Raw genomic sequence first — 72089 nt, 5'->3', positions numbered from 1 at the left:
TCGTAGGTCAGACTGGAAAGGTGGAAGGTTCAAAGGTCATACCTACCCATCTAACAATCAAAAAAAGACTGGGACATAATGGATTTTCCCCTCTGATTCCCTTTTTCTTCAATGTTCTAGGAACACCTCCCATTAGCTCTGTTGTTGAAATGTTCTCAGAATGTTTCTAAAGCTATTGTAGATTATACCGTTGACAAACAGACATTAGACCGTTATCCCTAACCTTTATCTAAGAAACACTGCAAGATGTTTGCTGTGTGGGTAACATATCCTGTGTTAGGTATGAACATGATAAAGTGAGATTGGAGAAGAGTTTAACAGATGATCTCAGGTCATTCAATGACCCACATTACTTTATATACTTACTAATAATATCTCATTATGGTTTCATTATTACAGCTGTGTGGAAGATAGTGCTAATGAGGCCAGACAATGACCTTTTAGGCTGCTTCGCTTCTGAATTCCAGCTACTGTATACATGCCCAGTGAAAACACTCATGTGGGAGTTTGAGACAGAGGGAGAGACAGTGTTCGTGTGGGAGGTGGCTGTGTGTGTGTGTGTGTGTGTGTGTGTGTGTACATACTCGTAGTTGTGTGTGTGGTGTGGCATGAGGTCTTTATCAATGAATGGAGAAGAGTCTCAGTGGTTATTTTTCCTGGATGAGACGTGCTGACGTGCTGCTAACCAGAGCAGAACTAAACTGTTTGTGCCCCCCTTTTAAAACAAACTCCCATCCCCAAACCCCCCCCTTTTAAAACAAACTCCCATCCTCAAAACCCCTCCCTCTTTGTTTAAACCCCAAACATAGCACGTTGAACAGGCCACCAATTATCCAAACCATCGTCCCCCCCTCCATACATACTGTATGTAAGCTTCAGCCTCAGCCGTTCCAGTCACCCCCCCCCCCCTCCTCTCCCTCTCTGCACCCAGCAGCAACACCTTCCTCATCCTTCTCTCTCTCTCTCTCTCTCTTCCTCCCTCCTTCGGCAGAAAAGCTTCAGTAATTTGCACAAGCATTTGTTACTATGTACATAGCCAAGGCAACCACCCACTCACAGGCTCCAGAAACTAAGATGGGAGTATAAAAGAATGGTCTAATGCACAGATGGAAACCCACATCCACACACACACACACAAACAAACATACTTCTCTTTTTTTCTTTGTAAACCAGACATTTCCTGGACCAGTTTTCCTCTCTGCAAATTTACCAGTGTCAAAATAAAGCACAGCCTGGCACGTGTCAGTATTTGATCGCCTCTCATACGTCAATTCCAGGAAACCATTTAGATCAATTTAGCAACATTGGCTCCAATGAGACTGGTGGATGTTTGGCTCATGGAAATGGCACAAGACTAATCTCTGCAGGAACCAGTTAGCCGAGGCCAATGACCAATATGAGAGTTGAGAGGGACTGGCGACTCATGACTCCACCATTCCTAATTCTACAGACTCCATGTTGACATAGTAAGTCAGTAAATACAAGGTTCATGAATAAACAAGACATGACAGTGTCATCAACAGCAGAGTGGGGCCTGTTGAAGGGTTGGTGGGGGGGGGGGGGGGGGGGGGGGGGGGGGTTCTGAGTAGAGAGAACAATGAGAGTTAAGTTGCACACAACACACTACACACATACACTTTGATCACGCTGCATTTTTGTACTTTCATTATATCACGTCGTCAACGTGGGCCGTGGATATAGAGATCAATCCTAGCCACTGGAGCCTACTGTCGAGCCACTGAGGATTTCTTCTTGCATAATTTGAAGTTTGAGACAGTAGCAGACAAAATGGATGCAGGTAATGAGGGAGATGGGGCGAAACGGAATGTTTATGTATCCGTCGGCCAGGACGCAATGAGGCGTGGAAACACAGGTCATAATAGCTCAAGTGTGTGTGTGTGTGTGTGTGTGAGGAGATAGAGAAAGAGAGAGAGCTCTATTGTCATTGTCCCCTCATGTGTTCACAGCTAATGCGTTCTCATCAAATACCCAGCAGAAAGATGACAGAACTGCAGGAATCCAAGCGGGGGCTGCCAGAGTTGCTTTGCCCATTAGGAAGCACTGAAACCTCTTGTCGACAGCACTTTTACAGTCTATGACTGGGATAATTAGCTAAGTACTGCTCAGCAATGGCTTTCACTCAATCAGTCGAGCGGAAGAACAGAATCGGAGCAATTGAAAGGAACATTTGGTAGCCCTGTGTACAACTAAAAGCACGGTAAGTGAGGCTGATTGTGTGTGTGTGTGATGCTACTTTATGCATGAGTCATCCATTGCCAGTGTTTACATTGCAACAGTACAATCGAATGGTATCTAAATGTCATTTCAGGGTAGTTCACACTGGCTTTTGTCAGTTCCATTTACATGTCAAAGGTCACTTCATAGGGGAGAAGGGATAGATGGGCGACTGCAGTACAAAGACTGACATTTAAAAAAAAAGCTTGCTTGACCATTTCCCTCCAAAAATACAGTAAATATTGAGTAATAACTGAGAAACGTTGGGAAATACTATCGTAAATGAATCTGGTCTGATACCTGCGTTGGAGTGATTAAAACAATGAGATGAGAATGTCTGTGAGGAGAGAGGAATGGTGGGTGAAGGAGAGGAGAGATAAGGAGAGGTTTGCATACGTCGCTCCTTTCCCCATCACCCCCTCTGGCAGTGTGAACCGCTGCCCTACTTTAACATCCTCCATCTTTAATAAACCCCTCGCTTACATCCCCGTCAGCGCTTACAGTATGAGACAACAACCTGTCAGTCAGGAGCACAACACACACACTTGGCTTACTGCAAAAGCTGATGTGTGGTGAAGTCTCTGGCACAAAATGGCTGCCGTGCACCACCCACCTAAGTGGATGCTATGTATTGGTTGTGGATGGAGTTAACCATACACAATGTGAAGTGCTTGACGCATGGTGAAAGCACTATTTCAATGCAGTCCGTGATTATTATCATTATAGCACTAAGCCACTGTTCTTTGACACTAACCTTTGTGATGGATTGCCCATGGCGCTACTTGCTCTAGTGCTATACAGTGAAAGAATGTCGCCATGGCAACATCCTCCGTGAAAGGGCAAGGACCCTCTGTGCGTCAGATAGAGATGGAACCTACCTGTTACACAGGCACAGGCGTACGTACGCTGCTAAAAAAAACAGATGGTGTTACTCACACAGGCTGGCATTATTTGCTTCATCCTCCCTACATTTGCATTGCGCTGGAAATATGTTTTCAATGGCACAGAGCATCTATTGCAGCCACACACAGAAACTGGGAACATTTTGCCTAGGTTTGTATGCATTATGGTTAAGGAGGACACTTCTATCCTCTTCTTCCCAATGCCCTATTCATAGACCTGTTTAAGGCCTGTCAACACAAATCACTTCATATTCATGAATCTGTTTATGGATGATACTTATGCATCTGTTTATGTTTACAGCCACTAAATCAAGCACATAGGGCTGGACTATTGGCCCGAAGGGAAGGATGAAATTGACACACTATTGCCATTACTGGTAAGCAAGACAGCTGGGCTGATGCTAAAAACTGTTTGACACAATAGCAGCATGTTAGGCTACTTCAATTACTAAGGGTTCTCGATCTGTAGCCTAAGCAACCAAAGTGAGGAACAGGAAGATGGGACTGCAGAGGGAGCAGAGAAGAAAAATAAAATGTTGAAAATCAAGGTGAAGGTAAAATGAGGAGAATGAACATCAAGGGGGAAATCAGAGGAGAGAAGGGGAGCGTGAAGGAGAGCTATGCTTGAGTTGTGAAGAGTAAAGCTCATTGGCAGTGGCAGAATCGGCACAGCTGTGGGAGGGCAGAGGGAGACACTGTGTCAATTATGAAACATCTCATCTCAACTCATTCAGGGAGCAGCTCGTCTCTATCCCCGTGCCCATCAGCAGCACACTCTCTCGCTGCGTCTATCTCTACCACTCACCCAGCTGGGGAAGAGGAAGGAGAGTGTATGGAGGACCGGGAGGTTGATCCCCTTCTCTTCTTTCCTCTGTGACCACTGGTAAACACAAGGACTGGATAGGTGTCCTGTCCACCATATTGCCATGCTTTTATACTAGACCAAAATGTAAACTCAACATATACCAATTCAAAAGATTTTACTGAGTTACAGTTCAGATATGGAAATCAGTCAATTGAGATAAATTCATTAGGCCACAATCTATGGATTTCACATGACTGGGAATACAGATATGAATCTGTTGGTAACAGATACCTTACAAAAAAATGGTAGGGGCGTGGATCAAAAAACCACTGTGTGACCACCTCATGCAGCATGACATCTCCTTCACATAGAGTTGATCAGGCTGTTGATTGTGGCCTGTGAAATGTTGTCCCACTCCTCTTCAATGGCTGTCCAAAGTTGCTGGATATTAGCGGAACACGCCATCGTACACGTTGATCCAGAGCATCCCCAACATGCTCAATGTGTGACATGCCTGGTGAGTATGCAGGCCATGGAAGAACTGGGTAATTTTCAGATTCCAGGAATTGTGTACAGATCATTGCGACATGGGGATGTGCAATATCATGCTAAAACATGAGGTGATGGTGGCTGATAAATGGAACGACAACGGGCCTCAGGATCTCAACACGGTATCTCTGTACATTTAAATTTCGATCGATAAAATCCAATTGTGTTTGTTGACTGTAGCTGCCCATACCATAACCCCACCACCACCATCGGGCACGCTGTTCACAACGTTGACATCAGAAAACTGCTCGCCCACACAACGCCATACACGTGGTCTGCAGTTGTGATGCCGGTTGGACGTACTGCCAAATTATCTAAAACCATGTTAGAGGCGGCTTATGGTAGAGAAATTAACATTCAATTGTCTGGCACCAGCTCTCATACTAACTGCACACTCCCTCAAAACTTGAGACATCTGTGGCATTGTGGTGTGTCCCCAGCACAAGGTGCACCTGTGTAATGATCATGCTGTTTAATCAGCTTTTTGATATGCCACACCTGTCAGGTTGATAGATTATCTTGGCAAAGTAGATTTGCTCACTAACAGGTAAATAAACAAATTTGTGCAGAACATTTGAGAAATATGTAACATTTCTGGGATTTTTACATGTTGCGTTTATATTTTTGTTCCGTGTAGATGCCCTTTCAGGTCTGGAGAGGAGCTGTTCAAAACATTGAGCCTGTTTATGTGAAGAGAAGTAGATCGTAGAGTAGGGGTATGCAACCCTGTTCTGTTTCAGGCACCACCTGACCATCTGAGCTGATTGAGCAGTTCAGTGATTGCCTAAATTCAACACACCTGGTCTTCCAGGTCGATTAAATAAAAAACATGAGGTGCTTGTGACCCTCCAGGACCAGGGTTGCCTAACTGTTCTAAAGGGTGATGCTTTGTCATTACTGTATCTGTAGTGCGTGATCACTGTTTCCCTCCTCTACGGCTGCTCAGATAAAAATAAAAACACCCCTCCCAACCCCCACTCAACCCAAGACATAATCGTCCCTCATCCCTCTCAATAACATCCTCCTGGCCAATCTCCATGGGCAGAGAAAGCCCCCCCTCTCACCAGATTACAGTGCTGGCTGCCTGGGATTAGGGCTTAAATGACACCAGGATGAATAGACGCCGTTATAATTTTTCCTCATATGCATTTGCAGCTGCTGCATAAGAGCCTAAGCAGCAAAACAACTACACAAAGAGCCATCTCTCCTCTGTAGCACCTTGCCTTTGTCCTAGAATCCTCACCAGACAAAATTAAATATGGCTTTAGTTATGTATACCATAAAATTATTACCCCGAAATATGTATAGAAAAAGATAAGAATATTCTCTTTCCTAACTATTTCCCAGGATAATGTGAGCATTTCGTCATGCTCTAGATATTTTACACTCCCTGAAATAATACAATATCTATAAAAACCGAACGCGTAAGCACGAAATCCAACATTTAGTTCAGAATAAATTAACTACTGAAAATATCAGACATCACTTCATACAAAAACAATTTATTAGACATTGTCCAGGTCCAAGTACCAACAGACCTGAATAAACAAACCAAAAATTCTACAAACTTCCAAGAACAAAGATAACTCAATCTACACAAAGTTAATTCTTAAAAATACATGACCATAAAACTGAAAAAAGATACAAGATGTAAGGGGGTTCTCATCATTTGTGATATAACAGACTGGAAAGACCTTGAATGAGGAAGTGTGAGAGAGCGTGAGAGAGATGCTGTGTGTATGCGTGCGTGATATTCTACCTGAGGGGGGGTAACAGTAACGCAGCAGTCACGTGGGCAGCGAATGAGAGGGGTAGAGGTAGCAGAGGGGTGCGTAGAGCAGAGAGGTAGCTAGCAGAGAGCAAGAGCAGTTCTAGAGAGGTAGCATACAGACAAAGAAGGGGAGGAGGCAGAGGTAGCAGAAAGGTGTGGAGGGGTGTTGAAATGAATGGAGATGGATGAAGAGAGGTAGCGCTAGGTAGCGGTAGCAGCTACATTATCAGCACCAGAACAGCTAGAAGCCCACTCCACCACTGAGGAAGAGCACATGGTTTTTAACTACAACTATATCACCATACCTAGCTCACTAAAAGGATGGATGAAGGTCAGTGGGATATTCGGCCTGTGTGTGAACAGCCCCCTCTCTGCTGTACGCACATTCTGCTCTTCTGACACGCCAACAACATACAACTGAACACACACTTCGGACTACAGTGTTTAAGCTTCAGAAGAGCAAAGTGGAGAGGTAGATTCTCAGTGAGAAGAGTGTGTGTGAGGGGAGGGTTACTGGTCCCCTCTGTGTGTGTCGAAGGAAACCCTCATGATCCCATTCATTACAGTACACAACACACATCCCTAAATGATCAACCCGCTCCCCTGGTGTTGTGTTGGGGGAGGAGGACGCGAGGGAGTGGAGAAGACGCGAGGGAGGGGGGGAAGACGCGAAGGAGGGGGAGAGAGGGAGGAAGACGCGAGGGAGAGGGAGGAAGACGCGAGGGGGGGGGAGTTGGTGTTGTGCTGAAGGAAAGGAAGAGACTAGTGTCATTCTAAAAGGTGAGAGGAAAGAGGGAAAAGTGAGAGTTCTCTGATTTTCTCCCAAAATATTAGCTTCATATTCTTTTAAATAGAGAACAAACACAATATATTATTTTAAATGACTGGGAGGAGCCCATCTGATCTGCCCCACACCAGACTGACTGAGGAGAAAACAGTGTTCTTACTAGGAGGGCCAGTCACAACCCCCTTGACGCTGTGCCCTGAGAGGGAAGTGTGTGTGTGTGTAAGCCAGGAAGAGTTTTTGGAGTTGAGAAAACACCCAGCCAGTAGCAAGGCCATCAATGAGCTGAGGTTTTACAAGAGGTGTGTGTGTGTTGGTGTGTGTTTCTTTGGGGGCAGGGATCTTAGTTGTCAGCAACTCGTGCTGGGGCTGCCGCTTGAGGTCCCACAGATGCTGGGGGCATACCATCAGCCTGTACAGGCGAGGGGCCAGGGTCTGAAGACAGAGAACACACTGGTTTGAGAATGGGACACACCAACACACTTTCTGGCTGAGTAGGATCTGGAAGGCGGATACGGATAGCGTACTCACACATGCCGTTGGGGGCTCCAGGGTGGCGGGGACCCATCATGGGAGGCATGCTGCCAGTGGGGGGGCCACCAGGCATCATGCGCCCTGGCATGGGCTGACCGGGCCCTCCCATTGGTCCTAAACAGAAGGAGAGGCTTGGTGAGACTCTTGGCCTATCACAGAATCAGTGTGCTGGAACATGTTTTTGAAAACAGGCCAATGTTTCCTAGCTGATATTTGGTGTTATTCCCTTGCCTTGGATATAGTTCCAGGACTGTTGGAGTCTTTGTGTGCTTCTTTGCTGAGAGTCTATGTGCTCCAGTGTGTGTGTCCTTACCTGTCTGTTGCGGGTGGTGGGGACCCATGGGGTGGAACCCGGGGCCGGGGGGGCCGTGTCCAGAGTGCATGGCGGGAGGGGGTCCGTGGTGGGAGGGTCCGTGGTGCATGCCTGGCCCTGGGGGACCATGGTGGGGTGCGGGGCCCTGGGCCACTGTGTTGGCCTGCTGCTGCTCCATCTGCTGGCGGGCCTTCATCTCAGCATACTTCAGCTGCTCCATGTGGAAGGCCTGGCGCTCCGTCAGCAGCTGCTGCCTCTGCAACTCCAACTGGAGGGGGGGGGGGGGGGGGTCATCATTTTATACTATTAAATCATGATTATCATTCTCAAAAGCCCATTGTCCACAAGGACATAAGGTTGACCATTACTCATTGTATCACTTTGAAAAGATAATCATGTCAATAAAGCTAATTTAATTGAACACAGAGCGAGAGAGCGATACATCAAGTCAACAGTGGTATATGACCAGGGTGATGATACAGAAACAGCTTCCTTTCATGGATTGATAAATCAAAGAACGAAGTATAAGCTATAAAGACAAGTTGATCCAAATAGCTGACATTATGACAAAGGGGAAGAGAGGTACAGCGGGAGAGAGGAAAAGCAATGGAATGAGACTGTGGGGAGGAAGAGAGGGGGCAGTGAAACAGGACCACTCGAAGCAGGAAGGAGAGAGGGAACAATGGCTGGAAATGTCGATAAAGGGATTGATTGCATGCAATAAACCACTAACACTCTCTCTGACACGGAATCAACGGGTGAATTCCATTACCAGAAACACTACAGAGACACAGCGATGGAGAGAGGTAGAGAAAGAGATGGAAGGAGGTGAGGGAGAGGAAGTCTATTCCGTGTGTGCCCTGGTAAGTACATTTGTAGTGGTGGAAAAGTGTGGAGTAGTAAGACAGTGAGGAGTGCCCTTATTTAGTGTGTGTGTGTTTAAGACAGAGACAGTGTGTGTATGAGAGAGTGTAACCCAGTGGTTACAGCCTGTGGTAACGGTAGGAGAGAGGCAGCCTGGGTGCTGTTCCAGAGGGTTATGTAACGACTGGCTGGCTTTTTCATGCACTATTTATCAGGCTGTTCAACTGGGCTGCGGTCCACAGCAGCTCCACGCTTTACAGTTTTACACAAACACTTTCCACTGTCTACCCAGCAGTTAGTTGACCATCTTATTTTACTGCTCTTAAACCATGTGTACCCAAATGGACAAAGCAACGATGCCTGATCCCCCCCAAAGTCCTTTCCCTTCATGGGCTTGCATGCTTTTTACTCGATCGACTATCCTCTGTGCACTCTGCAACGACCCCTCATAATTACCACCTATTATTAATGCAAACGTTTAATATTGACACTTTTCACTTCCTCTACTCATGTTGTAGATACAGGCCCACTCCCAAAACCAGCTCGTTGTACTTCCAAGTTATCCATCTGCCGTTGGCTCTCCCTCACACACATCTCTGAAATGCCTGGATGGATGACAACTGACACGGATATAGCCTAGATACCACTACAATCAAGATGCATATCCAATCCCTTCACATCCCAAAGGGGTCTGAAACTACAAGCGACTTCAACCCGCATGCAGTCTCCCACTGAACTACATTTCCCACAATCCACCTCGGCACCACTACTTACAGCCTCTTTCTCTCGGTCCATGATGGTTTCCAGCTCCTCAAAGTGTCTGAGCTTGATCTCCAGCTTCTTCATCTGAGTCTCCACCAGCAGAGCCACCAGAGATTTGATCTTCCTCTCCTCCACCGCTGCCAGGTGCTACAGGGAAAGGGAGAAACACAGAGGAAAGAGATGTAACAGAAATCGAAATATAAAGCTTCGCCAAACTAGACTGGCCAGGTAGCGTAAGAGTACACAAGCACTTTTGAGCCGTGGGCAAAACTGACACACCAATCAATGAGATGCTACACCGGCAGCGCAAGCATAGCATGAGTGAACGGAGCTGGAGCTGCTGAAGCACCTGTTAAGGCCTCAGGTCTATTTCAAGCATTTTGTTGACTTTTCCCAACTGACAAGTCGGCTCTCGCTTTTGATTTCTGCCTCCGTTTGCTACTTCTGGTTTCAAACACCAAAAACAGCACATACCGAAAGCTAGCGCTATGCTTGCGGTGTAGTTTCAGGGTTTGATATACAAAGTGCTATCCCCTTGGACCTCTGGAAGAAGCTCACCTTGGCCTTGGTGGCAGCTGAGGCCAGGGCAGCAGCGGCAGCAGTGGCAATGTTACCCTCCCCTCCGTCCGGCTCTAGCTTCTTCCTCTCCTCTTCCTCCTCTTCCATCGTTCCCTGCTCCTCCTTCTCCTTGTCCTCCTCCGAGGTCTCCATGGCCTCCTCCTTGTCTTGGTCTGAAAACATTGCATAAACATCATTCAAGTCAATGCTGGACTTCTACGACCCTCCCCCAAAAATTGATGAGTCAATCGAAGCGGAATAGCCATCTACTCTACCTGCTGTAGCCTTGCCCTCTCCTCCCTCGCTCTCCCCCTCCTCCGACGGCTCGGCCATCTCGCTCTTCACCTTCTCTCCCTCAGCCAGCTTCTCAGCAGACTCACTGGGCTTCTCTGCCTCGTCCTTAGACTCAGCCTGAGACAGAGACAGGTAAGACTGTGGCGTTACAGCTGATTATATTTACAGAGCCTTCAGAAAGTATTCAGACCCCTTCACTTTCTCCACATTGTGATATGTTACAAAAATCCTCAGCAATCTACACACATTACCCCATTATCACGAAGCGAAAACAGGTTTATAGAAATGTTAGCAAATTTATAAAAAATATAACACAGAAATAGCTTATTTACATAAGTATTCAGACCCTTTGCTATGAGACTCGAAATTGAGCTCCGGTGCATCCTGTTTCCATTGACCATCCTTCAGATGTTCCTACAACTTGGGAGTCCACCTGCAGTAAATTCAATTGATTGAACAAGATTTGGAAAGGCACACACCTGTCTATATAAAAGGTCCCACAGTTGACAGTGCATGTCAGAGCAAAAACCAAGCCATGAGGTCGAAGGAATTGTCCGTAGAGCTCCGAGACAGGATTGTGTCGAGGCACAGATCTGGGGAAGGGTATCAAAAAATTGCTGCAGCATTGAAGGTCCCCAAGGACACAGTGGCCTCCATCATTCTTAAATGGAAGAAGTTTGGAACCACCAAGTCTCTTCCTAGAGCTGGACGCCTGGCCAAACTGAGCAATCGGGGGAGAAGGGCCTTGGTCAGGGAGGTGACCAAGAACCAGATGGTCACTGACAGAGCTCTAGCATTCCAGAAGGACAATCATTTCGGCAGAACTCCACCAAATCAGCCCGCTTGGAGTTTGACAAAAGGCAACTAAAGACTCTCAGACCATGAGAAACAAGATTCTCTGGTCTGATGAAACCAAGATTGAACTCTTCGGCCTGAATGCCAAGCATCACGTCTGAAGGAAACCTGGCATCATCCCTACGGTGAAGCATGGTGGTGGTAGCGTCATGCTGTGGGGATGATTTTCAGCGGCAGGGCGAGGGAGACTAGTCAGGATCGAGGCAAAGATGAGCGGTGCAGGGTACAGAGAGATCCTTGGTGAAATCCTGCTCTAGAGTGCTCAGGAGCTCAGACTGGGGTGAAGAATCACCTTCCAACAGGACAATGACCCTAAGCACACCGCCAAGACAACACAGGAGTGGCTTCGGCACAAGTCTCTGAACATCCTTGAGTGGCCCAGCCAGAGCCCAGACTTGAACCCGATCTCTGGAGAGACCTGAAAATAGCTGTGCAGCGAAGCTCCCCATCCAACCTGACAGCGCTTGAGAGGATCTGCAGGAACTCCCCAAATACAGGTGTACCAAGCTTGTAGCGACATACCCAAGAAGACTGAAGGCTGTAATCACTGCCAAAGGTGCTTTAAAGTATTGAGTAAAGGGTCTGAATACTTACGTAAATGTGCTAATTTATCATATATTTTTTAAATACATTTGGAAAAATTCTAAAAACTTGTTTTTGCTGTGTCATTATGGGTGTGTGTGGATAAGGGGGGGGGACAATTTAATCAATTATAAGGCTGTAACGTAACAAAATGGGGAAAAGGTTAAGTGTTCTGAATACACTGTATATGCAGGTGAAGATTATAGATAGACAGGTCCTTGAGAGCGAAGGAGAAAATATACAAAACCCAACAAGGGTCAAAGCTAATGCCCTGCATTTCAAAAAGCCATCGGGACAAGAACCGGCGTGGATCGGCGATGGCTAGTGAAGGTTAATGAAGATGTCAACCTCTACAAGAACCGGCGTGGATCGGCGATGGCTAGTGAAGGTTAATGAAGATGTCAACCTCTACAGTGGCCACGGGGCAAATGTAACGCCAACCACGCATGGCTAACTCCTGCTAACGTTATCTGTGGCGTTACATTTGCCCCGTGGCCATCCTAAACACAGAGAAATAGGATGGAGAGAATAGAGTAAGCGGAAGACGGAGAGTAGTAAATGGAGGGGCAGACTGTACGACTGACAGCTTTAAAAATAAAGTTAAAAACAGGTTGATGTCTTCTGTGCACATATAAATGTCCCCTACGACGTAACTGCAATGAGATGTTGCATTATCTCGCTGTCATACTGTGTTCAACCGTGTTCGATCTTGCCTTGCCATCTTGTTTCAAGAGGATCACAATGTAAATAAGTCCCAGACTTTGTGTGTTATCCTCCACGATTTAACAATGTAAATAAGTCCCAGACTTTATTGTGTGTTATCCTCCACGATTTAACAATGTAAATAAGTCCCAGACTTTATTGTGTGTTATCCTCCACAATTTAACAATGGCAATAAGTCCCAGACTTTGTGTTATCCTCTACGATTTAACAATGGCAATAAGTCCCAGACTTTATTGTGTGTTATCATCTACGATTTAACAATGTAAATAAGTCCCAGACTTTGTGTGTTATCCTCCACGATTTAACAATGGCAATAAGTCCCAGACTTTGTGTTATCCTCCACGATTTAACAATGGCAATAAGTCCCAGACTTTGTGTTATCCTCCACGATTTAACAATGGCAATAAGTCCCAGACTTTGTGTTATCCTCCACGATTTAACAATGGCAATAAGTCCCAGACTTTGTGTTATCCTCCACGATTTAACAATGGCAATAAGTCCCAGACTTTGTGTTATCCTCCACGATTTAACAATGGCAATAAGTCCCAGACTTTGTGTTATCCTCCACGATTTAACAATGGCAATAAGTCCCAGACTTTATTGTGTGTTATCCTCCACGATTTAACAATGGCAATAAGTCCCAGACTTTATTGTGTGTTATCCTCCACGATTTAACAATGGCAATAAGTCCCAGACTTTATTGTGTGTTATCATCTACGATTTAACAATGTAAATAAGTCCCAGACTTTAATGTGTGTTATCATCTACGATTTAACAATGTAAATAAGTCCCAGACTTTGTGTTATCCTCCACGATTTAACAATGTAAATAAGTCCCAGACTTTATTGTGTGTTATCCTCCACGATTTAACAATGTAAATAAGTCCCAGACTTTATTGTGTGTTATCCTCCACAATTTAACAATGGCAATAAGTCCCAGACTTTGTGTTATCCTCTACGATTTAACAATGGCAATAAGTCCCAGACTTTATTGTGTGTTATCATCTACGATTTAACAATGTAAATAAGTCCCAGACTTTGTGTGTTATCCTCCACGATTTAACAATGGCAATAAGTCCCAGACTTTGTGTGTTATCCTCCACGATTTAACAATGGCAATAAGTCCCAGACTTTGTGTTATCCTCCACGATTTAACAATGGCAATAAGTCCCAGACTTTGTGTTATCCTCCACGATTTAACAATGGCAATAAGTCCCAGACTTTGTGTTATCCTCCACGATTTAACAATGGCAATAAGTCCCAGACTTTGTGTTATCCTCCACGATTTAACAATGGCAATAAGTCCCAGACTTTGTGTTATCCTCCACGATTTAACAATGGCAATAAGTCCCAGACTTTGTGTTATCCTCCACGATTTAACAATGGCAATAAGTCCCAGACTTTATTGTGTGTTATCCTCCACGATTTAACAATGGCAATAAGTCCCAGACTTTATTGTGTGTTATCCTCCACGATTTAACAATGGCAATAAGTCCCAGACTTTATTGTGTGTTATCATCTACGATTTAACAATGTAAATAAGTCCCAGACTTTAATGTGTGTTATCATCTACGATTTAACAATGTAAATAAGTCCCAGACTTTATTGTGTGTTATCCTCCACGATTTAACAATGGCAATAAGTCCCAGACCTTGTGTTATCCTCCATGATTTAACAATGGCAATAAGTCCCAGACCTTGTGTTATCCTCCACGATTTAACAATGGCAATAAGTCCCAGACCTTGTGTTATCCTCCATGATTTAACAATGGCAATAAGTCCCAGACTTTGTGTTATCCTCCATGATTTAACAATGGCAATAAGTCCCAGACTTTGTGTTATCCTCCATGATTTAACTCATGTGCATGTATGGCTTTTTCAAGTTTTATGTGTGCCGTTTTCTTTTTATGGTTGAATGAATAAACTAAACTAAAGACCTCTCACCCCTGGGCCGTCTCACCTTGTCAGGCTGCTGGGAGTCGGAGTCTGTGTCCATCTTCTCTGTTTCTGCTGGCTCTACAGTGACAGACAGGGAGAGAGAGAGAGGGGCTTTGAGAAGAGGGCTAGACAAAGAACAAGACATCTCTGAGAAAATGATCACAAACAGATGACGCATCCTAAGTTGAACCTCACCATGATTCAGACATTACTGTGGTTAGGAATGACAGTATGTGTGTGTGCGCATGTGGAAATGTGGGAAAAAGTGAGCGAGTCGATGCCGAGTGAGAGTGCATGAATGTGTGTGTTTGGAAAAAAAAACATGTCCGCATGTGCATTTGGACGCGTTTTTTACTATGCGAGTATTGACCTGTATGAGAGATGGTAGACTGCTTTGGGGAGGGTATTGAATGCAATTAGGCCATTTATTGGTTGTTGATGCGTGTATGTGTAACATGCATTTATTCATGTGTAATTGCTGAGTGTGTGTACCAGGCATTGAGACCGTGGCATAGTGTGTTGACCCAGTTTCAACCCCTTCCCCCACGCCCCATCTGCTGTTCTAATCCCCTGGTTACCACGACAGCCAGACACAGACATAACACACTCTGAAGATACCCTGAAACATCTACGTCACCCCCCACTGGCCAGCCTGATTTCAACTGGCACCTCAAAATGTATTGGTGAGAATAAACATCTGGCTTTACCTACGCGAGCACACGCACAGGAGGTAGGTATAAGGTCTAGGTGACCCGCGAACAGCTGGCTACGAGCAGCCTCGTCCTAACCTGTTAGCTGTGGTCTGCCTGTGTCTTGGCCATTTGCTGCCCTCCACTGGTAACACTCAGTACTCCGTGTAAATGTGGGGGGGGATGTATATGGGTGGGTATTTTGTGTGAGTGAGTATTGCATGCATCAGTATGTTGGATGTATGTGATGAGAGAATGCTTTTGCGTGTTTATATGAAGGCCTGTGTGTTTACACGATTCTATAGGTATTGCTATTCGATACTGTGACTTTATTGAGATTCGCTGTTCCAAACAAATTGCTCACCAGAGGTCTTCTGCAGAGAGACAAGAGAGCCATGAAAAAGAGTCTTGATCAGTCATTGAAATAAAATTGCTGATATCAAATTGGCTCCTTATTTAAAAAGATGGAGAACGAGCTATGAAGGAAAAATACAGGAGTTTTGGTGCAGGTACAACCAACTAGCACAAAAATAATATACTGATATTGACAAAACGGTACGAAAAATGATATCCCAATAAATAACTATTGTTTCCTCCCCTCCCGATCAATGTTGTATACCGTGTGATCGTTGTTATGTTTGTGTACGCACAAGAGTATTTTTTATCTATCTTTGCAAATGTGCGACTGTGTATCTGAATGCATGTGTTCTGTTCCGAGTGTGTGTGTTACCGGTCTTCTCGGGCTCCTCGGGGGCGGTTCCTGCGATGCCGCTGCTCTCCAGGCCATATGCGGGGTCTACCTTGCCCGTGCTGCGGGCCGCCTCCTGCACCTTCTTCACATGGGCCTCCACCAGCTCTGCTGGCACCTCCTCACGCACACGGCTAAACTCCTCTGGAGAGAGAGGGAGACACTGTAGTTAGCTACACACACACAGATATGTTCAAACACACAGCGATATTACACACACAACCGTGTCATTACGACACACTACATGCAAAGTGATATTACATACAAATTAAAAACATTTTATTTTGTAAATAAACACATTGTGATAAAACACCCTTGCAAATTACCCACGTACCCAGTCCCCACAACCCGTACCCAGTCCCCACAACCCGTACCCAGTCCCCACAACCTGTACCCAGTCCCCACAACACGTACCCAGTCCCCACAACACGTACCCAGCGCTGCCTTGGCGGCGGCGGAGGCCACACGGGGGTCCACCACAGAGGCCAGGAAGGCCACGGTGCTCATGACAGGGTTGCCTGACTGGCTGAAGGGTACAGGCTGGTAGGCCAGGGGGCCCAGGGACGACTCAGAGTTCTCCAGGTAGGGGTCCTCGATGGGCAGACGCAGGAAGTGCAGGATGCACTCGTCCTGGGTGCGCGAGCCCACGTGCTCCGACACCTTGTTCCAGTCGTCCTTGTACATCTCCAGAGCCTGGTAGGGAGGCGATAGAGGAATAAGGGTTGTGATAGGCTGGTAGGTATTAGATTATGTGTGTGATTGGTCTGCTGTGACTGACGTACCTCCAATAGGAGCAGAGTCTCCTGCTCGGTCCACTCCCGGCCGCCGCTGGTTCCTTTATTCTTGGGGTTCTTCTTGGAGTAGAGGTCATTACGCAAGCCAAAGTTCTGCATGTCAGAGGGCTTGTCTTTGCCCTTCTCTGGGAAGTTGAGCATCTGCTGGCCAGAGGGGATCTAGAAGGATGGATGGAGAGACAGGGGAGGTTGAAAGGAATCACACTGTGGTCAGAGGATGCAGTGAATACTTTCACAACATTTATGACCCATTAAATAATCAAACTCAACGGTTACAGACACTCAACGCCTGTATGTGTATTTGGATATAATTCGCTATCGGCACTAACTTGCTTGAGTTTAAAGACCCTTCCCCTAGCCCCTACTCCCTGAGTATCCAACGACCTGAAAGAACTGGATAGATGAAAGAAATATGACCATAGATCCATGTAGTTGTCTATCTAACCTGTGGGGGGCGGTGGTGCATCGGCGTCAGGCCAGAGGGGGTGTCAGCCAGCACGTTGAAGTGGGGGGTGGGCGGGGGGCCCATGGGGAGGGGGCGGCTCTCAGCATCCACCTGGTAGTTCACCAGCCCCCACTGCTCCAGGAATGCATGGACCCTAGTAGAGAGACATGACAGATATATGCAACAAATTTTCTCCACAATCATCCCTCCAGCTAAACCTGAGTCATATTCACTAAGCACCAAACGGGGAAAAAACAAACTGGAACAGTAAGGGACAACCTAAACGTGTCCTATAAAAAAACAACACATATCACAAAGTGTCTTGCATACGGTGCGCCCTGACGAACAATGTCCTAACTTTTGCCCTAGGGAATCCATTTCACGTTAACCCCTTGACCCTTCACCTCATGACAGCACACACGTCTCCCGTCAGGTTCCTGCGGCAGGAGGTGGAGGTCAGGTACTCCTGGGGGTTGAGCCGGTACGTGTCGATCATGAAGTTACGGTAGGCCAGGTATCTGACGGGGACAAACACATTTTTACAAAAAAACACCGAAGGGTCTGAACAAATAAGGACGTCGTGTTAGACAGCAATGGATGTGTGTTTATACGATGAAAGATTCTTAGTGAAAGCTTGCATCTGCAGTTCTTTCATGGGATGACTGAGTTGATGTGTTGGGCAGTGTTCTCCACTGACTCACATTTCTGGGGACTTGGACTTGTTCTTGCCGTTGAAGAACTCTGGCAGTGCACGCCTCTCAATCTCGTGGATACTGAAAGAGAAGGGGGGCGGGGGTAAACTCAAAACACAAACATAAAATACTGCCCAACACCCCCATACTACACTCCCCACACACTAAGAACAGTGGGGCCATCCTCACCAGTTGTAGTCGAACCAGGCGGCGTAGCTGGGGATGATGATGTGGTGGGTCTGCTCGGTCACGTTGTCCTCGCTGGAGTCGATGAGGCGGTTGACCTCGGCCTTGCCCTGCTCCTCCTCCTCCTGCAGGGGGAGACAGTCACACGGATTGGATCAGATCAACATAGGCAAGAAAGGAGAGCAGAATTTTGCCTAGTGCTTGCTTGGTCAGTTTCTATTATATATGAACGGAGGATAAAATATTAGAAAATCAGGAGTTCCAGATTAAATCAGGAATAATCCCATCCCAAATGGAGAAAAACTGGATCTGAATGAGTTAACGCTGCACTGGGAAATGCTGGTAATCTAACGCATGCCTCAAACCACTCGTAGAACAGCTAAGTACATTGTTAGCTACTTTTTTGCCCTCCCGCGTCACTTGATACACAGTAGACCTCCACTAAACATAGAACCACATGGTTTAACAGTCTGTGACCGCTGATAACATCAGAACAAAGTTGACTACAAATACAAAAGTTGCCAATATCTTTGCGATGGATACAACAGAGTTCTATTTTGCTAATTGTAGGCTACTGTCTAATTTGTCTCAATATATTTCATGATGTGTAGCCTATTGTAGGTGGTAATAGGCCATAGGTGGTAATAGGAGCTGATCAGTCATCAGTATTGTGAAATAATTAAATTAAAATTTTAAGAAAAGATTTGAATGGAGAAAGCTGATTGAGACCAGCACTCTCTTTTGATCCCATCAGTATGGACACATGTTCCAACGATGCACTTCGTGACCGTTCTCTCAGCGTGGTGTTTTTGGAAATGCATGTTACGTCTTCGGCAGTTGTAGGAAATATGCATTGTTAAAAACAGCCGTAGGCCTAAGTTCCATCGCTATCGGGAAACCGGGCCCAAATCTACAAATGGGTAGACATTGCCTCTAAAACAGAAACCAGGTGAGATATTTTTCCCATCTCCCTTCTGGATTTGCTAAGAAGTGGGGGTTAGGATAATCTGACCGTGGATCTATCAATGACGACTATAGTTGTGGGTGAATAGGGAAAGGTTTACGATGAAGATGGAGAAGAGACAGCATTGAGAGGCAATCATTAAAGATTTTTCAGGAAAAGCTGGTGTTACCTTGCCTCCAGAGAGCACAGAGTCATCCTCCAGATCATCTAGAAGACCGAGAGGGCATTAGGACGTCACTCTATCCATTGCTTGACACAATACATCTTGGTGATTGACTGTTTAGTACTGGGACAGGCAGATACTTAAAAACACTGAAATAGTTCTACACATACACACTCACCCAAATCTGCCACTGCCCCTCCCCTCACTGGGGTGTTCTCGCTGTCTTTCTTAGAGTTCACTGAGGACAGGGAAGGGGAAAAAAAGGCTGAAGAATAGCCAGAGTATTGTAGGGGTGAAATGCACTGACAGAGGCTATTGGCTCTTTTCTCTTGTAAGCTCTCTTTTCAAAAGCAACCACGGAAATAGATACAGAGGGGGGAGGGGGTTGCAGAAGTGGGACATTGCAGATGGGACTGGGTCAAAAAGGCCATTTTTAGTTAAGTGCGTTTGGCTTAGAGCACGTTCAGCTGGAATAGCACTCCATTCAATGCACCACTGAAGAAAGTCCCCCCCAGGCAATTCCATGCCATCTTGGCAAGGACAGAGCGCACAGTTAGAAAATAACTCATTCAGAGGAAAAAACTGCAAGTAACTACAGAGATGAATAAACTGCAAGTCAACATGGTGACAAGCATAAGATTGATGCACTGAGAGAAAGAAACATGACCATGAGAGAGAGAATGGGAGACTTACAATATGTGATTTAGAGTGACTGAGCCAATGAATGAGAAGAGAGGAGGGGACCACGAGGAGGAGGAGAGGTAGGGGTGAGAAAGAAGACAGAGTGATGGATCAAGAGGGAGGAGAGCAGATGTGGGAGAGGGAGACAATGAGAGGGACGAGTTGGACAATCAACTGACCGTTCTTGGGCAAAGTGACCTCCTCCATGCTGGGAACAGGCGAGGGGTCCTCCATGTCCTTGGTCAGGTCCTCTTCCTCCTCCTCGTCCTCGCCACGGTGGCCACGACGCTTCCAGTGAGACCCAGGGTTCCTGGGGACAGGAGAAGAGGTCAAGGGTTGGTGGAGTTTTCCCAAGACACTGATCCATGGTCAGTTTAGTGTTTTTCTCCCTAATGACTAAGGTTAGGATTTGGGAAGGTTAAGCTGGTCATAGATCTGTGGCTATAGGGGGACTCACCCCTTCTTGCCACCCTTCTTGCGGGACTCGGCTGGGGTGGTCGGGGGAGATGGCGAGCGCCTCCTCTTCTTCCCGGCGGCGTTGGCCTTGCGCTCCTTGCGATCGGGTGTACGGGAAGACTGATCAGAACCACGAGGGATGGCCAGATGAGAGAGAGAGAATGAGAGGATGGAACAGTCTCACACAGAGGGGAGCGGGGGAGGAGGAGAAGAGGGAGGATGTGGTGGTGAGGAGAGGAAGGAAGAGTTTGAAAGGACGGGTGACACGACACAGACAAACAAGACAACAATCCACAGAGTGCAGCAACTCACTTAAACACACACTTCCTAAGAATCCATAACACACACCCCATAGTTTGGCCTACCTCCTCCTCCTTTGGGAAGATCCTCTGGCGGAAGCTCACAGTCTTCTTGTTCTCGTCCACCTCATAGTCTTCCTCATTCATCCACTCGTTAAAGGCATCGGTGTCCAGGACCCACTTAGCATGCACCTGGGAGAGGAGGAGAGTGAATGAAACTAATTCACTACTCAAGGGTGTTGTCTGCTAGTACTTTTCAGGCTGGTGGCGGAGGTTGATTTGGCCTATATAAAACATTAACATGACTGGATGCTCCATCCTCACCTTCCAGGGCTTCTCAGAGGTGGGTGGGTCCTCCACATCCCCCTCCACGTCACTGGTGGACACCCAGGTGTCATAACTGACCACACAGAGAAGAGGGGTTAAAGGTCAGTAACAGGTCACAGTGGGTGGACATGTAAGAGGGCAGAGTGGACCAACAAAGCTGTAGTCTAACAGTGCCAGTCTCTCACCTGTCTGGGTACATGCCCCAGTGCACCAGCACCTGCTTGTCCTTACGCATGACCGGACGCAGCCACTCTTCTGCAAGACAAACACACACTTTTTTTATCAGCGTATACACACACACACACATACTCGAGTAATACATACAGACTACTGTATTAATATTAGTATATTACTGTATACACACATTTCACTTTCTTGAAATGTGATATGAGAGTAGAGTAAGCCTCTGTAAGGTGACCATAAGGAATTAGATTCAAAGAATACAGCACAATCCAGACTACACCAGAACTTAGGCAAATTTATATAAAAATATATCATTTTTGTACATTTCATCAATTTAGCAGACGCTCTACCAACTGAGCCACATGGGACCAAGTAACAAAGTAGATGATATATACATTGCAAGGGGGAGCTTTATTTCCTTTCTCAGTAGAGCACATCACTTACCATCCTCCTGCTGGGTTAGAGAGGGGTAGATATGATGGGTGGCCTTAGACTTGTCCTCTGTGATAGAGCCCTAAAGGAAAGGAAGGAGAGTAGCTTTATGATGCCATTTGAATTTCTGGTGAGTGGTGAAACAATCCTACAATTGGTTGGTAGGATTTGGGTGGGCGTGTTTTACCTGGTGTCTTTTGATGATGTCCTTCAGCTTATTGGCCTGCTTCTGCTCCATGTCAGGCACCAGGAACACGGTTGGTCGAGTCAGGCAGTTATTCTGAACCAGGGTCTTCTCTACATTCAAGAACATCTCCACATTCCTGTCCATCCTGGAGGGGTTCTGCAGGTCAAACCTACGCCTGCACAGATAGGAGGGATAGAACATGTTGTTAGTTACAGTCTCAACTCCATAGGGCATCTTTTTCCCCCCTCCCTCTATTGGAGCAACCACTACCTTCTACGGTGATTCCGTGATTAGTCCAAGGTGGGAATGATGTTTTTTTTTTTAAGTATTCAAATCAAGACCCTACTCACCAGCCCTGCTCGCTCTTGAACTTGTAGGTGGAGCCCAGGATATGACACAGAGCACCCCCTGCCTTGAAGTCCAGGAAGGTCTTGGTCTGATGAGGCAATACAGAAGAAAAGGCGAGGGACATTCACGCAAGCTAGCTCAGATAGATAAAGACATGGCAAACTACTGTGACACAAAATGTGCAGAAGTGATTGGGAAGCCCTAAAACACTCTACAGCCCACTCTTCCCTTGCCCAAAAAAGATCACTGTGTGTGTAGGTCCCGTCCCTGTCCCGACCTGGTCAGGTGTAAAGATGTGTGTGGAGGAGATACTCACAGGTAACTTGGTGAGGGCAGGGTTGTTGACCCTCCGTCCGAAAGCATCTTCCTGGAACTGAAGCAGCTGCACCACCAGCCCTGCCAGGGACTTATTGGAGGGAGAGTCTGCCTGTACATACTGAGACACCACAAAGCCACTGTGTTAGTCAGGGCGGCACACTCATGTGTGACAAAGGAGGGATTGAATATTGTGAGACCACAGAAGTGTTAGGCTACATTGGTCAGACAAACACATGGCCAATGCAGGCACACATACATTTAGTTTAGTTAAATGTGGGGTGATAAGACATCACTTTCTCTCTCAGTGAGGCCCCTTCCCTGGTCACTGAAAAGAGTGGCTCCCTCATTTCAAGAAAATAAATACAGTAGAAAATAGTTTACAGTTGCTAGCTACTTCTTTTCAACAGTTGTTTTGGGAAATCCACATCCATGCTGAGATGTTTTGCTGCAGTCAGCAAAGGCAGACATTGCTTGGTTGTCTGTGGAACACTTTGTCTCCAGCGCAAAGTAGTTCAGTACGAGGTAGTCGAGGTTTCCCATCAAGACGATTCAGCTAATTACTTAGACATAAATGTAAGTCAATGGACCAATCGACCTGTCTGCTATTCTCTGGTCAATCACAATGTTACCAAACGTTACTGTAGCTAACTAATGTTGTTAATTACATCAAGTCCCGTGCCTTGCCAGCGTTGTGCCGAAAATCTCCCCGCTGACAGAATTCTCCCCCCTTCGCGTTCATTGCGGCGACTTGGTTGCTAGTTGAGATTTCTGCCGTTCACTCATCTTAGTAGCATGAAGCATTTTTGTCTGCAGTTTTCGGTTTTGCTTCAAGTGTATGAAGCGGTTCTAGCTTGTATGGCGCCCTGAGCGAACCCCCCTTCAGCGGCCGACCGTCCCCGGGGGCGCCCCATGCCGCCCGTACCTACATCCGCTACTGATTTGTATCTATAAATAAATCTCGTTGCCAAAATTCGTCACCCCTCCCATGTCTTATTCGACTAGTATTTTTGAAAGTGTAAGGATAATAATTCAGCCATAGTTGCTCTGAAATGTGTATTGCTTGCCAACATTTTACTCCCGCTTTGTTTAATATAACACACATACATTACGCATTTCAGTTGCCTATCCTTACGAAGTGTGTTATATAGAAAGTATTTGACTCTAGCCACAAAATTAAGGAAATTAGAAGGGGGGGATTTTCGGCACAACACCTGTTCACCGCAACAATGTTTACATCAATGACACCGTTTCAAGACATGTTAACTAACTAGTCATCTTACCTACTTAATTAAACTAGTTTTCGTTATGTTAGATAGCCAGCTACGCTCAGATAGAGTCAGATGAAAACAGGAGTAATTATGTTAGCTACCTTGCTACCCTAGATTGGTAGGTTACACAAACAGACAACTCTTCAGCTAGTGTCGGCGGTGCAACAAATCAAACGGCCGGTACGATAGCTATTCAGTTAGCAGATAATGTTAGCTAGCCTAACTATCGCTTGACATGTAATGTTCATGTTGTTGGGTAATGTTGTGATAGCTAGCTTCATGCATCTAAAGATATCCATCTAGTAATATCTAGTTTGCCACAAGTACTTAATAGGAGCGATATATTGAAAGAGATATCTAGATAGCACTTCCATTGTGTTAGAGACGCGTGCCTTAACGTTGGAAATCAATGGAGGTTAAAACCACCGCTCGCTAACCTTTTTGTAGTGTTTCCCGATCCATTGGCGCACCGAATCGATCTGAGAGACCGTTTCTGCGCTCTCCCAGTATTTCGACGAAGGACCTCCATCTTTCTTACGGCCCACCGCAGTACCAACGCCCACAGGGCCGGCTGCAGGTCCCCCTGAACCCGTTCCACCCGCTGCAGTTGCCGCTGTCGCCATTGTTTCTTGTCCTGTCCGCTGCTATTTCGCTTCTCAACCGCGTCACTCACCAAGCAAGTTTTCGGGGGGTGCGCATGCGCATATTAGTAAATAACGTTAAGTTATTTAATCTCGCGATAAAGAGGGTTCATATGGGTGATCTGCTTTTCATAGACAAGTATTCTTAGCGTGGCCGTTAATATATAAACATCATTTTTCCCACATTGGTATTCTATTTGGAACAATAAGGATATTTTGTATAGAAACAAGTCATTATTTTTTAAGAACTGGTTTCATAATCATATCCTGCTGGTGAGTCAACTTTTTAATGCAGAAAGTATGTTACTCAATTATGATGCATTTTTATCTCGTTACAATATCCATGTTACATCTAGAGAGGTCGCCATAGTCTTTGATGCTATTCCATCTGGAACTCTCATGTTGTTTAGAGGTGTAACCAGACCTCACTCTCTTGACCTACCCTCGCTTAATCCAGTTGACTCTCCAGTAGGAAAACATTTTTTTCTCCTTGCTCCCTCAGAACAACAGATCAATACGTCTATCTATACGTCACAATTTACTGGAATACATTTGTCAATAATTTCAGTTGGAAAAAAGACTCGTTATTACCACACAATTACCTGCTTGTTAACAAGGTCAAAGAGGTCTCTTTTAGAATGCGAATCATTACCTGAAGAACTCAAATACATCAAAATACATTAACATGAACTGTGCTTTTTGTGTTGAGCATCCAGAAACAGTTTTGCATTTATTTTGGCATTGTCTACTTGTAAAGAAATTATGGAAAGGTATTCCTAGTTTTATAATTCTTAATATTCTTCATGACTTTTGTTTTTATGTGAGAATGTGCTGCTCGGTTTCCTTAGCTATAAAAAAAGATTGTGCTAATGGCAAAATTTAAATCTAATTGTGTTAATGGCAAAATGTAATATTCATAAATGTAAATTCACGAATAAAAAAAAACACTTCCGTGTTTTCTATAAGGAATTCGAGCAGTACGTTAAGACCATTCAACATTCTTCTAATAAGAAAGCTGTTAAATCAATCAATGTGTGTATCTTTTAAGGTCTTTGTATAATCGGTCATTTGTTGTACACCCTAGCATATGTTATCATTGTCTGTTTGTATACTTCTTGTATGTATACTGTTTTTTCTGCAATAAAAAAATAAATGAAAAATAATCATAAATAAATAAAAGGTCAGGGTTCCATAGCCACAGGCAATACAGCAGAAACTGGATAAGCAGCAAGACCAGGTGGACTGGGGACAGGGACATCCTTACAAAAAAAGATGACAGTTTTGAAACGTGCAGTAACTGCAGTCGACTGTGGTATTTTGGACGCAGGAATTGCATAATAACTGTAGTGTAATGCAGTGTAACTGCAGTTATAGTCCCTAGGGCTCAGGTCCTGCAGGAGGGGAGAGTGAGAGAGAGATGGTAGAATTAGAGGGAGCACCTAATAAGACAGGAGAATTACACCATATAAGACAGACTGACCTTTTTCTCCAGAACATAGACTACTGCAGCATAGATACTGAGACTGAGGATCGGGGGACACTGTGGCCATGTCCAACGATACCCCCGGACAGGGCCAAACAGGCAGGATATAACCCCACCCACTTTGCCAAAGCACAGCGCCCACACTACTAGAGGGATATCAACAGACCACCAATTTACTACCAACAGAAAAGGCTGAGTATAGATCTTCCCCACCACCCACAAAGATCTTCCCCACCGCCCGAGCCGGAGGGAGCGCAAAACCGGACAGGATGATCACATATCATTTGGAACGTGTAAAAGACTATTGTTTATGACATTGTAGACATACTGTACTTTAATAGCAGGCTATATTGTTGTTTGGGTGAAATGAAAAGTATTTTGCTGAGCCCCATTGAATAAAAAGTATTTATTTTATCCCAACTATTGTGTTTCTTTACAATTGAAACATATTAGCATAGACAATGTCATTGTTGTGGTAGTCTTAGACAAACCATCTTCATGATCACAGTGGCATCGCCAAGTGTCACTCAGACCTTCTCGGAGAAAAGTATCTGGCATTGAACTTGGTAGTAGTTGTGTGTATGTTTTAAGCTAAGGATCTACTGCTTCCAGATATGTCACCACCTATATTGCAAGGGTTGGATTAGCACTAAAACATTTCATGTCAGCACAAGGCATTTACAAAATCTACTAAAATAATTAGCCTCATCTACATTTTTTACTGGTATCATTTTTTAATTGAGGACATATAGCTAGCTGAACAATATGTCAACAATGTGTGAGTTAAGCTATTCTCTGCTTCAGATGCACATTGCAAATGTCCATAAAGCTAATGCCATCATACTGTAGGGCAGGCCTATGGCTGCGTTGGTGTTGCATGCCATTACCAGCTTCAAAATGGGTTCACATGGCTGATATCCTGAAAAATGAGTGACAATCAAATAAAGCTAATTGGAGAGCTTATGACTGAACAAAAAGCTCATGTTCAGTTGAGAATACAACACAGAAACAGACAAATTAGAGGAAGATTCCCTTCTATCTATTGCAGGATTGTGATCTGTGATTAATCAACATCAACACTAGTGCACAGAACAGACTCCTAAAACTCTGTGAAATGGAGGTTTATGGGTATCTTGCCCCAACTGGTAAGGATAAGCGCCATCACTTTTAATTCCATTTGAGTATTATTGGAGTAAGGAATCATAAAGGTTATTATTAACTTATTCAGAGCAATCATCTCTTCGACTGACTCATTAAAATGTGGAACCACAATTAGGTTGTTTCTCAAAAATCTTTTTTTACCATCTTGTGCCGAAAGAATGTGGCTTTCCGGGGAAAGCCACCTAGTCATCAATGTGGGAATTTTATTACGCTCAAAACACCATTAATGGGAACCTTGACAGTGATTTGGCACATAGATTCTGCATGTTCACTGACCATGACCTTAACCCCTGGTGGCGAGTGGACCTGTTTAATAACTACAAAGTGTAGAAAGAACATGAATAATTACAGCAGACTCAATGGAGCTGAGATCTGCATCGTAGATACCCTGGACGAATGATAATTGTTAATTGCTTTGCCACATTTATTTGCAGTATTGCTGTATGCCTTGTTGCAAACAGAATGCATGGTTTGGATTTTTTCCTACTTTTCCTACTTTTCACTCTGTCAATTATGTTTCTTTCCTTTCCTTTCCGGCAACTGAGTTAGAAAGGACGCCTGTATCTTTATGACTGGGTGTATTGATACACCATCCAAAGTGTAATTAATAAGTTCCCCATGCTCAAAGAGACAATCAATGTCTGTTTTTGTTTTTTTTACACATCTACCAATCGGTGCCCTTCTCTTCGAGGCATTGGAAAAACTCCTTGGTCTTCGTGGTTAAATCTGTGTTTGAAATTCACTGCTCGACTGAGGAACCTTACATATAATTGTATGTGTGGGGTACAGAGATGAAGTAATCATTCAAAAATATTTTTTAACTATTATTGACACAGAGTCCATGCAACTTATTATGTGACTTGTTAAGCTTTATATGAAAATCCATACTCTCATTTAAAAGGTTAACATCACATATCCTTCACAAATAGTTTCATGTTTAATCACATATGTTTCACAATATTTAGATGTAAACCTGACAGCTAGGAAATGTACACTTCAAGAAATACCGTTATGTGTGTTTCTTGTCCTTCATGAGATCATAAAATGAAACACATTCATCATAACTGTCCCTTAAGTGTCCACGTTCTCAAAAGTAGCAATATTGTTTAATTCTCCCATTTTGGGGATTAGGAGTTTGGCCAAGTCTCTGTTCTGGGAGACTCTGTCCCTCAATACTGCATAGAAGTTTCTACCATGTATTTACGACCTGAGGTAATACTTTCCTTCAGTCCCTCTTATGTACTGCCTTCCCAAGGTTCACAAATCACGAGATAAGCCCCCTGGACAGCCTATTGTAGCATGGAATGACAGTTTAACTGAACCTATTTTCCATTATGTTGACCGGCTCCTATACGTCCTATAGTGGTGCAATTGCCCTCATTCTTGAAAGACATTTCATTAAACTACTATCTGAACTTGAAATTGGGGATGACTATTTGGATATCTCTCATCACCCTAGAGGTTGTTTCCATACATACTAATGTACCACATGACAACGGACTGGAGGCTCTAAAGTTATTTTTGGAACAGAGAGGGGACACAATGCCCTCTAAATAACTTTATTTTTTTTGAAGACTTACTATTTACCAAAACAGGGAGCGGCTATCGGCTCCATTTTCTCTCCTGACTATGCATGTCTATTGTGGGTTATCTGGAAGAAAAGTTAATTTGGTACATTAACCCTTTCTCCCAACATATATTTATGTGGAAATATATATATTGATGATGTGTTTCTCATTTGGAATGTTCCCCTCAATGTCTTTGATGATTTTCTTGCTCACCTTAATGATATGGTTCAATCTATCAAGTTTACAGCAGAGATTATTCATAGCGAAACATCCTACCTTGATGCCCTTGTGCGCCTTCACTCAGGGACTTAGTCCACTATTTTGTACACAAAGCCTACAGACAACAACAGTATCCCACATTTCTGAAGAAGGGATTACCAATCACACAATTTCTGAGACTGAAGCGCATTTGTACTACTAAAAACAGACTGAAAACGAGGCTATGCAAATGTATAGACAGTTTTGGGCCCGCTCATACCCCTAAAGAATGGCTTCATGATGCTCTCAGTCGAGTACGTCCCATTGATGAAACCTAAAAGTAAAGAAAAATACAAATCATGAATGTGTCTGCACTACTACATATTGTCCTTTGAGTGATGACGTAAGGGAGCTGATCCTGCTTGCCAAGATACGTGGGGGTGGCCAACTTGAATCAAGTCTTCTCCAGACAGAATGCAGGTGGATGTCCGATTTAAAAACTCAACACCCATCAGGCATGAATGAAGAATTGTCATGGAAGCGTTTCCTGTAACTGGTTAATTGCCATGTATTAGTGTTCGATACCCCCATCTAGTGGTGTCTCTAACTTTCTACTCTTACAATACTGGAAGCAATCTTCGGAAACATGGTACTGTATATGTATAAGCATGTATTGATTGTTTCCCTGTCTGCTTTTGTATATCATTTAGATAATGCATTCTATTGTACTAGGTACTCATTTATAGATTTTTGTGATATATTTTCTTGCCCAATCATGTGACAAATGCAATTATCATTGAAAAAGAAACCAGGTGTGTGTGCCAACAATTTACACCAATGATGGTCTGAGTCCAAAACATTTGTGTTTTGTTTTCATATTTTATTTATGCACTTTCTTGCACTATAATATATTATTTGGGCACCATGATGGTTCAATAAACGTCTTTGTTTTGCATTCAAGCCTCAGTTTTGGATTTATTCCTGTTTACGACATTGTGTACATCTCTATTTCTTCCAGTATTCTTATTTTGACTCCTAAGCACCTGGAACAGACACTTTTCAGTAGTAAGGACCTAAAAAGAACGCAGACGGATTTGCAAAAAAAATGCATACTTTACCTGTGTGGCTGCCAGCCAAATAGCGTTGCACTTGTCATCTGATCAACATTAGATTTTTCTGCCGAATAAGTTGCAGTAGTGCATTTTCTGTGAAGAACTATGGTTACACATGCCTAATAACTTCAGTGAAGCAAAAAAACAACAACATTCAACATTCAATATAAAACATGGCCCCTGTCAATACACAGCTGGACTCACCTGCTTCTTCTTTCTCCCATTACGCTATTTACAGACAAACACGTGACTCGCTCAACTGTTCTGGGGAACTTTGGTAAGCTTCATAATGTAAAATAATGTGACAGGTGAAATGAAGAACGCGATCTCCTAATGTATTTCACAAGTTGACTGCAAATTCAAAATGTGGACACACTGATGTGTTGTGCAATGTCTGTGTAGATTTTGTATACAAACATGATGTTGTGTGTCATTTTGACCTGGAGTCTTTCATGTGTATAGATATTTGCACAGGTCAAAAATAAACAATAGTCTTTTATGTATTTTGTTTTGACTGGTTCTAGATGCACTTTTATAATTATGTTTGTGAGAAAATGAGCTTTCCCAAGCTTCTCTTTCTCAGTGTGAAAGCAGCAGATCTCATTGACTACAGCTCAGCATTCAACACCATAGTACCTTCCAAGCTCATCATTAAGCTTAAGGCCCTGGGTCTCAACACCGCCCTGTGCAATTGGGTCCTGGACTTTCTGACGGGCTGGTGAAGATAGGAAACAACATCTCCACTTCGCTGATCCTCAACACTGGGGCCCCACAAGGGTGCGTGCTCAGCCCCCTCCTGTACTCCCTGTTCACCCATGACTGGCTGGCCATGCATGCCTCCAACTCAATCATCAAGTTTGCAGATGACACAACAGTAGTGGGCTTGATTACCAACAACGACGAGACAGCCTAAAGGGAGGAGGTGAGGGCACTCGGAGTGTGGTGTCAGGAAAACAACCTCTCACTCAACGTCAACAAAACAAAGGAGATGATCGTGGACTTCAGGAAACAGTAGAGGGAGCACCCCCCTATCCACATCGACGGGACAGTAGTGGAGAAGGTGGAAAGTTTTAAGTTCCTCAGCGTACACATCACAGACAAACTGAAACGGTCCACCCACACAGACAGTGTGGTGAAGAAGGCGCCACAGCGCCTCTTCAACCTCAGGAGGCTGAAGAAATGTGGCTTGTCACCTAAATCCCTCACAAAATTTTACAGATGCACAATCGAGGGCATCCTGTCAGGCTGTATCACTGCCTGGTACGACACATGACCGGGGACAAACTACCTGCCCTCCAGGACACATACAGCGTAGAGGTGGATTAGAGAATCACCGGCAGCAAGAGCGACATCATTGATGTATACAGAGAAAAGAGTTGGCCCGAGAATTGAACCCTGTGGCACCCCCATAGAGACTGCCAGAGTTCCAGACAACAGGCCCTCCGATTTTACACACTGAACTCTGTCTTAGAAGTAGTTGGTGAACCAGGCAAGGAAGTCATTTGAGAAGCCAAGGCAATTGAGTCTGCCGATAAGAATGCAGTGATTGACAGAGTCAAAAGCCTTGGCCAGGTCGATGAAGACAGCTGCACAGTACTGACTTTTATTGATGGCAGTTTTGATATCGTTTAGGACCTTGAGTGTGCTTGAGGTGCACCCATGACCAGCTCGGGAAAGCAGATTGCATAGTGGAGAAGGTACGGTGGGGTTCGAAATGGTCGGTAATCTGTTCATTAACTTGGCTTTCTAAGATTTTAGAAAGGCAGGGCAGGATGGATATAGGTCTATAACAGTTTGGGTCTAGAGCGTCTCCCCCTTTGATTAGGGGGATGACCATGGCAGCTTACCAATCTTTGGTGATCTATAGGCTAATAATAGGGTTTGCAACCATTTCGGCTGATAATATTAGAAAGAGAGGTTTCAGATTGTCTAGCCCAGCTTTTTTGTAGGGATCCATATTTTGCATCAGTTGTCTGGATTTGGGTGAAGGAGAAGTTGGGGGGGGGGGGTTGGGCAAGTTGCTGCAGGGGGTGCTGAGATGTTGGCCAGGGTAGGGGTAGCCAGGTGTAAAGCATGGCCAGCCGTGGAAAAATTATCGTAGATTTATTGGTGGTGACAGTGTTTCCTATCCTCAGTGCAGTGGGCAGCTGGGAGGAGGTGCTCTTATTCTTCATGGACTTTACAGTGTCCCAAAACTTTTGGGAATTAGTGCTACAGGAAGCAAATTTCTGTTTGAAAAAGCTAGCCTTAGCTAGTCAAGTCTGGAGTGAACCAAGGGCTTTATCTGTTCTTTGTTCTACAGTTTTTGAATGGAGCATGCTTATAGGTAGTTGGGGCATGCTTATAGGTAGTTGGGGCATGCTTATAGGTAGTTGGGGCATGCTTATAGGTAGATGGGGCATGCTTATAGGTAGTTGGGGCATGCTTATAGGTAGTTGGGGCATGCTTATAGGTAGATGGGGCACGCTTAAGGTAGTTGTTGTGAATTTGTTAGATTACTTGTTAGATATTACTGCACTGTTGGAACTAGAAGCACAAGCATTTCACTACACTCGCATAAACATCTGCTAACCATGTGTATGTGTCACGAACCTCGCTGAAGAGGGTGCCTCTTCCTGTTCGGGCGGGGCTCGGCAGTCGTCGTCACCGGCCTATTAGCTGCCATCGATTCTTTTTCCGTTTGTGTTGGTTATTGGTTAATTGGGTACACCTGTTTGGTATTAGGGTTTGTTTGTAGGGTATTTAAGGGCACTAGGCCTGCTGGGTATTTTGTGCGGGCTTGTTAATTGTTACTCTGTGTTTGATGGTGTGATTTGCTTTTTGTATCTTTATTTATCCGGTCTATTTTGTCCTGTTGTTTTGGACTGGCAACTTATACGCCCTGTGTGTTGGCGTAATCGTTTTGGTTGCACCGGTGAATACATTTTGATAAATCGACAGAACCCTGCTCTCTGCGCCTGATTCCACCCACCACTCATAGTTATTCGTAACAGTATGTGACCAATAAAATTTGATTTTACACATTCACTTAAAAATGAGCTCCAAACAGAAAATGCCTGTTTGTGAAAAAGGAAATATGTTTAGCCAAGAGTTCTTAAATATAGAGTTTAAATAAAATGTTGTTGTATTTCTTCTTTCTGAAAGGTCTGACAAGTCAAAATCAAATTGTCTATATTCATTAGATATTTTGACTGTCTTGAGTGTGTTTAAACTGTGCAGGTCAATCTGGTCCATACCACAATAGACATAATTTTTTTTCAGCATAGCACAAGGGTTAAAAAGTAGCAAAAAAATTGTATTGAAAAAAAAAAATTGTATTGAAAAGCTACAAAGAAATAGTTTTAATGGTATTGATTGTAACTATGTGCGCTGAGAGTCAGGAAGCAAGTTCACGGAGTGAGTGTTTAAGTAAAAAATAACACAACATAATACAAAATAAGAACCACGAACGCAAATATATGACACAGGAACAGAAACAATAACGCCTGGGGAAGGAACCAAAAGGAGTGACATATATAGGGAAGGTAATCAGGGAGGTGATGGAGTCCAGGTAGTCTGATGATGTACAGGTGCGCATAACAATGGTACAGGTGTGCGCCATAACGAGCAGCCTGGTGACCTAGAGGCCGGAGAGGGAGCACACGTGACATTGATGGTATTGAAAAACCATCCCATGGCTATTTCCAAATACTGTACCCATATACGGTATACTGCCCAAGCCTTAATCCGTATTTGGACATAATAGTAGTGATGGTCGTTTTTCTTCATAGTGTGTATTTTAATTGTACTTAATAAAACAAGATGTCAAAACGTAAAAAAAATCACCACTTGAAAGTTGTCTTGAAGTGAACACTTCGACACTACCTTGAAATGAATACTGCCAAAGGCAACGCCATGGCCACACCGTTTATAGTGTAAAAGGCTCTAAATGAAACCTAATTTGCCAATCTTGTGAGGACAATGCATGGAAAGTCTTAGCAAACACATCAGAGGAAGTACATTTTTTGTAAAGAGTCTACAAACTTCTATTTTTGATTAGTGTCTTCAACACCATATTGTATTGGGATGAGTGTGTCTTCATGTGTGAAGATTATAGTTAGCAATAGCCTAACCGATTTTACAACAAACCGAAATTGAGGTCTTTCCAAGGTAGAAAAATAATTGATTACTACAGTATAACCTTTAATTCCTTCAAGCTAGCCTCTTTACCTCTCCCTCTGGCAATAGCAGTAAGTGTCCTAACTTAAGTATATTTTGTATACTGTATGCAATTTTAGAGTTGGATTGTGTGAAATTTGATGTTTTATGGGTTAATTGAGACTACCACAAAATTAAGCCTACCACATTGGTGTTGATTGGTGAGATAATGCTGCTGTGCTCAGCGATGTGTAAGCTATCATTTTGCCAGTATGTTAAAGTTCAATATGACTGGATAATTAATCTAGCAAGTCATCAGATAATATTTGGGAGTTCTATATAATGTACACTGAACTAGAAATCAATAGGTAACAATAAGACTTATTTTTTAGTTCCATGAACTCAAATCTGAGTTGATCATCAGACTCAGGATAGATATGTTCACTGGACTTAATCCGACTCTGGTTACATAAGTTCACCTTAATTGAATTACAGTAATTGGTTTCCATACATAAAAAAAACCTGATTATTTGATTCCACAGTGCCTACAGAATGATTAAAACGTTTATACTCCACCTCATACTGGGAATGCCAGCTCTTGTTTATGCTGTCTACATAATGTTGGTTGTTATACAAAGCTGTAATGCTTAATTGTGCAGTCAAATGACCTAGTAGCATCATGGGTGGAATGTTATTAATATTTTTCATAATTTCATAATTAATCAAGTTTTTTTTTTTTTAAACCTGCAGAAAATCTGGTGTTTCTATGTCAAACAGTCTTCTGCGATGTGTATAAAGTGTAATATTGGAATGCAAACTCAAAATGTAATACACTTCAAATCTGTCAAGGCCTGATCTGTTTCACCTGTTCCTGTTTTTGTCTTGTAGTGGAAAATCGGTTCAAAAATGACACGTCCAAGAACTTTGAATTCAATGATAGACTTTTAATACACCCGTATCATAAGCCGGAGAGCCCCGCGGGACCCACCCCTTTTCCAGAGCCCTGGCTCCAGTATTTATCCACATATTACATATAAGCCCATCCCACATGTAAATTACGTTACATTTCAATCCGTGCATCCTGCTTGTTCAGCCCAGTAACGCCCACATCTGCTTTCGGCCAGATTATATGATGTCAAGACCCTTCCTTTGACCTAAAGATAATATACATCCCCCCTTCCTGTGGCCTGTGCTCAGACCCTGTAATTAACCCTGTGTCCCTATTGTATGTGTCTCTAGTTTTTAGTGTGTTCAGCTGCCCTGGTCGCCTTCACTTCATATGGTTGTCTAAGATCAAACAGACTTGTGTCCCCTGTGATGTGATTGATGCCTGCAATCCATCAGTTGGTCATTTGACTGACCCCGTCCTTAGACAACCTCATTGATCCTTGTATGCCCAGCTGGTCTTGTGTCTGCATTTTTAGTGTCCCCTATGGCCTTTAACTGCTTAATACAATACAATGCCCTATACAATAGAAAATGCATTTTACCAGAACAGGGAATGAACCCATAAGTGTACCTTTTCTCTTTTGTTATCAAATCATGTATATAATCTCTCCCACATAACCAATTTCTCCCACATAACCCCCCTCTGGGGCTAAATAGCCCCATAATAATACAAATGTAACCCTAGGGCGGTGAATGAGAATACCTGTGATAGACAATAAAACATAAAAACAGAGTAAAATATATAAACCAACTGAACCAAACATCTCTAGTATTTCATAAGAGTAAAAGATCCAGTTAAGTATAGAAACAACAAAAAATAATAAATTACATTTTGTTGAAGCATAAGCACATAAACTAAGATAGCCTTGCCTAAGGTTATGTGAAAAATAAAATAAATCAAAATAAAATTGACACAACATTATTCTAAATTTAAGCTATCAACATGATCCTCCCTCTCAGACACCTCTCCAACAAACATGATACCAACCTCTGTTAAAAGATTAAGGACATGGTCCATAGACACTTATAACCGGGATATCCCACTGTTACCTACATGTTTTTAAATATAACCTAGCATTTTAGAAGGCAAAACTAACTTTTAATTAAAAGAAACCAGATATATCCATTGATATACCTATCAAAAACATTCAACCAAACATACTAAAACACAAGGCCGTAAGCAAAAATAGAAATATTAAAACCATACATAGTACCCCTGTATTTACTATGGAAAATACCCTTTTTGTGGATACGTATCAGTTGACTGTCCTATGAATTTGGAATGTCAGCATATACATGTAAACCATCCTTATGACAACCCTGGCAAGTGTAACCACCTCCAGTGGCAGTTTGGATTACCAAAAGGGCAGTCAAGGGGTCCACCAACCACATTGCATAACTGTCCATTCCCATCAGTATAGAGGCCTGGCCTACCCAGTACAGGATTAACTATCACCAGAGTGTCAGCTCTACTTACAAACATCTGTTTAACCGTTGTCTGGATCACAAGTGATTTCACCCAGGGTAAAACACAACAAAATACAATACCCAGAGCCAATATCCCCCCTCCCAGCATAAAGGTCATCCTAGCAAACATAGCTCCCCATTTCCCCAATGCTAAGTCCAACCAATCCCAAACATGAGAGTCCACCCCAGCATTTTTCTTAACCTCTTCTCGTAAACCTTTAAGTTTAGCCATAGCGATTGCAAAGGATCCATTAGGCGCAGTGTTATTGGGAATAAAAGTGCAACAATCATCCCCGAACATAACACAAACTCCACCCTTCTCTGCCAAAAGCCAATTGAGAGCCTATCTATTTTGCCAAGACATTTTACTGGTAGCCTGTACCTGTTCCCCCAACGCAGTTAGAGCCGAGTCAGTATAGTTAATGAATCTCTGTTGGTTATAGTATATATAATTAATCCACTCTAAGTTCTTATTTGGAGTTATCCACAAAAATATAGATTCAAATCCAGATTTAACTTCATCTCTTGCCTTAAACTCCCGAGGTACCCCTCTAGGCTGTCCAATTGCATCAAAGTATACCTCAGCGTCTTTCTCATACGCCCTCTTAACTCTAGAGTTAACATAGTCATCATGGGGTGATTTAATAATGGTTACCTGTTGAATTGCTCTAACTAAAGTACAAAGACCCAATCCATCCATCTGGCAGTACATTCAACAGTTTGTTATTTCCACACATCCAGAACTATCCGCAAGACCTCTGTCTTGATTGTTAGCAAGAGATGGCGCAACCTGAGTTATTTTACCACACAACCCTTTTCTATTTGCCACCAACCCTTTATCTTTATTTCTGCGAACCCCTGCAGTCTCTAGTACCCAAATAGTATCACATTCTACAGTGGCGTTTCCTACATCAATACCTTCAGTGTTATGGCTGTAAAAACATTCATATATTCCTTTAATCACAGTGTTTCCATCTAACAAAGGTCCATTTAATTCAGTTCAAATGTTATATACAGCACAATCCTTGTCACCCAACCCAGTGTTGTTCTACACAGTCCTGCCTCTAGTGCTCCCATGGGCAATCCTACATTCTATGTCACACAAAGGAATGTAGTATTTTCTCTGAATATTGAACATTTGACATTCAACACATTTCTTCAAACGATGCAGGTTCAGGTACATTCGTTTTTCACCTCTCCTTCCTGTGTGGTGTCTTTGAACGATTCTGAGTCTAATACATCTATATCTGTCATCTTGGCAATGTTCTTGTCATGAGATAGATCATTTGAGTTTGAAAAAGAATTCCAAATCTCATTAAAGAATCCTTTTGACTCTGATGTGTCAGGTGTCTTTGTGATTGCTGTGGTCTGCTTGGTAAGAGCAGTTGGTGTCATCTCAGTGGTAGTTGGTCATTACAGCAGCCGCCACCATTGTTGTCATTACTTTGGTTGTCACCAGCAGTTTTTGTTCAGGTGCTGGCATAGGACCCAATTTAACATATTCGTATCTGTTTCCTTCACTCAGTCCTGTTCTTGCTATTTCAATTTCAAATTCTTCACCTTCTACTAGTGTCATCTTGTTCATGATAAACTCCCAGCCTTCCACATATTTGGTTAGTGTCAGATCACATCCTTTGGGGTCCCAAACAGCTTCTCCCTTTGTTATATGACGCGTCCATCCACAGAGGGAATCCTCCGGTACAGGTTTCTTCTTCCATACAGAAACTGTCCTCTGTTCCCCTGGTTCTGTTAGAAATTGTGAGGGAACATGAAATTTAAACCTATCAACAGGTCCTGTCTTTTTACCTCGTTCGACAGGTTCCTCTCTTCTCTTCCTGCTTTTATCATTTATCTTGATTGTGAGTGCGTGCATCATCTTCGTATTGTCCTCAGTCGCTCTTATTCTGTCATTGTCACTGTTCTTTCGTGGTCCTAATTCCAATGGTTCATTATGGAGATCAGGTAAGAGCTGAAAAGTCAATTGTAGGGAAATCCCCATTTCTTTCATCTTGCAGGATTTCTGTTCTTCCTTGCACGATTTCTCCTTCTGCTCTTGGTATAATGCTTCTCCTCCGCTTTCCCTCCTCAGGCCGAACCTGGCTTCCATCTGAGAAGGCATCCATTTCAGGAAAGAGATGTTCCCATTCTTTAGGCGATACCTCAGGGTCCCACTGTAGAGGGCTTCTGTCAAGGAGGCCTGCCCCAACAGGTATATCATCAGTAGTAGCAGACATGTTACCCCCCCCCCCACTTCTGGGCCTTCTGGCCATACTGGAGGAGACTTTGGTCGTTTGTCTCTTTACTTTTCAGTCTATTTTCTTTTCAGGCTCTTTTCCCCTGGTGCTTCTTCGGAGTGTGTTAGCTGATGCACTCGTTGTATTTGGTCTGCCAATTTCTTGAGTCCTCCCCGGGGCTTTGATCGATTCCGCTGCTCCTGCTCCCTCCGGGGTCCTCTCTGGTGAATCAGCATCCTCTGTGTCCCCACCTCGGTATGGTTGTGTCCTTCTCTCCGTCGGGACTCGGTACAGTGGTTTAGATGATACCACGTCTTGCTTCCTTTCACTTGGACGGCCGTGATTGTGGCCGTTGCCACCTCGTAGGGTCCTTCCCTCCTCGGCTGATCCCACTTCCTTCGGAACACTCGACCGTAGACTGGATCTCCTGGTATCACTAGGAGAGGTCCTTCTGGTCTCCTTAGATCATCAGATGTGGAACCTCTCGTCCTGGTTCAGGTTTCTGCCTTCTTTCTGTGGGGCATTCATACTTAAAGACTTATGGCCTCTGTTCTATGATTACACCATACATTCTCTTACTTCCATCACTCATCACACAAACTGACATTCCAGCTGAAGCTGGAAAACCCTTCTCCATCTGGTTTCCTAAACAAAAGACTTGTAAAACAAAAGACACAACATAACAGTATTGACAATGTTATGTGTTATGCATGACTGTATTCATATACTGAAATCTAAGACCATGACAATTCCCACTCTCTCTTCACCCGACTCTATGCTTTCAGGATGTGTTTCTGCTGGACTCTACAAAAATGGAGGCCCTAATTAGCTTCCTCATGCTTTTATCCAGTCTTCCCCTTTCGGCCACAGGTTCTGAGAGGTGTTCCCAAATCATGTCATTTTTTACTTAGTTCCCCAATTGCTCTATATCAACTGATAAGCATGTGCATAACCTTAATCAACATTATTTCTTCTTGAAGTAATTCAACACTGAATGGGCTTCCACATCGAGCCTTCAACATGTGGTTTATTACCCTAATATACCCAATTACCCTAATATCTATCCTTATTCCCATGATACATTATCAAATAAAACAAATAACCCCCAAACTCAACCCAGTATGTCTACAGTAGAATCTAGTCTCTCTCTCTCTCTCTCTCTCTCTCTCTGTTGTTTTGTTTCACGTCCTCTGTCATGGTGTTTTCAAGCTCACCCATTATTCAGCTGGACCTTACTTCTTGTGAAACTTATGCACCCATCAAAGAGAGACATGACGATCTTTACCACTGCAGGTGCTGTAAGAAGTATATCCCCAGCCTGGTGTATCTTGATGTACCCTCAGTCTCCAGAATTCAGCCCATGCCGTTCCATCTGGCATCTTACGTACTCTTCTCCTGGAAACATACATACTAACACATGGGTTATTTCCTGACAACAGACTTTCTTAAATAACAGCCCTATGTAAACATTCTGTTATGTAAACATTCTGTCTCAAATACCTGACCTCTTGCCACAAAAATATTCATAATGATATCCAAGTTATGGTCCCTACAGCAACTGCTGTAAGAATAACATGTACTCAGTCAAGTGTCTTTCAGTTGAAAGAATATCCAATCCTAACAAAACTAAGTCCTAAGCTTCTTCAAAATGCCACTACTTATTACTTTTACCATAATCTGGGTGTGTGTAATGTTCTATCTACCCTTAGAATTGTCTCTATTTATACAAGACCAACTATCCTTCCTTTTCTGTGAATTATCTTGTCTATTAATATACATTGTTTCTAGAAATAACACCCCCCCCTTGTTATCATAACCTTCATATGAATCCCCAATGTAGTTACAGTTTCTAACCCATAACACAAGTCACTACTCCTAAATTCCTTCCATAGTTTGATACATACCTAAACATTCTCAAATCATTTTTAGTCAATTTATATCAGTCTCCCCTCAGACACTTATTTTCCTCAAAACACAAATAAATTGACCAAACAAGAAAAATAGTAAAGTAAATTATAATAACTGCATATTTGCAATAAATTACCACTATTTGTAATGTCTTCTTCATCCTTGGGTGTTATCACACAACAGACTATCCTTTTTATTCAATTACTTATGTCATTCCAATGCATCACTCCAATTACAATGATATTGTAAAATAAAATAAACAAAAACCCTTATTCCAATATTCTGCAAGTGTTGTCAACCAACCTGTCTCAGGATAAGTTTCCAGAGTTTTCCCATATTCAAAACACAACTAAATGTTGTTTATAAATTGTCCAATCCAATATTCAGGATAACAGTCCTTAGTGTTTACTTTAACTCAAATTTTACCTACTCAATTTAGTTCATCATCCCTTTAATAATTAACATTATACTAAAAACTTTTAGTATCAGTAACATCTATTTTATCATGCACCTTTTTGCCTCTGTTTTTCTGTCATGAGTGGCCTGGTACTATAAGGTCATTACCCTAATCCCCCCTAGTCTTTCTTCTTCCAGACACATCTCATTCCAGATACAGTTCACAGGTCATCAGACACAGTTGTCCTTCACTATTCAGCCAGTAGGGTGGGTTAGAGTTCCACACACTTGTTGTGGTGATAATCACATTCTATGATAACTCCCTTATTCTACTGGCAATCTCTCAGATGAGCTACCGATTATGTAGTTATCAACATAACCCTTGCAGAGAATCCTACCTCAATAAACTATTTGACATAACTGTTATCCCTTGTTAACATATTTTTCCATATTATATTTTATATGTAGAATGAACAAAGCACATTTTGTATTTCCCCAAAGACCATAACCCCAGGGAACTGATATTTTCTCCTATAACCCCATGTTAAATAGAAATACACCTATTTGAATAACTAGTCAATTCAAGATTACCTCTCTTCATCTTTTTCCCAAGGAAATAATAGAATTTCAAAGTGATGGTACACTTTGAATAGAGACTGGTGTTGCTCAATCATTTTATAATTCAATCCCACCTGTTCCAACAATTTCTAGTGAAGTTGATCAGTCTTCACAAGAAATTATTAGGGTTCAGGGCATTTGACACCATTATAATGTATTCACTCTCTTTAGAAACATCTTAACCACACTTTCAAAAGCACTTCCATCCTTCTGCATACCCAGTCTAAAACTGAATTGAAAAAAAACCATTGAAAATGTAACCCCTTTTCTTCTGGAAAAGAAATGTACATGTTGTTAACATTCACCATGCCACCTAAATCAGCAAGCCAACATTATCACACATCTGCTAAAAATGCCCTCACTTTTCCCAAGCATGCACTAAAAGCTCCAGCCATGCACAGAACGTACAATTCCTCCCTGCTCGGCCCTCTGTATGGTCCTACCCTTTAGAAATTGAAACTCCCATAGACTACAATTTACTCTTCTTACAACCACCTTCACCACGTTCTGCAATCCTTCATATACGTTTATTCTCCGTATTTTATCGCTAACAACAACTTCCTCCACGCATTCAATCGCCATTGAAACCACTATTTTAATACAAAACGACTCCAAGTGGGGCTATTTGTAAATTACATCGGTACCTTACTAGAAGTTAGGTAAAACGTGATCTAGTACGTATTTTATCACATATAAACTGTACTCTTTATGAACCACTTTTTGATAAATCAGAGACTATACACCGCTTGGAGAAAACTCCATTCATATTAACCTTAGAATGATCAGCCGCTGTTCTTTTGAAAAGGGTGCTCCCACATTCCAGTGTCATTCTTACACTAATTTTCCCCCACCCTTAGTTAGCCCTGCTCTACAACTTCTTACACTCCCCTATCGTAATGCATTTTTGATGATAGAATGTTAAGTTAAGCTTCGTGTTATGGTTTTATGTGATTGTTCCAATTCATTATTTTATTTATCCTGTTTACCGGGTAATGTTGCCCTACATTATACCGTCTGCTCCTTTATATCCAAATTGAATTGGTAGAATTAACGTTCGCGTCTTCCAGCGTCCCTATGGCTTTATTACATTTCGCTATCTCTATATTCCAGGGAGAAACAGTCCGTTTGTTTCCATGTCACTTATTTATTTCCCCTAAATACTCCCATCGCGTTATACACTTTATTTACTATTTCCCAAGGCAGATCTACCCTACTTTCTCAAATAATAGTTTATTCACATCACTTAATACCCCTAGTAAAACCTATTCTATAATGTCTACAACTGTATTACTGAATTCTACAGAAGCCTTAATGTCTCATTCTAGTACAGCACCTCAAATATCACTGTGTTTTTATCTTTGCTTATACTATTACTTTAACTTTGTTCAGTGTATTAAATCTTATTTCATATCATTTTCCTTCTAATTCAGCTTATTCATAATGTAATGCACTTTCTTATCTCTTTATTTATCCGCTTGCTATTTTGTTTACGGGGCTCGTGATATTTTTAATATGTGTTCTAGACTTCTCACTTTATTCTAAACCACCTAGATTTATTTTAACCAGTATATTTTAGTCTCTTTCTTTCTACTTTGCATCCGTTATACACTACCCGTGCCTTGTTTAATACCTCTTTTTGACACCTATTGTATTTTTACAACTCATTATCCAGTCAATGTTTTATCCTTATGTATAACTTATATTGCCCATTATTTATCGACTTCCCAGTGCGTGTTAACTGCGCTATCTTTCTCAAATTACACTGTTAACTGTTAGAGAGGCCTGCGCATTCCCAGTTGGTCGCAGACACACAGCCTGTTCTTCCTCTTCTTTCTAATCTGCTCATTCATCACAAAGAATTATATTACCGCATTCATTCAATCCCTTTGTTCTTACCTAAAAACAAAATAGTTTATTACCTAGCCTAATTCACTTCCTCAACATAAACTGGTATTATCCTATGGGATTTTATACCCTTCGTTTTTACCTAAAAACGACCTATAATTTCTTTATTGACTTAATTCACTTCCTCTACATAAATCTAGATTATAGGATTTCTTTTTGCAGTTGAACGTCGCACAATCAGGCTGGCGTTCTTCCTGTGTTCTAAATATCCGTCCGTTTCAGACCTCTTTCATAGGGAAATATTTGTGGCTACCGCTCTATCTACTTATCAATAAAGTAGCCTACCCATACAGACCTTCTGGTAAATATTTTGAAGCGGTATCGCAGGATTTCCTTTTTCAGTTGAACGTCGCACAATCAGGCTAACGTTCTTTCTGTATTCTAAATATTCACCCGTAACAGACCTTCATTTCAAAGCGGTAGCCATGTGTATCTATTTACTAAATACCCATCCGTACAGACCTTTTCCTTGAAGCGGTAGCCATGAATATTTTATCTATCTTACTACTTATCTATTTTCTAAAACATAACAACAGACGGCTATAACCCTGTGCCTGATTCCAACCACTCTGCCAGAGAGCGCTAAACACTCGCACCAGTCAGCTCACACAACAGTCCCCTGCGAATGACTCAACGAGGGGGCCGTCCAAATCACGCACCCGACACCAGCAAAGTTCACAGCCCCCGCTTATTTATTTACCAAACATGCACATTCATTATACAGTTCCCAAGCTTACACACATGCATGCAAATTCATTGAATTTCAAAAAGTTCTTTCGTTTCTATAATATTTAGGAAATTTGAGAGAGAGACCTACTTGACGCTCCTCTTGCTGAGGCAGGATCTCTGAAGCGATCTACGCAAACATTTCACTGTTTTCTTACCTTAGCTGGGTGGCCACCCTTGTTTGCCCAGATCGTCCAAAGATCCCGCTGCCAGCCAAGAACGTTTTTTAGTCCCTAATTCTCCTGGCATGCTCGCCAAAATCTGTAGTGGAAAATCGGTTCAAAAATGACACGTCCAAGAACTTTGAATTCAATGATAGACTTTTAATACACCCGTATCATAAGCCGGAGAGCCCCGCGGGACCCACCCCTTTTCCACATATTACATATAAGCCCATCCCACATGTAAATTACGTTACATTTCAATCCGTGCATCCTGCTTGTTCAGCCCAGTAACGCCCACATCTGCTTTCGGCCAGATTATATGATGTCAAGACCCTTCCTTTGACCTAAAGATAATATACATCCCCCCTTCCTGTGGCCTGTGCTCAGACCCTGTAATTAACCCTGTGTCCCTATTGTATGTGTCTCTAGTTTTTAGTGTGTTCAGCTGCCCTGGTCGCCTTCACTTCATATGGTTGTCTAAGATCAAACAGACTTGTGTCCCCTGTGATGTGATTGATGCCTGCAATCCATCAGTTGGTCATTTGACTGACCCCGTCCTTAGACAACCTCATTGATCCTTGTATGCCCAGCTGGTCTTAAGCGTCTATGTGTCTGCATTTTTAGTGTCCCCTATGGCCTTTAACTGCTTCCTGCCTTATACAATAGAAAATGCATTTTACCAGAACAGGGAATGAACCCATAAGTGTACCTTTTCTCTTTTGTTATCAAATCATGTATATAATCTCTCCCACATAACCAATTTCTCCCACAGTCTCCACCCCCTCCAGGTGTCGCTTATTTTCCCCAGTGTATTTATCCCTGTGTTTCCTGTCTCTCTGTGCCAGTTTGTCCTGTATGTTTCCAAGCCAGCAGTTTTCCTGTTCTCCTGCTTTTTGCATTCTCCTTTTTCTAGTCCTCCCGGTTTTTGATCCTTGCCTGTTTCTGGACTTTGTACCCGCCTGCCTGACCATTCTGCCTGCCTTGACCACGAGCCTGTCTGCTACTCTGTACCTCCTGGACTCTGATCTGGTTTTGACCTTTTTGCCTGTCCACAACCATTCTCTTGCCCACCCCTTTGGATTAATAAACATTGTAAGACTCCAACCATCTGCATTTGGGTCTCTCCTTGTACCTTGATAGAATCAGCATATGTGAGAACTCCTTCAAGACTGTTGGAAAACCATTCCAGGTGAAGCTGGTTGAGAGAATGCCAAGAGTGTGCAAAGCTGTCATCAAGGCAAAGGGTGGCTACTTTGAAGAATCTCGAATATAAAACACTTTTTTTGGTATGTACATGATTCCATATGTGGTATTTCTTAGTTGTGATGTCTTCAACACTATTCTACAATGTAGAAAATAGTACAAATAAATAAAAACCCTTGAATGAGTAGGTGTCCAAACTTTTGACTGGTACTGTATGATACTGCAATGTGAGCCCTGTGTCTGAGTAACGTGTCTGTACCACTGAATCTGTAGTGTGTCTGTACCACTGAATCTGTAGTGTGTCTGTACCACTGAATCTGTAGTGTGTCTGTACCACTGAATCTGTAGTGTGTCTGTACCACTGAATCTGTAGTGTCTGTACCACTGAATCTGTAGTGTGTCTGTACCACTGTATCTGTAGTGTGTCTGTACCACTGTATCTGTAGTGTGTCTGTACCACTGTATCTGTAGTGTGTCTGTACCACTGTATCTGTAGTGTGTCTGTACCACTGTATCTGTAGTGTGTCTGTACCACTGTATCTGTAGTGTGTCTGTACCACTGTATCTGTAGTGTGTCTGTACCACTGTATCTGTAGTGTGTCTGTACCACTGTATCTGTAGTGTGTCTGTACCACTGTATCTGTAGTGTGTCTGTACCACTGTATCTGTAGTGTGTCTGTACCACTGTATCTGTAGTGTGTCTGTACCACTGTATCTGTAGTGTGTCTGTACCACTGTATCTGTAGTGTGTCTGTACCACTGTATCTGTAATGTGTCTGTACCACTGTATCTGTAATGTGTCTGTACCACTGTATCTGTAATGTGTCTGTACCACTATCTGTAGTGTGTCTGTACCACTGTATCTGTACCACTGTATCTGTAATGTGTCTGTACCACTATCTGTAGTGTGTCTGTACCACTGTATCTGTACCACTGTACCACTGTATCTGTACCACTGTATCTGTAATGTGTCTGTACCACTGTATCTGTAATGTGTCTGTACCACTGTATCTGTAGTGTGTCTGTACCACTGTATCTGTACCACTGTATCTGTAGTGTGTCTGTACCACTGTATCTGTAGTGTGTCTGTACCACTATCTGTAGTGTGTCTGTACCACTGTCTGTAGTGTGTCTGTACCACTGTATCTGTAATGTGTCTGTACCACTATCTGTAGTGTGTCTGTACCACTGTATCTGTACCACTGTACCACTGTATCTGTACCACTGTATCTGTAATGTGTCTGTACCACTGTATCTGTAATGTGTCTGTACCACTGTATCTGTAGTGTGTCTGTACCACTGTATCTGTACCACTGTATCTGTAGTGTGTCTGTACCACTGTATCTGTAGTGTGTCTGTACCACTGTATCTGTACCACTGTATCTGTACCACTGTATCTGTAATGTGTCTGTACCACTGTATCTGTAATGTGTCTGTACCACTGTATCTGTAGTGTGTCTGTACCACTGTATCTGTACCACTGTATCTGTAGTGTGTCTGTACCACTGTATCTGTAGTGTGTCTGTACCACTGTATCTGTAGTGTCTGTACCACTGTATCTGTAGTGTGTCTGTACCACTGTATCTGTAGTGTGTCTGTACCACTGTATCTGTAGTGTGTCTGTACCACTGTATCTGTAGTGTGTCTGTACCACTGTATCTGTAGTGTGTCTGTACCACTGAATCTGTAATGTGTCTGTTCCACTGAATATGTAATGTGTCTGTTCCACTGAATCTGTAATGTGTCTGTTCCACTGAATCTGTAATGTGTCTGTTCCACTGAATCTGTAATGTGTCTGTTCCACTGAATCTGTAATGTGTCTGTTCCACTGAATCTGTAATGTGTCTGTACCTGGGTTGTAGACTCCGTCTCATGCTACCACTAGAGTGAAAGCACCGCCAGCATTCAAAAGTGACCAAAACCTCAGCCAGGAAGCATAGGAACTGAGAAGTGGTCTGTGGTCACCACCTGCAGAACCACTCCTTTATTGGGGGTGTCTTGCTAATTGCCTATAATTTCCACCTGTTGTCTATTCCATTTGCACAACAGCATGTGAAATTTATTGTCAATCAGTGTTTCTTCCTAAGTGGACAGTTTGATTTCACAGAAGTGTGATTGACTTGGAGTTACATTGTGTTGTTTAAGTGTTCCTTTATTTTTTGAGCAGTGTATAATGAGTACATTTATGCATTTACATCTGTTTTATTGAAACCGTACTGTAATGTCTCCTATCATTGTACTGTATTGTAGGTTAATGTATTTGGAGAAGGTAAAGTGTAACACAACACCAACGTTTCGGAAGCATTTCATGGTGTCAAGCATGTACACACACACTCACATATGCAAGCTCACACATACTGTATACACACTCACTTGGTCAGGTATAAGAGTGTGGATTGCAATTGCACTAGAGAGTAAGAAAACATTGAAGTAATTTTATAATTATACACTTTAGGTCTATTTTTATTTCATTTAATTTAGTCATCATCTGCAATAGAATATCTGAAGTGGAATAAGAATACATGCAATATGTTGCCTGGTTCCTGTATGCTTTTGAGATTCTATTAGTAGCAATATTAACTACTCTGTAACACATTGCACATGTTTCCTGTCATTCCCTTCCATACCACGATATCCTGATCATTCAATTATACTGTCTCTATCTTGCGATGAATTGGAATCATGTTTTAGTTATTTGTCTCAGTGATTATGTCACAGGGTGGAAAAGTGCCATGTTCTAAGGTCTGAGTTGAGCAGGCAGAGTGAAGCAGAGGCAAACAACAAAAGGTATATTTTTATTTTCATACGCCGTGGTTTTCAGTTGTCATCGTTTCAGTAATCAAGTTTCAATACATTCTCAATTCGTTTTCACAATTCAGTGAGAATGCCTCATCTCCGAATAAAATGTTCTCTTTATTTTTAATTTAAAAACCATGTTACTTCAAATCATCAGACAAACATACAATCCAAACCAAAGAAACAAAGGAGCCCATTAAGCAGCTCAGGCCAGCAGGCAGGTTACAAAAAGGATCCACCGAAGCAAATGTTTCACACAAAAATAAATAAACACCCATATTTACTCATAGCAAAAAACAAAGTCCCCTTGAGCATGAAGTCCTCCAATACCTGCTAGCAGCTCTCCCACATGGTGTCCTTGGGCATGAAGTCCTCCAATACCTGCTAGCAGCTCTCCCACATGGTGTCCTTGAGCATGAAGACCTCCAATACCTGCTAGCAGCTCTCCCACATGGTGTCCTTGAGCATGAAGTCCTCCAATACCTGCTAGCAGCTCTCCCACATGGTGTCCTTGAGCATGAAGTCCTCCAATACCTGCTAGCAGCTTTCCCACATGGTGTCCTTGAGCATGAAGTCCTCCAATACCTGCTAGCAGCTCTCCCACATGGTGTCCTTGAGCATGAAGTCCTCCAATACCTGCTAGCAGCTCTCCCACATGGTGTCCTTGAGCATGAAGTCCTCCAATACCTGCTAGCAGCTCTCCCACATGGTGTCCTTGGGCATGAAGTCCTCCAATACCTGCTAGCAGCTCTCCCACATGGTGTCCTTGAGCATGAAGTCCTCCAATACCTGCTAGCAGCTTTCCCACATGGTGTCCTTGAGCATGAAGTCCTCCAATACCTGCTAGCAGCTCTCCCACATGGTGTCCTTGAGCATGAAGTCCTCCAATACCTGCTAGCAGCTTTCCCACATGGTGTCCTTGAGCATGAAGTCCTCCAATACCTGCTAGCAGCTCTCCCACATGGTGTCCTTGAGCATGAAGTCCTCCAATACCTGCTAGCAGCTCTCCCACATGGTGTCCTTGGGCATGAAGTCCTCCAATACCTGCTAGCAGCTCTCCCACATGGTGTCCTTGAGCATGAAGTCCTCCAATACCTGCTAGCAGCTTTCCCACATGGTGTCCTTGAGCATGAAGTCCTCCAATACCTGCTAGCAGCTCTCCCACATGGTGTCCTTGAGCATGAAGTCCTCCAATACCTGCTAGCAGCTTTCCCACATGGTGTCCTTGAGCATGAAGTCCTCCAATACCTGCTAGCAGCTCTCCCACATGGTGTCCTTGAGCATGAAGTCCTCCAATACCTGCTAGCAGCTCTCCCACATGGTGTCCTTGGGCATGAAGTCCTCCAATACCTGCTAGCAGCTCTCCCACATGGTGTCCTTGGGCATGAAGTCCTCCAATACCTGCTAGCAGCTCTCCCACATGGTGTCCTTGAGCATGAAGTCCTCCAATACCTGCTAGCAGCTCTCCCACATGGTGTCCTTGAGCATGAAGTCCTCCAATACCTGCTAGCAGCTCTCCCACATGGTGTCCTTGAGCATGAAGTCCTCCAATACCTGCTAGCAGCTCTCCCACATGGTGTCCTTGAGCATGAAGTCCTCCAATACCTGCTAGCAGCTCTCCCACATGGTGTCCTTGGGCATGAAGTCCTCCAATACCTGCTAGCAGCTCTCCCACATGGTGTCCTTGGGCAGCCAGAGCCATTCTCTTAGCCGTCTACAAGACAAAAGTCAACACATTATTGTTCCTGTCATCGGGACGAATGTGTGATGGTCACAAGAGAACATTCTCTAGGAGTGTTTTGTCTAGTTCCCAGGATGGTCCTGGGATGTCATTGAGGACCAGATAAGGATGTTTTTAGGACGTTCTCAGGACATTCAGTGTATCAGTTGTCAGGATGTCTATAATAGTCCCAAAGAAACGTCACTAGGATGTTGAAAAGGATCCTGTCCGTCAGTGGTTAGATTCCAGCATTTTACAGAAGTATCTCTTCTGTTCCCTCCACGAATGCCCGGTCATGATACAAGCAGCCCTGTTGATGATTAACTGGAGATGGTTGTGACCTGTCTTATCGCACTGATGTGGGGCTGGAAGTCAAACTATGGCACAGTAGTGCAGGTGACTAGTTATCATGGTATGGTAAATTGTTAGGAGGATGTCCTTGGAGACGAGGGGTGGGGGCGTGTTTGACTTTGTGACTGGTGTATAAATGAATCAGTCAGATTCAGTTGTCTACAGAGCTTTTACCTACATCAACATCAACAGTGACCTTATTTTGTTGAGTGTGAAGGTAAGAGGATATTAACATCTAATACTGTTTGGAATTGTCTTCTATTATGTTATATTTTCTACCTTACACAACCACATGTTAAATGTTGATTTTCATAACAGTTATGGCATAATAATAATGTCTTAATTCAGCAGTGGGTTGAATTCAGATGGGCGTGATGTTCCCATAATTCAATCCTTTACTTAAATGCATGCTGATGTGTTTACAAGGAGAAAGACTTGTATTCTATTTAAAAAAGTAGCAAGTTCACGAAAGGAGAGAATAGTGCTAAGAGTAATGCAGCACCTCTCATGGTCCTTTCTGCTAATATCATACTCTCTTGAATTACGTTCTTTATTAAGTAGAACTTATACAGAAATGCCTGTTATATTAAAACAAGTGCCCTTTAAAAAAAATCAAATACATCAGATTTTTTTTATGAATAAAGTATTTCTAAATAGCCAAAGATCTGCCTTTGGACATGTCCCTTTTCTGAGGAAGATTTTAACCCCAAAATGTCCCAAACTTCACCATAATAGTAAAGCCCTTGTTATTTTGTTGTAATTTCACCAGATTAGTGATACATTTACATTTGTCCCTCATTTTCAAGAACAACCATGCTACGGGAACTGAGGTCTTGTTTTCATATAGTGATTAGTTTTTAAATAATATTTTCAATTAAAACATGGTAGAAAACTGAGCGGGTCAAGAATAACACTTCAACCATGTTACACATAGATGACTAGAAATGTTTAAAACATGTTCTAAATGAACTTCAACATGTGCTCTTTATGACAGAATGTTAAAAGGAGTTCAAATGAATAGTACAAAACATTTAAAAATTACAGTACCCAAAATTCTCTTGGTGTTTATTCTTCTTCTTGAGAGGTGAGTAAAACAATATTTAAAATGTCTTTGTTCAAGTGAGCTGAATTTATAAAAATGATAAATTGTGATTGAATTGAATGTTTCTGTGGACTGGTTCCTATTAGACCCATTGTTGACTTGCTCTGGGCTTTTCCTTCAGGATGGTGAGATCAGCCATGATGTTCCTCTTGTTGAATCTCCTGGGACTGGCAGGCTCTATTGGCGCGACCGTCCCAAGTAATCACATCTTTAATTCCTTTCCTCCTGTTATTAACTGATAGATATTCAACCTGGTCTCAGAGCATTTCGTATCATTCTGTACGTAAATCCAAGACTCTCCATTTGATATGATATGTTACGTTTGATATGGTTACATAAGACAGATGGTTACTTAAGGCGAAAACTATAGTAGGGTGGTTAGTTGGATAGATAGATGGGCGGACGTATAACGCAAACCTCTAGCAACCCTAAAATTGGGAGTTTGATTCCTATCATGGACAACTTTAGCTAAATGGCAACTTTTTGACTACTTACTACATTTGAGCTACATTGAAAATGAAAGGGGTTCACCTAGGGCTCATGATAGGGGCTGTACCAAATGTTTGATGCATTATAATAATTATGCTTATGTTGTATTAATAGAATGGGAGGGGCTATAAGACCCCTCCCTCCTTACATTTATAGGGTCCTAGACTACAAATTAACAATATATATAGACATTATGAGGTTTAATATTGTTCCACAGTACTTTTCTAGGCTCTTATGAAGAAACTGTCTGAGAAATGTGTGACTGTGAAGACAGAACTCTGCAGGGGAGTGTAAGAGATAAGAGATTAGTTAGACATTCCACTCTAAATCAACTTGGTCATTTACTGCTAAGCTTTTAGATAGCTATATAAACAAGAGTTTTAGTGTTGAGTAGGCATGGTTTTGGTATCAGGAGTAGAAGATAATGATGTAGGCAGTGACATCACTAGGGTTGGACTTCGGGTTTAATAAAATAACTTGGGAGCTTTAATATTTTGCAGAACTTACTCAGAAAAATGTGTGCTATGTTCCTGGGGTCAACTTCTGTCTGCAACTGCATTAATAAAGCTTTTTGAATGGTTTAATTAAAGATATTGTCACAATGCTAATTTCACCAATGAGCCAATGATTGACAAGGAACCAGGAAACAAGCCCCAACAAAACTACTTAGCAAATTAGCTAACCTAACCTCAACCTTTCTCGACCAACCCTTCCCCAAACCCGAACCCTTGAGCCTAACTCCTTAAAGTAACCCTAACATTAACCCTAACACCTGGCCTAGCTGACTTTAGCGAGCTTGCTAATGTTAGTCACCTAGCTTGCATTTGTAACTTATACTTTTTCAAATTTGTATCATATCATACATTTAGCGAATTCGTAAGATATCATAAATTTGCAAATACGTAACATATAAAACGTTTAGCAAATTGTAATATATAATACCGAATTGTAATTCTTAACATATCATACGAATTGGTTGATGAACATCTACAAATTAGTACATAACATACGAAACATAACATATCATGCTAAATGGTGTGTTATGCATTTACATACAGAATAATAAGAAATGCTCTGAGACCAGGTTGAGATATAATGCCCTTTAAATTAACAGGGCAAGGTCTTTTACTATGAAATGTGAGGAAATATTATATCTCAATGTATTTACGACACAACTTGCAGATTTATGTACTAGGATCATATCCAGGGCCTTGGCGTTAAAAGTGATGGCTGAAAGATGGGGCCGGCAGACCTGGCAGCTCTGCTTCCAGCTCCTAAGCAGCTTTGCAGTATTTAGTTTTTGTGTGTGGTATTTCTAACATTATTAGCCCATAACGTTTTCGCGTTAATACATACAGCCGGAAATAACTTTTGGATATCAGAGTGGCAGTAACTCACCAGCAATACGACCAGGATTACGACTTTCCTGAATTGGTTGCGTTGTTCGCACCACCTAGGGCAATTTAACTTATCCCAGAGGCTGCTCCAAGATGACGCCGGCAGAGAAGAGGTATTCTGAGTGGACTTCTAGTCCAACTCAGGAGGCGGGCAAACCATCCACCGCTTCAGAGTATATTACTTGCTAAAGTTCAGACTCTGGACAAAAAAGTAGACGAGCTCAGGGCGAGGATCTCCTTCCAGAGAGACATAAAGGACTGTAACATACTCTGTTTCATGGAATCATGGCTCTCTCCAGATATACACTCCCCGTTCATACAGACAGTTGGGTTCTCAGTACATTGCGCAGACAGGAATAAAGAACTCTCCGGGAAGAAGGGCAGTGGTGTATGTTTCATGATTAACCACTCATGGTGTGATTGCGATAACATTTAGAAACTCAAGACCTTTTGTTCACCCGTCCTAGAACACCTCACAATCAAATGCCGACAGTATTACCTCCAAAGAGAATTCTCTTTGGTTATAGTGTATATTCCCCCTCAAGCCGATACCATGACGGCCCTCAAGGAATTACACTGGACTTGATGCAAACTGGAAACCACATATCCTAACCGAAGTTCTATCAACAAATTAACCTGTTGCGACGAGCAATCCCGTATCCGGGATCCTATTTATAGCCTCAAGCTCATTACCATAACGCAACGTTAACTATTCATGAAAATCGCAAATGAAATGAAATAAATATATTTGCTCTCAAGCTTAGCCTTTTGTTAACAACACTGTCATCTCAGATTTTCAAAATATGCTTTTGAACCATAGCTAAACAAGCATTTGTGTAAGAGTATTGATAGCCTAGCATAGCATTAAGCCTAGCATTCAGCATGCAACATTTTCACAAAAACAAGAAAAGCATTCAAATAAAATCATTTACCTTTGAAGAACTTAAGATGTTTTCAAGGAGGAGACTCTCAGTTAGATAGCAAATGTTCAGTTTTTCCAAAAATATTATTTGTGTAGGACAAATCGCTCCGTGTTGTTCATCACGTTTGGCTACGAAAAAAACCTGTATCCAGGAGTGTAATTATCTCCGCAAGCTCATTAGCATAACGCAACGTTAACTTTTCATGAAAATCGCAAATGAAATGAAATAAATATATTAGCTCTCAAGCTTAGCCTATTGTTAACAACACTGTCATCTCAGATTTTCAAAATATGCTTTTGAACCATAGCTAAACAAGCATTTGTGTAAGAGTATTGATAGCCTAGCATAGCATTAAGCCTGGCATTCAGCATGCAACATTTTCACAAAAACAAGAAAAGCATTCAAATAAAATCATTTACCTTTGAAGAACTTCAGATGTTTTCAATGAGGAGACTCTCAGTTAGATAGCAAATGTTCAGTTTTTCCAAAAAGATTATTTGTGTAGGACAAATCGCTCCGTTTTGTTCATCACGTTTGGGTAAGAAAAAACGCGAAAATTAAGTCAGTACATTCTTTCCAAATTAACTCCATAATATCGACAGAAACATTCTAAACGTTGTTTAGAATCAATCCTCAAGGTGTTTTTCACATATCTATCGATGATAAATCATTCGTGGCAGTTTGGTTTCTCCTCTGAAGAAATGGAACGCGCATGGATCTGGAGATTACGCAATAATTTCGACGGAGGACACCGGGCGGACACCTGGTAAATGTAGTCTCTTATGGTCAATCTTCCAATGATATGCCTACAAATACGTCACAATGCTGCAGACACCTTGGGGAAACGACAGAAAGTGCAGGCTCATTCCTGGCGCATTCACAGCCATATAAGGAGACATTGGAACACAGGGCATTCATCTGGACCATTTCCTATATGAAATTTCATCTTGGTTTCGCCTGTAGCATTAGTTCTGGGGCACTCACAGATAATATCTTTGCAGTTTTGGAAACGTCAGAGTGTTTTCTTTCCAAAGCTGTCAATTACATGCATAGTCGAGCATCTTTTCGTGACAAAATATCTTGTTTAAAACGGGAACGTTTTTTATCCAAAAATTAAAAGAGCGCCCCCTATCTCGAAGAAGTTAACTGTAGTACTCGCGCTGGGAAAAAACACGACCACTGCTATTCTCTCTTCCGGGATGCCTACAAGGCCCTCCCCCGCCTCTGCAAATCAGATCACAACCCCATTTTGCTCCTCCCTTCCTATAGGCAGAAACTCAAGCAGGAAATACCTGTGCTAAGGTCTATTCAATGCTGGTCTAACCAATCAGAATCCATGCTTCACTGAATTCCTCGGGAAGTGTATAGGGGATGCTGTTCCCACTGTGACTATTAAAACCTACCCAAACCAGAAACCGTGGATAGATGGCAGCATTCACGCTAAACTGAAAGCGCAAGTCACCGCATTTAACTACGGCAAGGTGACTGCGAATATGGTTGAATACAAACAGTGAAGTTATTTCCTCTGTACAGCGACAAAGTGGAGTCGCGATTCAACGGCTCAGACACAAGACATATGTGGCAGTGTCTACAGACAATCATGAACTGCAAAGGGATAACCAGCCAAGACATTTAAGCGTGTAAACGCTCGCAAGGCTGCCGGCATCCCTAGCCGCGTCCTCAGAGCATGCGCAGACCAGCTGGGCGGAGTGTTTACTGACATATTCAATCTCTCACTATCCCAATCTGCTGTCCCTACTTGTTTCAAGATGTCCACCATTGTTCCTGTACCCAAGAAAGCAAAGGTAACTGAACTAAACAACGATCACCCCGTAGCGCTCACTTCTGTCATCCTGAAGTGCTCTGAGGGGCTAGTTAAGGATCATATCACCTCTTCCTTACCTGACACCCTAGACCCACTAAAATTAGCTTACCACCCCAAAAGATCCACAGATGATGCAATCGCCATTGCACTGCACACTGCCCTATCCCATCTGGACAAGAGGAATACCTACGGGGCGATAGTCATTTATTTCAGTTACCTTAGCTTTCTTGGGAAGAGGAACAATTGTGGCCATCTTGAAGCATGTGGGGACAGCAGACTGGGATAGGGATTGATTAAATATCTGTGTGCTGGGTAACGGGACTGGGACCTCAACAGAGTTTTGCTTGCAAAGGCTACTGGTCTGGGCCTACTCTCACCCTCAAGTGTCTGGCTATGTCCTGCACTTAAGCCATCCATTGATGCATCTATTAATAGAATAAATGGTCTGCTAAAGTCTGGGTGATCCATCATGGCTGTTTGGTAGACTACAACTTTTAGCTTCTCCAGTGCCTCCTCACGTTCAGAAGTCCAGTCTTGAGGTTACAGACGTTTTAGGGCACCACCATGAGGTTTTCCTTTTTCTCCCTTTCAAAAGGCTTGCATCTAAGAGCGGCATATAGTGCTGGGTCAGGGCAGTGCTTAACAAACATCATGGTCACCTCATGACCTGGATCATCCACTATTTTTCCCTGTCTTTGCAAGCACTCATTGGCAAGGTCAATTGCTTTGTTCAGTCTGACCCAATAATCCAAGAAGTATCCTAATGGAATTGTGGATGAGATTGCCTCTCCAAAGTGCTGCCTCAGGATATTGAATATGGATTCAGGGTCTCTGCTTATGCTAATGAGGGGGTTTCCACAGAGCCCAATTCTGACTATGTCTTCAGCCTGCCCCATCAGTCTGTCCTGTATCTCTTGCCCCTGTGCTGATATACTGCATCCCTTCTGTTTCAAGTCAGCTTGTTTCATTTCTTGTCATTCAGTCACTGTGCACCGGTCTGTTCTCTGATGTCTGACTTCAGAATTAGGTTGACCTTTGACCAATCAGGTATTTGTACTATGGTTTGGGGAGTGCTTGGATCAGCCCCTGCTAGACTAGCAGCAACTTGATTTCCTAATTCACTGCACAGTTGTACTAAGTTAACCTTGCCCTCAAATGTTCTAAACGTGTTAATTCGACCCAATTCTGTGTAGGGGTCCCCCGGCGATCCGTTGCAGTTGATCTGTTGATCCGGGTCATTGCACCAGTCTGTAGCGGTCTTTATATGTACCACAGAAGAACCAAGAAATGAAGAGCGACACCACGGCTGTCTTTAGGGGCTTTTATGTAGATAATATTATGAAAAGACAGGACAGGAATACATCAGTCTCCAATGCACCATCTGACAAATTGTTCTTACTCTCTGTGCTTTCTCAGACTCCCACAATCACATTCATACATAAAGTCACAATGTATAGACTAAATAAGTACAAAGAATGTATAATAGTAATTCTTAGACAGTAGAACCATACTGTTCTAAGTTTTTCTATAGAGGAGCATGAAGAAAGATGAAACCCTGTCTCACATCTCTAATGGATTGCTAGGTGCTTTCAGTGTTGACAGTATTAAAATACAACAACTCAAGTAAAAAAAAACACTGTAATACAAACAAGCTACAATGTGAAATCACATTTATCCCATTCAGTCCGAAGTGAAAAAAACTCCCATAATGCAAAGCCAGCAAAATCTGCAGCTCAGCTAACCATCTGCTTGACAGAAAGCTAGCAACAGCAATACTTTTTAGCACTCTATAAAACTATATCAATAGCAATGATAAAACTCTGAAACGTACTTGTTTTAATAGTCTCACACTCCCTTATAACAATACCTACAGCATTAACCTTGGTATGCTTTATTTATTTAACATTACGGACTTCTACACCGGAGTAATCTGCGACACATACCTTTCTCTCGCAGTGTTTTCTTGGACTGAGGAGAACGGGAGCTACGGTTAGTACCAGGGTGTTAGTAGGTGACGTAAGCACCCAGATTAAATAAAATACATTTAATTTAATGAAAACCGAAGATGTTAATATCATCCAGCTACTGTAGCTGCCTACTTAACATTAACAGGCAGTACTAGTAGCGCAACAATTGAAACTAGAAACCAAAGGTTAAGTTCCTGGCGATCATAGCGATCTGACTCCCCCCTTCTATCTGAACTTGGAATATTCCTTTTTGCAGGCTTGGGGCATTGACCCTTAACCTGGAGGTTCTGTTCTGCGTTGTGCACTAGTTTGATGTAATAACCATTTTAACTCTCCTACACTGGCACCACACAGCCAGGTCTCTGACCTCTTCCCTATAGGCTGTCTCATCATTGTCGGTGATCAGGCCTACCACTGTTGTGTCATCGGGAAACTTAATGATGGTGTTGGAGTCATGCCTGGCCATGCAGTCATGAGTGAACAGGGAGTACAGGAGGCACACACCCCTGAGGGGCCCCTGTGTTGCGGTAGCGGATGTGTTGTCACCTACTCTTACCACCTGGGGGCGGCCCGTCAGGAAGTCCAGGATCCAGTTGCAGAGGGAGGTGTTTAGTCACAGGGCCCTTAGCTTAGTGATGAGCTTTGAGGGCACTATGGTGTTGAACGCTGAGCTCTAGTCAATGAATAGCATTCTCACGTAGGTGTTCCTTTTGTCTACGTGGGAAAGGGTAGTGTGGAGTGCAATAGAGATTGCATCATCTGCGGGTCTGTTGGGGCGGTATGCAAATTGGAGTGGGTCTAGGGTTTCTGGTATAATGGTGTTGATGTGAGCCATGGCCAGCCTTTCAAAGCACTTCATGGCTACAGACGTGAGTACTACGAGTCGGCAGTCATTTAGGAAGGTTACCTTAGTGTTCTTAAGCACAGGGACTTTGGGGGTCTGCTAGAAACATGTTGTTATTACAGACTCAGTCAGGGACAGGTTGAAAATGTCAGTGAAGACACTTGCAAGGTGGTCAGTGCATGCTCGGAGTACACATCCTGGTAATCCGTCTGGCCCTGCGGCCTTGTGAATGTTGACCTGTTTAAAGGTCTTACTCACATCGGCTACGGAGAGCGTGATCACACAGTCGTCCGGAACAGCTGATGCTCTCAAGCATGTGATTTAGCTTGTCTGGTAGGCTCGTGTCACTGGGCTGCTTGCGGCTGTGCTTCCCTTTGTAGTCTGTAAAAGTTTGCAAGCCCTGCCACATCTGACAAGCATCGCAGCCGGTGTAGTATGATTCAATCTTAGTCCTGTATTGATGCTTTGCCTGTTTGATGGTTAGTCAGAGAGCATAGTGGGATTTCTTAAAAACTCCCGGGTTGGAGTCCCGCTCCTTGAAAGCGGCAGCTCTACCCTTTAGCTCAGTGGTGGAATAAGTTCCTATAATCCATGACTTCCGGTTGGGGTATTTACGTACAGTCACTGTTGGGATGACATCATCGATGCACTAATGGATGAAGCCAGTGACTGATGTGGTGTACTCCTCAAAGCCATCGAAAGAATCTTGGAACTTATTCCAGTCTGTGTTAGAAAAACAGTCCTGTAGCTTAGCATCTCCTTCGTCTGCTTCAAATGGAGGGCTGGGGAGAGCTTTGTACACGTCTCTGTGTGTGGAGTAAAGGTGGTCTAGAGAACTTTTTAGGTAAAAACAGATTTAAGTTTCCCTGCATTAAAGTCCCTGGCCACTAGGAGCGCCGCCTCTTGTTTGCTTATGGCCATATACAGCTCATTGATTGCGGTCTTAGTGTCAGCATCGGTTTGTGGTGTTAAATAGACTCTCTTGGTAAATAGTGTGGTCTACAGCTTATCATGAGATACTCTACCTCAGACAAGCAAAACCTTGAAACTTCCTTAGATTTCATGCACCAGCTGTTGTTTACAAATATACATAGACTGCCACCCTTTGTCTTACACTTTTTAACCAGGATATTACATCTTGTAAAACCCGCCAGCTGTATGTTATTCATGTCGTCGTTCAGCCACGACTCGGGTGAAACACAAGATATTACAGTTTTTAATGTCCAGTGGGTAGGATATACATACTCATAGTTTGTCTATTCTATTATCCAATGATTGTACGTTGGCTAATGGTACCAATGGTAAAGGCAGATTAGCCACTCGCCGTCAAATACTTACAAGGCACCCAGACCTACGTCCCAGAAATGTCCCTCTCTTTCTCCAGCGAATGACTGGGATGAGGGCCTTGTCGGGTGTCTGGAGTAAATCCTTTGTGTCCGACTCGTTAATGAAAAAATCTTCTTCCAGTACAGGGTGAGTAATCGCTGATATCTAGAAGCTCTGATATCTAGAAGCTCTTTTCGGTCATAAGAGACAGTGGCAGAAACATTATGTACAAAATAAGTTACAAATAACTCAAAAAAACACACACATTAGCACAATTGGTTAGCGGACCATAAAACGGCGCCATTACAACTTTGTGGACGCTTTTACCAGAGGCTGCCAAACTGCCTGCTAGCTTCTTATGGCTTGGGGCAGTATTGAGTAGCTTGGATGAATAAGGTGCCCAGAGGTGCCCAGAGTAAACTGCCTGCTCCTCAGACCCAGTTGCTAATATATGCACATTAGTATTTTTGGATAGAAAACACTCTGAAGTTTCTAAAACTGTTTGAATGATGTCTGTGAGTATAACAGAACTCATATGGCAGAAAAAATGAGAAAAAATCCAAACAGGAAGTGAGAAATCTGAGGCTTGTTGTTTTTCAACTCAGCCGCTATTGAAGATACAGTGGGATATTGGTCATCTTGCACTTCCTAAGGCTTCCACTAGATGTCAATCGTCTTTAGAACCTTGTTTGATGCTTCTAGTGTGAAGTGGGGCTGAATGAGAAGGGAATGAGTCAGAGGTCTGCCTGAGTCCCACGAGCTGACCATGCGCGGTCACGTGAAAGTTAGCTTGCTTTCCATTGCTTCTTTACAGACAATGGAATTCTCCGGTTGGAAAATTATTGATGATTTATGTTAAAAACATCCTAAAGATTGATTCTATACATCGTTTGACATGTTTCTACGGACTGTAACGGAACTTTTCGTCTGCTCGTCTGCTCGCCCGTCATGAATTTGGATTACTGGGCTGAACACGCTAACAACAAGGAGGAATTTGGACATAAATGATGAACATTATCGAACAAAACAATCATTTATTGTGGAACTGGGATTCTTGGGAGCGCATTCTGATGAAGATCATCAATGGTAAGTGAATATTTATTGTTGTGAATCCAGCCAACATGTCAGATTTCAAAAAGGCTTTTCGGTGAAAGCAATCAATGCTATTATCTGAGGATAGCACCTCTGTAAACAAAGAGAGAAACCATATTTCAACCCTGCAGGCGCGACACAACACAGAAATAAAAATATAATTCATGCCTTACCTTTGACAAGCTTCTTTTGTTGGCACTCCAATATGTCCCATAAACATCACAAATGGTCCTTTTGTTCGATTAATTCCATCGATATATATCCATAATGTCCATTTATTTGGCACGTTTGATCCAGAAAAACACTGGTTCCAACTTGCTCAACGTGACTACAAAATATCTCAAAAGTTACCTGTAAACTTTGCCAAACATTTCAAACTACTTTTGTAATAGAACTTTATGGAATTTTTAAACGTAAATAATCGATAAAATTGAAGACGGCATGATCTGTGTTCAATACAGGAAGAAAACAAATTGTAGCTAGCTTTCTGGTCACGCGCCTCTAACAGTACACTTCAAGTGACCCTCGTTCAAGATGGCCGTACTTCTTCATTACACAAAGGAATAACCTCAACCAATTTCTAAAGACTGGTGACATCCAGTGGAAGCGGTAGGAACTGCAAGAAGGTCCCTTAGAAATCTGGATTCCCAATGAAAACTATTGAAAAGAGAGGGACCTCAAAAAAAATCAGAATAGTTTGTCCTCGGGGTTTCGCCTGCTAAATATGTTCTGTTATACTCACAGACATGATTCAAACAGTTTTAGAAACTTCAGAGTGTTTTATATCAACATCTACTAATAATATACATATCTTATCTTCTGGGGATGAGTAGCAGGCAGTTGAATTTGGGCATGCATTTAATCCGGAAGTGAAAATACTGCCCCCTGTCACCAAGAAGTTAAGGAGAAGTTTATCTAAAGTTCCATGTATAATAGTTGTATCTTTTATCAATGTTTATTATGAGTATTTCTGTGAATTGATGTGGCTCTCTGCAAAATCACCACATTTTTGAACTACTGAACATAACACGCCAATGTAAACTGATATAAATATGCACTTTATCGAACAAAACATACATGTATTGTGTAACATGAAGTCCTATGAGTGTCATCTGATGAAGATCATCAAAGGTTAGTGATTAATTTTATCTGTATTTGTGCTTTTTGTGACTCCTATCTTCAACTTTTATTTATGATATTTCTGTTGTTTGAATTTGACGCTCTGCACTTTCACTGGCTGTTGTCATATCGATCCCGTTACCGGGATCTCAGCCCTAAGAAGCTAGTGTTGTCACGATACAGAAAAGTTTACTTCGATACCGATACCAGGTTAAGTATCATGATATTCGATGCCAAAACCATACAACGGCAAAAATAGTATTTTGAGTGTTGTTACTCTTTAATTCAAGTGTGTATACACTTAACACTTTTGTTTGGTTAGCAGCATTTCTGTAGCACACACGAGCATGTGATGGAGTTTGCAAAACACATGGCCACTGGATTGATGCAAATAATAATGATTCTGCCAGGTAGGCATAGATTACTTTTTAGGTTACTTTTCATTTAAAAAGTTTTTAGGAAAGCATACCGCACCGCACACACAGATCAAGATTTATATTACCAAACCATTTTTCATGTTTCAAAAGTGGCTGCAAAAGTGAGCCCCTCTGTTCTCAGAAGTGTTGATGGCTAGGTGCTGGATTATCATGCACTGCATTGTGCCATTGTGCCATTGTGCCGGCACGTGAACCAGAACCAAGAGTATTTTATTTTCTCCACGTATCAGAACTTAAGGAATACATTTAATGTATTATTACTTAATGTCATGTTATATTATAAAAATGTTGCTTAATAACTTATTTTATACATGACTATGGATTAATTATCATCTACATTTAGTCTTGTGCATCCACGTTAAGTTTGCAACGAGCATCCCTTCTCGGATGTTTTCATATCATCTGAATTCATGCTTGTACTAAATGTCTTGATTTTATCTACCATGTAACACATTTTTTTTCGCTAAGGCCCCGGACTTTCAACAGATTAGAAAACTTTGTTATTCTGTTTTGACAGCATCATTAAATTGTTCCTCTATACTCACTCAATGATATGTTCACCTGCAGGAAATCTTGCCTTGCGTGGAAAAGCTACACAGTCAGACCTCATCGAGAACCCATGGGACGGTTACAGTCATGCCTCCAATGCCATTGATGGGAACCGCGATTCCCATTTCCATCATGGGTCCTGCACTGCCACTGACGAAACCACTAACCCCTGGTGGAGAGTGGACCTGCTTGATACCTACATAGTCACCTCCATCACCGTCACCAACAGAGGGGATGCTGTTCCTGAGAGGCTTAACGGGGCTGAGATACGAATAGGACATTCTTTAGTGGACAATGGCATTCATAACCCTCTGTGAGTCAAGATACTGTGGTTTTTGAAATTGTATTTACAATGTGTTGTTACTGTTTATGTCCATGAAGAACTCAATTAGAGTGACCAGAATATACATAGTGGACATACTGTACATAAAAACCCATGCAGGCAGGACAGATAGAAACAAGCAATGCTGGTGAAAAGTTTCAACCCAACTCACAGGTTACCACCAGACCACAGGCACAGTTATAGATATCAGCATATCATCTCCCGTGCCTTGTTACTTTAGTTTACATCAAGTTATATAGTTCATGAGGCAGTATTTTCCAGTAACGAGGTCAGTAAAACCCATTTCTCTCTCCAGGGTTAAAACAATTCCCTCCGTTCCAGTCAGCAGTTCTCTCACCCTTGCCTTTGACCCAGGCTTCAAAGGACGCTATGTGACTGTGGTTCTACCAGGCCAGAAAAGACTTCTGACACTCTGTGAAGTGGAGGTTTATGGCTACCTTGCCCCAACTGGTCAGAACTTGTATTCATATATATATAATGAACAGTGTGTTATAAGTACAACTTTTGTTATATTCTCTGTAATTGTAGTCTAAACATTAATCTCTACGATTACAGTGCATGAATATGTTTACACAAGTTCCAACAATTGTTTGATAAGATGATAGTTATTGTGCGTTATGCTCTATTTTGTCCAGGAGAGAATGTGGCTCTATATGGAAAGGCCACCCAGTCGTCTTTGTATGGGTTTGGCATTCCAGGCAATGCTATTGACGGGAATCGCAACGCTATTTGGATAGGAGGGTCCTGCACCCACACTCTACAGGACATCAACGCCTGGTGGAGGGTGGACCTTCTGAAGACCTACAAAGTGTTCTCCATCATCATCACCAACACAGTCGACAGTGTTCCCAGCAGACTCAGTGGAGCTGAGATACGCATTGGAGACTCCCTGGAAAACAACGGCATCGACAATCCTAGGTGAATTACTGTAGGAGAGTTGAGGTCCATTTAACTTTAAGTTTTAAAGATTAAAGTCAAAAGTCTTGACACACCTACTCATTCAAGGGTATTTGTATGAACATAACAAGATTCAACGACTGAGACATAAACTGAACAAGTTCCACAGACGTGACAAACAGAAATGGAATAATGTGTCCCTGAACAAAGGGGGTGGGTCAAAATCAAAAGTAACATTCAGTATTTGGTGTGGCCACCAACTGCATTAAGTACTGTACTGCATCTCCTCCTCATGGACTGCATCAGATTTGCCAGTTCTTGCTGTGAGATGCTACCCCACTCTTCCACCAAGGCTTCTGCAAGTTCCCTGACATTTCTGGGGGGAATGGCCCTAGCCCTCACCCTCCAACAGGTCCCAGACGTGCTCAATGAGATTGAGATCCGGTCTCTTCGCTGGCCATGGCAGAACACTGACATTCTTGTCTGCAAGGAAATCACACACAGAATGAGCAGTTTGACTGGTGGCATTGTCATGCTGGAGGGTCATGTCAGGATGAACCTGCAGGAAGGATACCACATGAGGGAGGAGGATGTCTTCCCTGTAACGCACAGCATGGAGATGGCCTGCAATAACAACAAGCTCAGTCCGATGATGCTGTGACACACCGCCCCAGACCATGACGGACCCTCCACCTCCAAATCGAACCCGCTCCAGAGTACAGGCCTCGGTGTAATGCTCATTCCTTCAACGATAAACGCGAATCTGACCATCACCGCTGGTGAAACAAAACCGTGACTTGTCATAGCACTTTTTGCCAGTCCTGTCTGGTCCAGCGATGGTGGGTTTGGGACAAAAGGCGACGTTGTTGCCGGTGATGTCTGGTGAGGACCTGCCTACAAGCCCCCAATCCAGTCTTTCTCAGCCTTTTGCGGACAGTCTGAGCACTGATGGAGGGATTGTGTGTTCCTGGTGTAACTCGGGCAGTTGTTGTTGCCATCCTGTTCCTGTCCCGCAGGTGTGATGTTCGGATGTACCGATCCTGTGCAGGTGTTGTTACACGTGGTCTGCCACTACGAGGACGATCAGCTGTCCATCCTGTCTCCCTGTAGCGCTGTCTTAGGCATCTCACAGTATAGACATTGCAATTTATTGCCCTGGCCACATCTGCAGTCCTCATGCCTCCTTGCAACATGCCTAAGGCACGTTCACGGAGAGATGCAGGAACCCTGGGCATCTTTCTTTTGGTGTTTGTCAGAGTCAGTAAAAAGGCCTTTTTAGTGTCCTAAGTTTTCATAACTGTGACCTTAATTGCCTATCGTCTGTAAGCTGTTAGTGTCTTAACGACCGTTCCACAGGTGCATGTTCATTAATTGTTTATGGATCTATGAACAATCATGAGAAACAGTGTTTAAAAGCTTTACAATGAAGATCTGTGAACTTATTTGGATTTTTATGAATTATCTTTGAAAGACAGGGTCCTGAAAACAGAACGTTTCTTATTTTGCTGAGTTTATATATATCTATATATATATAGAGTGCCAAAGGTTTTTATATTATTGATCGATTGACTATGACTTTTCAAATCACCCTGTAGTGCTATCTGCAGAGTTAGCTCCAGGTATATGTAGCAATTCTTCAGCCATTTCTAGACCTGCTACCAAAAAAAAGCTACACATGGAAAGTACCAAAACAAATTGTATTTTTTAATTTCACCTTTATTTAACCAGGTAGGCCAGTTGAGAACAAGTTCTCATTTTCAATAGCAACCTGGTCAAGATAAAGTAAAGCAGTGCGACAAAAACAACACAGAGTTACACAAACAAACGTACAGTCAATAACACAATAGAAAAATCGATGTACAGTGTGCGCAAAAGTAGAAGAGTACGGAGATAAGGCAATAAATAGGCCATTGAGGCAAAAATAATTACAATTTAGCATTAACACTGGAGTGATAGATGTGTAGATGATGATGTGCAAGTAGAGATACTGGGGTAGGGTTGCTGAGCTGTTGGCCGGGGTGCTGAGCTGTTGGCCGGGGTAGGGCTAGCCAGGTGGAAAGCATGGCCAGCCGTAGCAAAATGCTTATTGAAATGATTGATTATCGTAGGGCTGCTGGGAGGAGGTGCTCTTATTTCCCATGGACTTTACAGTGTCCCAAAACTCTAACGATTCTGTCTCTTCGCAGCAAAATATGCATTGCTGGTATGGTTGTGTCGTGTCTTTGGCATCATTAAAGTGAAGACTGTTATTTTATCAAATCAATTCTCTGTAATTATTATTACGTGATTAAACTAATCATGTAAATGTAAATAACTAGGAAGTCGGGGCACAAAGGAACATCTTCAGATTTCAAGTTAGACTTTTCCTAATATAACTCAGATATTTTAATATCTAATCAATTAGTCTTCTAATTAATTAATTATTCTTTACCTCACGTTAGTCTCATTCCAAACGTCGTAAATTGTTGGTTATCTGCACGAACCCAGCCTTTACTATGAATCATCCATACATCAATTGTCTTATTCATTTATTTACTAACTTACTAAATAATCACAGAAATGCATAAACAAACAGCAGTTATGGTTACAAGGAAATAAGGGAGGCTTCCTAGTGAGCTACGCCGATATGACGGCTTGGTGGACAAAGGGAAGTGGGTGTGGGCTGAGAAGGGCGGGAAAATCGAAAAGGCTGTCGCAAACAAAGTTGATAATTATATTAATTGAAATTCTAATCCTTTTCTCACTCATTCGGGAATAATTGTAATCAATATATATTTACGCTCAGTGTGTCGTCGTGATCTTTGTTTGGAATCGTCTGTCTCTCTGTTGGAAAGTTCATCCGAGCGTCTCTCTCTCTCTGCTTCCCTGAAGTCTTTCGTGGTTAGAATGGATACTTCAGAGTACCAATCAGAAATGTTCTTATAGATAGATGTTTTGGCGGTTGTCGGTCTTCGCATGTCAGGTTGACATAATTTCAAGCTGCAGACTAGTAATTAGTATCGAAGAGTTGCTCTTATTCTTTCGGGATCGATAGTCTCAGAGTTTAACCATTTCCACCCTTGTAGCCAATGCTCCACGTGGTATGGTTAGGAATTCAGCAACCATTACAACCTTAGCTTATACTGAGGTTTTTGTGGTCTCTACTCAACCTTCACCCCCTCGACTGACTGAGGTACGCGTGGTCTGAAGAGGATTTCTTCAGGTGGGGGTTTTATCCGTAACAGTAGAAAAGGGCTGTCCTATGAGCCAGATCATGTCTGTGCTCGTGGGGGCAGGCCAATGACTTAGTTAAACTTTAAAGGGAATACAATTCTCTCACATCAACGGTTCAACATCACCTTATATCATTTCACAAATAGTTTCATCTTTACTCATTCATTTTATACAATAATTAGACGCACACCTCATAACGAAGGCACCTGTATAAATAGAGTTGTGGTAATGTGACTGTATTGTCTTTCATGAGGTCACAAACATGAAACTAAATGGATCCGGTTGTAGCTGTCTTCTCCACTGACCGTTTACACATTCTCCAAAACATGGATATTGTTCAGTTCTCAAATTCTGTGATGTAGAAGAAGTGACTTTGTTCTCGTTATGTGTCTCTTTCTGCATGGCCAGGAGGAGAGAGTCTCCTCCAGGAATTTATGACCTGAGATAACAGAACCTGGGTGTAGGAGAGGAGAGAGGGGAAGGCACTCGCTATACCCAAAGAGGGCCACGTCATGACTGTTGTATCCCCCCATATACTGTATATAACATTATTTTGGTTGCAATAACTTGTATAATAATTTACATTGAAAAATTATACGTTTTTAATCTGGCGTCATATATGTTTTAAAGATTAGTTGAAGCAATGAGGTTTGGAAAACCAACCAAGCCTATCAGCAGGCAAGGTGGAGCTATAACCATATAAATAAATACGGTGCCATCAGAATGTATTCAGACACCTTGACTTTTCCAAATTTTTATTCAAAAATGTATTAAATAAAAAAAACATCCTCAGCAATCTACACACAATACCCCATAATGACAAATCAAAAGCTGTTTTTTAGAAATGTTTGCTAATTTAATACAAATAAAAACAGAAATACCTTATTTACAAGAGCTCGAAAGAGTTGTCTGTAGAGCTCCGAGACAGGATTTTGTCGAGGCACAGATCTGGGGACGGGTACCAAAAAATGGCCTCCATCATTCTTAAATGGAAGAAATTTGGAACCACCAAGACTCTTCCTAGAGCTGGCCACCCGGCCAAACCCGGCAATCAGGGGAGAAGGGCATTGGTCAGGGAGGTGACCAAGAACCTGATGGTCACTCTAACAGAGTGGAGATATGAGAACCTTCCAGAAGGACAACCATCTCTGCAGCACTCCACCAATCAGGCAGTTATGGTAGAGTGGCCAGACGGAAGCCACTCCTCAGTAAAAGGCACATGACAGCCCACTTGGAGCTTGCCAAAAGGCCACTAAAGACTCTCAGACCATTGGAAACAAGACTCTCTGGTCTCTCTTTGGCCTGAATGTCAAGCATCACTTCTGGGGTAAACCTGGCACCGTCTCTATGGTGGAGAATGGTGGTGGCAGCAGCCGTGCTGTGGGGATGTTTTTCAGTGGAAGGACCTGGAAGAGTAGTCAGGATCGAGGTAAAGATGAACGGAGCAAAGTACAGAGATCCTTGATTAAAACCTGCTCCAGAGTGCTCGGGGCCTCAGACTGGGGTGAATGTTCACCTTCCAACAGGACAACAACCCTAAACACACAACCAAGACAACACAGGAGTGCCTTCGGGACAAATCTCTGAATGTCCTTGTGTGGCCCAGCCAGAGCCCGGACGTGAAGCCGACCGAACATCTCTGGAGAGACCTGAAAATAGCTGTGCAGCAACGCTGCTCATCCAACCTGATTGAGAGGATCTGCAGAGAGTTGTGGGAGAAACATACAAAATACAGGTGTGCCAAGCTTGTAGCATCATACCCAAGAAGATTCAAGGCTGTAATCGTTGCCAAAGGTGCTTCAACAAAGTAAAGGGTTGGAATACTTATGTAAATGTGATATTTCAGTTTAATTTGTAAACATTTGCTAACATTTCTAAAATACTGTTTTTGCTTTGTCACTATGGGGGTATTGAGTGTGTAGATTGATGAGGGAAAAAACTATTGAATCCATTTTAGAACAAGGCTGTAACCTACCAAAATGTGGAAAAAGTCAAGGGGTCTGAATACTTTCCGAAGGCACTATATCCTGCCTAATTTACTTAATGGTTATGTTAAAGGGGCAGTCCGTGATTGGGACATACATTTTTATACTTTTAAATGAACGATTCATACCCAAAGAAATGCTGATTTTTTAAAGTATATAACTCATAAATACCTCATAAGCTTAGTTCAACTGTAATACCCCATAAGATCCCAAAATATAAAATAGTTTTTCTACAATGTTTGTAAACAATTTAGATTTAAAGAAACACTTTATAGCCTCAAAACATTGTTAAAACTCTAATTTTGATATTATGAATGGTCAGTCCTTGCATCCTCAGTTTTTGACCAAAACGATTGTTGGGTGTCCGGCAGAAGGGCACTTTCTTATTTAACCTTTATTTAACTACTTTAAGTACCCTGAGATAGGGGCTTAATATCCATTTGGAATTGAACAGAAGTGGCTATCAGTAGGTACTATAGTAGTTTGTTTCTGTTTTATCCTGCAGGTGTGCTGTGATCTCCTCTATCCCAGCTGGCACTTCTAGCACCTTCCAGTGTCCGGGCATGGAGGGTCGATATGTCATCGTGGTCATTCCAGGGAGGAAGGAGTACCTGACCTTGTGTGAGGTGGAGGTGTACGGATCACCCCTGGATGGGACTGGGCCTACATGTAACTAAATCAGATCATTAATTCTTAACAGCACCCTGCAATGTTTGGGGAATGTATTGTCTTACGAAAAACAATGAATGTTTTTTAGTATACTTCCAGGGGTGGCAGGGTATCCTAGTGGTTAGAGCTGTTGGACTAGTAACTGAAAGGTTGCAAGTTCAAATCCCTGAGCTGACAAGGTACAAATCTGTTGTTCTGCAGAACCCGCTGTTCCTAGGCCATCATTGAAAATAAGAATTTGTTCTTAACTGACTTGCCTAGTTAAATAAAGGTAAAATAAAAAATATGTTAATTATCAAAAATATATATTTACTTTCAGTAAACAAAAACAAATTTGGTCCCCTGTTCTGGAAGTTCTTCTTGCACACTGTTTTTGGAAGTTTGGGTATAAATTGGCCAACATTTTGTGTAACACAAAAATATTCATACATTTTTTGTTGCCTAATTATTGGTTAGATGGTTCTCATTCATACTTAGAAATACATATAATGCTGTAATACTATTGCTATTATGCTAAAATGAATTAAAGGTGAAATCTTGGATCTGGAATGTTTCTATTATGTATTTGGTTGTTTGAGTTTGAGTTTGAGTTTATTTGTATTTTTACAGGGACAGTGCACATTAATCAACATTTCAGTAAAAGTGCCGGTTTTAGCCAACCGGCTAAAGTCCCTGGGCAGGTTATTAAAAACAATTACAATATAGACAATAGCAACATAGAACAAGCAAGACATAGCATACAGACAGAGCAACATAGGACAAGCAAGACGTAGCATACAGACAGAGCAGCATAAAACAAAAAGCAGCAAGACAAAATTCATAAAAGCAACAAAGTGTTTCCACACCTCACAAGCTACAGACAACAGACAACATGGAGTGGCAACACACAGCTAGGGACCATGTTCACAAATCTGATTGACCTTTAGCCATGTCTTCAAGCATTTTGTGAAAGTGTGATATGTGCTGCAGTTATGTGTGTCTGATGGCAGTGTATTCCAGACATGGGAAGCTCTCACAGAGAATGCAGATTTACTAAAGGTGCTTTTCCTTAGGGGAACTATACAGTCACTTCTCATGGCAGACCTTGTGGATCTGCTGCCATATGTCTGGGTTTTCTGTTTAACAAAAATATTGAGTGGAGGGGGTGCCAGGCCATTGAGGATCGTGAATACAAGACATGCGTCGGTGTATTGCACAAGATTTTCCCAACTCAAGAGCTCATGCTTTCTAAGGATGTGACAATGATGATGGCTATTGGGCTTCCTATCAAGCACTTTGAGAGCCTGTTTGTAGACAGACTGAATAGGTTTTAATGTTGTACAGCAAGCTTGGGCCCAACTAGTCAAGCAGTATGTTAAGTGGGGGAGTATCATAGATTTGAAGTACAGTTTTGCTACCTCTGTAGTCAAACAATTTCGTATAAATCGGAAATTAGCTAGGTTGAATTTGGTTATTTGAATTACCTTTTTCACATGCTTTTTAAAAGAGAGGTTGGAATCAAGTATGATGCCAATACTTAAAATCGGATA

The 72089-nt window shown here is 42.5% G+C and overlaps 2 protein-coding genes across 3 annotated transcripts; one reads left to right on the top strand and one right to left on the bottom strand.

Annotated features, from left to right (window-relative positions):
- Positions 1-6133: 6133 nt before the first annotated feature.
- Positions 6134-24345, bottom strand: LOC109908363 (SWI/SNF complex subunit SMARCC1). 2 transcript variants are annotated; one of them, XM_020507010.2, is made up of 26 exons: positions 24085-24345; positions 22378-22497; positions 22064-22149; positions 21714-21888; positions 21539-21608; positions 21097-21166; positions 20909-20984; positions 20651-20776; positions 20287-20405; positions 20009-20139; positions 19327-19386; positions 19155-19192; positions 18025-18146; positions 17845-17916; positions 17548-17661; positions 17144-17297; positions 16687-16857; positions 16339-16597; positions 15887-16048; positions 14490-14545; positions 10353-10488; positions 10078-10250; positions 9532-9666; positions 7894-8161; positions 7578-7694; positions 6134-7481 (listed from the first exon to the last, which is right to left on the bottom strand). In XM_020507010.2, the coding sequence occupies exons 1-26, from the start codon at positions 24268-24270 to the stop codon at positions 7390-7392; spliced, it is 3288 nt and encodes a 1095-aa protein (XP_020362599.1). In that variant the 5' UTR covers positions 24271-24345; the 3' UTR covers positions 6134-7389. The 2 variants fall into 2 exon arrangements, with proteins under 2 accessions (XP_020362599.1, XP_020362607.1); XM_020507018.2 differs by having other exon boundaries at positions 20287-20381; positions 24085-24327.
- Positions 24346-50497: 26152 nt separating this feature from the next.
- On the top strand, positions 50498-71102 carry LOC109908352 (fucolectin-1-like). The gene is made up of 6 exons (XM_031789264.1): positions 50498-50600; positions 51607-51683; positions 63472-63766; positions 64092-64246; positions 64432-64714; positions 70397-71102. Exons 2-6 carry the CDS (start codon positions 51608-51610, stop codon positions 70566-70568), a joined length of 981 nt encoding a protein of 326 aa, XP_031645124.1. The 5' UTR covers positions 50498-50600; position 51607; the 3' UTR covers positions 70569-71102.
- The last annotated feature ends 987 nt before the right edge of the window (positions 71103-72089 follow it).

This window comes from Oncorhynchus kisutch, linkage group LG2 (assembly GCF_002021735.2).
Source record: "Oncorhynchus kisutch isolate 150728-3 linkage group LG2, Okis_V2, whole genome shotgun sequence".
NCBI classification, from domain to species: Eukaryota; Metazoa; Chordata; class Actinopteri; order Salmoniformes; family Salmonidae; genus Oncorhynchus; species Oncorhynchus kisutch.
This window is presented reverse-complemented; position numbering and strand designations above follow the sequence as displayed.

What these genes read in the sequence shown, in the direction of transcription:
- LOC109908363 (XM_020507010.2), bottom strand. Translation starts at nt 24,270, where the DNA reads ATGGCGACAGCGGCAACTGCAGCGGGTGGAACGGGTTCAGGGGGACCT. An exon ending in CCTCTGAGAAGCCCTGGAAG is followed by an intron (nt 20,777 to 20,908) that starts GTGAGGATGGAG and finishes CTCCTCTCCCAG; the next exon opens with GTGCATGCTAAGTGGGTCCT. An exon ending in CCACCACCCGCAACAGACAG is followed by an intron (nt 7,695 to 7,893) that starts GTAAGGACACAC and finishes CCTTCTGTTTAG; the next exon opens with GACCAATGGGAGGGCCCGGT.
- LOC109908352 (XM_031789264.1), top strand. Translation starts at nt 51,608, where the DNA reads ATGGTGAGATCAGCCATGATGTTCCTCTTGTTGAATCTCCTGGGACTG. An exon ending in TGGCTACCTTGCCCCAACTG is followed by an intron (nt 64,247 to 64,431) that starts GTCAGAACTTGT and finishes TATTTTGTCCAG; the next exon opens with GAGAGAATGTGGCTCTATAT. An exon ending in AACGGCATCGACAATCCTAG is followed by an intron (nt 64,715 to 70,396) that starts GTGAATTACTGT and finishes TTTATCCTGCAG; the next exon opens with GTGTGCTGTGATCTCCTCTA.